We start from the raw sequence: 72,089 nt of genomic DNA, 5'->3' as shown, positions 1-72,089 counted from the left end.
AAAAGAAAGCGACCTTTATTTAAACTTATCCCTCAATCACACACCGACACACGTACTTCACGGGTTGACCAGCCTAATTTTTAAATGTGTTCTCAAACCTCATAGAGTGACGACGGGTAACCGTAAAGGGAATCCCGCGCCTCTTTTGACCGTAAAGGTGGGGCTTTGTGACACAATTGGCGTCCGTGACAGGACTGGTCAACCAAGGGTCAGTGAGAGAGAGAGTAGGCGGAAATGATTTTTAGTGTTGTGTCGTAGCACTGCATAACGCTTCACCCCTAAGATGGCTGATGCAGAGTTAGAACGACTTGCTCAAATGTGTAGATCAGGAGCAATCTCGTCGCAGAAAGGAACGCAATAAGGAACGTGTGCGGCGGAAAGAGGAGGCAGAACTAGAGTCGCAGAAGGCTCGCGAACAGTCTGAACTTCGAATGGAGGAGATAGAGAAATAATAGGAGTTACGGATGGCGGAGATGAAAAAAGAAAAGGAGTTACTGATGCTCTGATGAGACCTACCGGATAATCCGGCAAGTGACGCTAATAGCACCGGAGAACAAGGTCAGAAACGGGGGAGAGTCAAGTTGCTCGGCCCGAACGCATAAGCCCACACAAGCTAATGCCGTATTTAATGAGGGCAGGGACAACCTCGACGCTTACCTCATTCGTTTCGATGATGATGATGATGATGATGGATTTTAATGGCGCAAGGGCGACTCAGGCCAAAGAGCGCCAAACTCAAGGTTAACGGTGTACTCAAGTTTATATAATGGAATAGTTGATTTTTCATGAAGGGATACAAAACAGTGGTGTATAGGGCCTAAAAATGTATTCGCTCTGTAATATCGCTAAAAACAATGGTGTATAGGGCCTAAAATTCATTTGCGATATATAATGGATGCGCAATGTGTAAGTAGATGTATTAAAAGATCTCATCCGTCCTCTCAAGGAGTAGCGGGCTGAGACCCACGTCGATAAGAAATTTCATGTAAAAAGCCTACTTGTAATAAAAATTTAAGCACCTGTTTTAAATGAAACATTGGGTTGTCGCCAATAAAAATGGATGGCTGTGCAGGTATTTGATGAGTGAACAAGGAGGGAAAATGACGTCTTCTTTCTGGTTCCAGTTGTGCACATATGATTAAAACATGAATGACAGTGAGTCGATCACCACATCTCGAGCAGTGTGGTGCAGGAGAGTTTGTTAAAAGGTATGAGTGTGTAGTATGTGTATGACCTATTCTCAGCCTGCACAAGGCTACTTCTTTCAATCTGTCTTTTTTGTCTGTAGTGTACCTGCCTATGATAGGTTTTATAGTGTGTAGTTTATTTTCAGTCGCTGTGTCCTATTCCTCTTCCCACTGTTGTCGAATTTTGTTTTTAATGTGTGGCTTGAGGTCCTGGTATATTATTTTGTCGATGTCTGTAGTATTTCGACAGGCAGCTGACACAGCAAGCCTATCAGCCGCCTCGTTACCTGGTATGCTACGGTGGCCTGGCACCCAGCAAAGTGTAATTTTAAGTTGTAGTTTATGGGCAGTGATAAGGTTGTTAAATAGAGTATTCAGGACTGGGTTCTTATTGTGCCATTTCCAAGAAGTTAGGGAGGTTAAAACATTAAGGGAGTCTGTGTAGATGACCGATGACTGTATTTTGTTTTCTATAATGTGTCTCACAGCTAACAGGATACCGTGGGATTCTGCAGTAAATATACTTGTATGTCTGTTCAGTGTTTTTGTTAGTGAAAATTGTGGTCCATGTGCGGCACATGAGACTTGAGACGACTTTGAAGCATCAGTGTAATACTCATTACAAATGTATTTTGCCTGCAGAGACATGAAGTGCTGTTGTATGGCTATAGGAAGGGCATGTTTTCCGACTTGAAGGAATGTTAGGTCGCAATTAACAGTGTGCATTTCTCACGGGGCGATGAAGTCTTTTATGGAAGTTGTATGGAGGCTGCCAACCGGGATGTCCAGATATTCAATATGAGTGGCTAGTCTTATTGGGTATGGTGGTGTTAGTGACGGTTTTCTTGTGAAAAGTTCTGTGTTAGCTGTGTCAAGCAGGAGCCGGCGACAAGGATGGTCCAGTTGAGACAATATTTTGGTAGCATATCTTACAGCAGTAAATTGTCTTCTTCGCTGTAATGACCATCGGTTAGCCTCAACATAGAGGCTAGCAATTGGGCTAGTTCGAAAAGCACCTGTGGCAATGCGAAGGCCAAGGTGGTGCACTGGATCGAGCATTTTTAGGGCAGAAGGTGATGCTGACCCGTAAACCATTGAGCCATAGTCAATACGAGACAAAACTACGCTATTCAGAAGGCTCAAGAGGCAGTCACGATCTGTGCCCCAGGACTGGTGGGACAGAATTTTTAGCAGGTTCATTGCCTTCAGACATTTTAATCTCAGCTGTTTTATGTGTGATATGAAGGAAAGCTTTTCATCAAAAACTACACCGAGAAATTTATGTTCTTTTTGAACTGCAAGGCTCTGACCACTCAGTGTAATGTTGGGCTCAGGTCTAATGCCACGCTGCTTAGTGAAAAGCACGCAGACGGTCTTTGCAGAGTTAAACTTAAACCCATTGTCGTCAGCCCACCTAGACAGTTTGTTGACGCCTAGTTGAATTTGGCGTTCACAGATGGCCAGGTTGCAAGATTTGAAACTTATCTGGACGTCATCGACATATAAAGAATAAGAGATGGTTCTTGGCAGCACGCCCTTTAGCGATTTCATTTTGACAATAAAAAGCGTGCAGCTGAGGACACCACCTTGTGGGACACCATTTTCCTGTATAAACAGCTTCGAGTATGTATTGCCAACACGAACTTTGAAGGTTCGTTCAGACAAGTAGCTTTTTAACGTGTTCAACATGTTCCCTGTGATACCGAGAGAGAAGAGGTCGCGGATAATACCATAGCGCCATGTGGTATCATATGCTTTTTCAAGATCGAAAAAGACAGATAGACAGTGTTGTTTGTGTACAAAAGCATCCCTTGCATAGGACTCAAATGCAATGAGCTGATCGTCTGTTGATCGCCCAGCCCTAAAACCAGCTTGGTTTGTGTCAAGAAGGCCATTGTATTCTAGGAAGTGAACAAGACGACGGTTTACCATTTTTTCGAAAAGCTTGCATAAGCAACTGGTTAGGGCGATGGGCCGATAGCTCGCTGCAAGTGTGGGTTCTTTGCCAGATTTTAATATCGGGACAATGATTGCTTCCTTCCATGCTTGAGGAAAGCGTCCTGTGGCCCATATTTTATTATACAGGCAGAGTAGGGTTTCGAGGGTGTGCACATGGAGGTGCCTGAGCATTGCATATGTGATCCTGTCAGCACCAGCTGCTGTGTTCTTGCATGTGTCTAGTGCACTCTTCAGCTCCTGTAGTGTGAACGGGCTATTGTACCCTCCTGTGCATGGTCTCTTATCATGTATAGGTTTACTCTCTTCGGTCACCTTGTGCTGCAGAAAGGAATCTGTATAGTGTGCCGAGCTAAATATGTATTCAAAGTGTTTCCCTAGTGTGTCTGCTTGATGTTCTAGTGTGTCGCCACTAGTGCTGACAAGAGGTTTGAGAGTGTTATATCCTTTGAGTGCTCTTATTCTGGTGTAGACTTTGTGTGCGTCAGTATAAGAGTTCACAGACGAAAGGAACGAGGCCCAGCTTTCTCGCTTGGAGATGCGTCGAACACGCCTGCCATTTGCCTTTGCTCGCTTAAAGGCTATTAGGTTTTCGGCAGTGGGGTGTCGTCGCAAGTTCGACCATGCCTTGTTCTGAGCTTCACGAGCAGTCTTACATTCTGCATTCCACCAGGGTCTTCGTTTGTTTCGTGGCTTACTTGACGTTTGTGGGATGCATTTTTCTGCAGCTTCTATAATGTGCAGTGTGATCAAGCGCTGAGTTTCATCTACATCTAGACCACTAATGGATGAACAAGGCAGTGATGAGTGTTCCCTGAACATCTTCCAGTTGGCTGCATTTTCTTTGAATTTTCTGGGATTCGACACATTTTCATTTCCGTTCCCAGTATATTTTATTAAGATCGGAAAATGGTCACTTCCGTATAGGTTGTTAATGACAGTCCACTCTGTAGCTGCCAGGAACATCGAGGAACCAATGGCTAGATCTATGGATGTGTAAGAGTTATGTGCTATATTGTAGTAAGTTGGCTGTTTCGTGTTTAGTAAGCATGATCCCGAGGACAATAAGAATTTTTCGATTAGAACACCTCGGGAGTCCGTTCTTGTACATCCCCATAATGGGTGGTGAGCATTAAAGTCTCCGGCCAGCAACCAAGGTTCCGGAAGTTGGTCAATCAATTTTTCAAAACTTTCGCTACTTAGCTTATAAGTTGGAGCAATATACAGGGAACATACTGTTGTTATTTTACCATAAACTAAGCTTCTGATTGCCACTGCCTCTAAGTCTGTGTTGAGTGAGATGTTTCGAGAGGGGATTGATTTTTGTGTTACAATGGCAACGCCACCAGAGGAGTGAGAGCTGCCTTGCCTGTCGTTCCTGAATATATTATATTGCTTAAGGAAATTTGAGTCTGCTGGTTTTAAATGGGTTTCTTGCAGACATAGTATGTTTGGTTGATAGTCCGCAAGAATTTTATATATATCATCTAAATTTTTTAAGAGTCCTCGACAGTTCCAATAAATCAGGAGCGCCATAATTAAAAGTTATTTAGGGGGCAAGTTTAAACTTAGGTTTGTAGGTCCTTGGGACCTGTTATTGGGATTTTTCCCCTTCTTTTTCGCTCCAGTGAGCTTTGCCGCCTAGGCAGCTGGGGTGAAGAAGTTGTGTCCATCACATCTTCAGATGCGGTGGACGACTGTGCAGAAAGCCCAGGATTGTCAGTTTTAGGCCTCGACTCATGGGTCGAGGCCTTTGGGCCGGCTGACCTGGGGGTCCGCGCAGCCAGCTTTGCGGGTGGTGGTGGAGTAGCGCTAGCTGACTCCGCCGAGGGCGCAGGTGGCGCTGCCCTGGAAGAACTGTGTGCTTCCTGGGCAGGTGCCGACGACCGCTGTGATGCCGCGCCCTGCTGCGTCACAACGGAGTAGTGTGGCTTTTGAGGAAGAGAAAGCCGCTTCCGTGCCTCTCCGTAAGATATGTTTTCGGTGACTTTCAGTGTAATTATTTCTTTTTCTTTTTTTCCAGTACGGGCATGAGCAGGAATAAGCTGGGTGGTTACCTTCACAGTTTGAGCAGAGAAGCGGCTGTTCTTCGCAGTTGTCTGTAGAGTGTTCGTGCGAGGCACACTTTGCACATGTGAGTTTGCCACGGCAACTCTGAGAGCCATGGCCATATTTCTGACATTTGAAGCAACGGCGTGGGTTAGGGATGTAGGGCCTCAGTTTTATCTTTGTGTAGCCTACTTCGACAGATTCTGGGAGAGTGCTTGCAGCAAAGGTGAGTACAATGTGCTTTGTTTCTATCTCTTTGTTATCTCGTCTGATTTTTATCCGGTAAACATCTGTTACATTTTGTTCCTTCAGGCCTTCAAGAAGTTCTTGTTCACTCACGTACCTAAGGTCGTCATCAGAGATGACTCCTCGGGCAGTGTTTAGTGATCGGTGCGGGCTAATCTGTACCGGTATTTCTCCAAATGATTCGACTGCGCTTAGCTTCTGATACTGATGGTTGTATATTAATTCTAGTAGCAGGTCACCGTTTCCAAGTTTCTTTATCTTATAGCCCTGGCCAATGGCCTCAGTCAACGTTCGGGAAACAACAAATGGGGACACAAGTCGTGCAGTGATTTCCTCGTGGTCACTGTGGACCACGTGGAAACGAGGAAAGTTGTTTATGTTCTTTGAGAAGAACATGGTGGTCTCGGTGCGCCCCCTTTTAGAAGGAGGACGATCGGGGTTAAGGAGTTTAGATGCCATAAAAAAGTGTATTGTTCGGCTGCAGTGCCAGCCACCCACCATGGAGCCCAACGAGGGGACGGGACAGAAATTGTCAATTCCTGCCACGCCAGCTGTACACCGTAACTATAAACCAATATGGCGTAACTCAGGGTAGCTAGCCACACAAGGTTAACCCTCGCCGCCTGGAAGTAGGAAGAAATGAAGAAGATAAGAGAGGACAGGACAGTTCTAAGAAAGAAAATAGGAAAGTGAAAGATGGAGGGGAGAACAGGAAAAGGCGACTGCCGATTTCCCCCGGGTGGGTCAGCCCGGAGGTGCCGTCTACGTGAAGCTGGGGCCAAAGTGGTGTGTTGCCTCCGCCGAGGGGCCTTAAAGGTCCGAACACTCGGCATCGGCTCAACCACCAGGATCCCCTTTTCCCCGGACACGGCGATGCCACGCACGGCTAAGCGTGGGTGCTGGGGTCCGTGGTGTCGCACGGTACACCAAACATCTGCTTTAGCAGATGCCCCCTGCGGGACCCATTCGTTTCGAGCGTGTCGCTGAGTTAGAATTGGACTCGCGATCAGTGGGCTAGAGCCATTAGTCTGTGTTTAAGCGGCGAAGCGCTCAGCATTTTTAGTCGCATGTCTGCGTCCAAGTGCTTGGACTGGACTACAACAAGCTCCGGCAGGCACTCATGATTTGCTTCTGTATGACAGAGGAAGGGTCCAGAGAAAACTTCAGAACTGCTTGTCCCCGGAACGAGGAAGCGTGTTCACAGTTCGTGACGCGCCTTCAGAAATTCCTAGACAGATGGATAGAGCTGTAGGACGCAAAGAAAGAATACACAGATCTCTTTGACCTGATTCTAAAGAAATTGTTCCTTTCTAACTGCACCACACCGCTACAAATGGTTTTTGAAATAAAAGAAGGACACATCCTTCTCGGAAACAGTAGTAAGGGTAGAAAAGTTTGTGGAGGCCCATGGCTGGTCGAACTTCGGAAAGCAAAGCACCCCGAAGAATAAGGCAGAAAACTCCGTCTCCAAGACTACCGAGAAAGGAAAATTTGCTTCAATCATCAGACCAGAAGTGCCGCGATGAAAAGAAATTTTTTATTTGTTCATGCGCGGGACAACGCCCCGAAAATTGCCGGGCCGCCACCTCCGACGGACCTTGACCGCCCAAGAAATGCCACAAATGCGGCAAGCCAGGCCTTCCAAGTTGGAGATGCCCGGCAAATGGGGCTCCAAAACAAAGAGAAGAAAATCGGGTGTCCTCTGCAGTATGCGTTGAGAACGGATACCTCGAACTTAAGGACAGAGGGAAGATCCCCGTCATCAACTCTGGTTTCACTAGGAAAGAATGCGCAGTGAGGGAATGCTTACCTGTCGTAGCCGGCATGATTGGGGGCCAGACAGTCCGAGTCCTGAGAGACACAGACCGCAACACGGTGGTGGTAAGGAAGGACTTAGTACTAAATGAAGATATTACCGATACGAAGTCTCCAGTTTACCTAATTGACCGCTGAGTCCTTATGCTCCCAGAAGCTTGGCTCGATGCCGACATCCCGTACTTTGGGGGACGACTACTCGCTATGTCTATGGAGAATCCCTTGTACGATTTGGTACTGGGAAAGGTGGAAGGTGCTAGGCCAGCAGACGACCCCAATCCAAAGTGGCACAAAACAACAGGAAGCAAGACTATGAAGTACACTGGAGTAAAAGTTGAGTAGTTAGTGCCTGACACCGAGAGCACCGCACCATTTCGGATGCCACTGAAGCTTGCCTGGTAGTGATTAGAGCGCAGCCGTGCAAGGATAAAACTCTGAAAAAGCTAAAAGTCCTGCAAGGCCTCCTTAGCGTATGCCGCGAAGAGTTGGTTCAAGAGCAAGAGAATGACGCGACCCTACGCTCGTGCTTCGATCGCATGGGCCCGCTACAAGCGAAGAAGGGAAAGGATAGCCACCAGTGTTTTATTGCTAACAGCGTTCTTCGGAGGAGATACGTCGCCGAGTCCGGTGGGGAGTACACTCAAGTTGTTGTTCCCCAAAGGCTATTCTCAAACTGAAGCTTCAGACAGAAGTCTTCTGGCCCGCAATGCGGGCTGACACTAAGCGGTTCGTTGCCTCTTGCGGTCTATGACAATGCACAACTGCGAAGGGTCACACCACACGAGCGCCTTTGGTCCGAGTGCCCGTCATCGAGACCCCGTTTCAAAAGGTGGCGATCGACATTGTTGGCCCACACAACCTGAATACCGCTCAAGGCAATCGGTACATCCTGACCATGGTGGACTATGCCACTCGGTATCCTGATGCAGTCGCATTTCCTAGCATCGAGACCGAAAGGGAAGCCGAAGCTCTTGTCGAAAGGGTTTACCGTGTAGGAGTGCCCAGAGAGGTCTTCAGTGACAGGGGCACTAATTTTAAGTCCGGAGTAATGAAAGAGGTTAGCCATCTGTTGTGAGTAAAACAGCTGCATACTTCTCTCCCTACCACCTGATAGCGAACGGCCTAGTCGGACGGTTTAACGGCACGCTTAAACAAATGCTCGAGCGCATGTGTCAGGAGAGGCAAATGTACTCCTACAAAGCCAGAGAAAGAGCGCTATAGCAGTCGACAGACCAGGAAGAGGAGGACACACAGGCGCTGGTCTGTCGTCTGCTATAGCGCTCTTTCTCTGACAATGAATAACCAACTCGCCCAGCAACATGCCCTGTCCAACAAAGCCTCGGCTTTTCCCCATTCAAACTCTTATATGGGCAAAATGTGCGTGCACCTCTGGCTGTACTTAGAGAGCTTTGGACTAATGCAACTATCCCTGACGAGTTGAGAACTACGTGCGAGCACCTGCTTGCTCTACGGGACAGATTGGAGAATACCTGTAAACTTGCCCACGAAGAGCTGGAGCGCGCAGGAGAGCGTTACAGCCGCTGCTACAACATCAAGAGCCGCAAACTCTCACTCAAACCGGAAGAGCAGGTCGTCCTCAGGGAAATCGAGGCCTTGACTCCTATTACACTTACATAACCTCGTGCAGAGGTAACAATAGCTATGATGCAGCCTGTTGTGCGCCCAGAATTCGCGAATGTGGGCCTCGTTTTCAATGCTACCACGCCACTTCCTGCATCACAGCCAATACCAGTGGTTGCTGCTGCTACCACTACCACGCCCTACACACTGCGCTACCTTGCCCGCCAGTGGCGCACATCTGACCACAGGCCTATTCGCTTCGTCTGCTGTCGGGCTGGCCATACGTCAATCAAAGCGATCTGGCCGCAGCCACCCGGCTCCCCCTCTCTACCCTATTACAGCCCTGTCCGCCATGACTATCATGCACCACGGCGCGTTTCTGTCACCCCAGCACATCTTCGTACCGAGAACATTAAGCAAGCCCGTCATCCTAGCCGTTCGCCATCGCCACAAGCCCACCGTTCCTGATCACCTACTCCTCACCGCGGCTTGTCCCAAACATACCAAGGCCCCTGCTCGGGAAACTAGGCAACGCAGCGCCTGGACGTGACACTGCGTTACCAACCCGGAGAGCCAAGTGTGTTTCGATCATCGCACCACGTCGCAACCTGATCAATGTCCTCGTAGATAGAGTCCCTGTGCCCGCTCTCACTGACACTTGAGCCCATATTTCAGTCCTTAGTTCTTCGTTCCGCCAGCGCCTCAAAAAAGGTTCTCTACAGTTCGTGTTGCTGATGGAAACACTGCTACCATCATCAGAATGTGCACTGTACACGTTAGCATCGTCGGCCACTGCGTCTCTGTGCTCTTCGCCGTCCTTACTACATGTCCTCAATACGTCACTTTTGGCCTAGACTTTTTAAGAGCGCATTCCGCTCTCATTGACTGTTCTTCTGGACGTCTTCGCCTAGCCCTGTCCCATTGTGCTCACGATCTAGTGTTGACCAATCCCAGCCTCGCCTCCGCTCCAGTACATTTACTCGCCTACCTCCCGAGGCGGCAGTATACGTACCCATGTCACCATTTCCCTTCCTTCCTGACGGCGACTACGTTGTCAACCCCATCACGGACGTCACTCCACAGCGCTACATCGTCCTACCTCATAACAGTGCACACGTCCAGAATAACCTCACCTACATTCCCGTACTCAACTTCAGCATGTCTTCGCAATTTCTCACGGAGGGCATTTTCCTTGCCGAGCTGTCACCAATGTCCAGATTTACTGTTTCCGCAGTGCTGTCCGACCATCACGCCGAGTTACCTGCCCGACCTGTCCCGTCACATATAAGTCTGCCCAGTTGCATCGAGATGCCGATTGCCTGTCCCGCCCTCCAGCCGACCCGCCAAGCCGACCTGAATGTGACAATGATGCTTGCGTGCACTCTATTTCTGACTGTTCCAACATTCGCTGTGAGCAAAGCCAGGGCACTCCGCTTCGCGAAATTATCAATCACCTCTGCGCCGATCGCCATGACCCTTCCCTTCGTTTTGTTTGTGCTCCACGGCGGCACCTCATACCGGCACAATATGCCACCTGATCGCCCCGACATTCTACTAGTAGGCCCTCAGCACCTATGCACAGCCATCCTTGAATAGCTTCACGACGTTACCACAGCGGGCATCTAGGCGTCTCTCGCACATACCATAGTGTGCTCGGTTTTTTTTAGCCAGGTCTATACCACGCAGTCCGCCGCTACGTGGCTGCTTGCGACCGCTGTCAGAGCCGGAAAAAGCCATCAGTTTTACTGGACTTCTGCAGCCGATCGACATCCCCATAGACACATTTTTTTCGAGTCGGTGTGGATCCTCTAGGGCCTTTTCCATTGTCCTCATCGGGGAACAAATGAATTGCGATGGGCACTAATTACACCACATGCTACGCGGTCACTCGAGCAATACCAACAATTTGTGCAACTGATGTCGCTGCTTTCCTCCTCAACGACATTATACGCGTCCATGGAGCTGCCCGCCAACTGTTCACCGACAATGGCCATTGCTTTATTGCACGTATAGTCGACGAGATCCTACGGTTGTTCAACGTTGTCATTCTTTCATGACTGCCTACCGTCCACAGACGAACGGGCTTACCGAACGCCTTAACCCGACACTGACATGCTATGTATGTTTCTGATGACCACCGCTACAGGGACATAACGCTGCCATTTCTGACACTTGCATACAATTCGTCGCGTCACAACACTACCGGCTACTCCCCCTTCTATCGTCTATACGGCCGTGAACCTCTGCTGCCTTTTGACAGCCTGCTCCCTTCTGTCGCCATTGCCAGCTCATATGCTCGTGACTCTATAGCCCGAGCTGACGATGCCCGCGTTGTTGCTCGCAACCGACGCACAGCCTCCAAGCACTCCCAGAAACGTCCCTATAATTCGTGTCATAGCAACACCCAGTATTTTTTCGGCTCTCTCCTGCTGCTTTGGACCCCAACTCGCCGCGCTGGCCTCTTGGAAAAACATTTGCCCAGTTATACAGGACCCTATCGTATTTTACAAGTGACTCCAGTGACATGCGAAATTGCGCCCTTGCATCCCGCACGCCATACCTCTACACCAAGCCTCGAGACGGTCCATGTTGCAAGCCTCAAGCCGTATTACATTGACCCTGGATCGGACGCTACTACGCACCGGGACGGTGCTTTTCAGTCGGCGGGGTAGTGTTTGCGCATAAGGAAGGAAGAACTCGTGAGTTTGGAGAACACGGCATTTGAACAGTGTCGGCTGGTGCCTGCAGAAAACGCCTGCTGTTTGAAAGCCTTGTCCTCCGTGTCCGCTCTCTGCAATCCCAAGCGTAACTACCCCGTAACAATATTTACAGTCTGGATTCATTCGAGTTGTTTTGGGATACCTCATACGCGATTTCATCAGCATTACTGTCCTTATTTTTGTAAAAAAATAGATGGATACTTATGGGAGGTATACATTGTCACACTGTTCATTGTCTGAATGGTATCCATACTAACAGAGCATAGAACTGCATTAAAATGGTTATTTCGTCACGAAGACTTAGTTTTATTCTTCCGTATTTACATGTCCACATTAGGTAGGCATGCGTACATGTGTTTCGCATTCATTATTAAATACGCATTAGGATGTGTACTTAATGTGAGCCTAATGATTCGTCAGTGCAGGACAGCAAAATGTTCAGACTTAGGTATGAACGTAAAGCATTGGGCAAGAATAACATGTGTCCGCACATGATCATTCACACATATTGGCACATGGAATTGGTGGGTACCAAATGAACATTTTGTTTCAATGACTTAGTCGTACCACATGAATACGAATCTTAAACCTACATCCTGATCGGCAAAAGCAGCTGAGTGTGCCGATTTTCTTGTTGATCAACTTTTCTCCTGCGCAAAAGGCTGTGTGTATGACTAAAGTGTGTTGATGTTTCACTGACGAACATAGCAATTATGGCATGTGGAAGGAAGCAGTTTGTAGTGCAAAACATGATATTGTGAAATGCACATGCAAGGCTGTAGACCAGTGTTTGCAGAAGTTTACACACAACCCTCACACCACTAAAGAGTCATTCATGTGTTTAAGGTGCAGAGAGTAGCTGTTTGTATGTCATATGTAACACAATCTGCAATTCAGTGAGGTCTTTGCCAGGCTGCATGAACAACTGCACAGGCAGGCTGTTTCCGTTTTCAATCTTGCTGTCAGTTATTATGTCAGTGTTTCTAGTTGCAATCTTGTTTACATGCATGAGTGCACCCCAGTTGGTTGCAGCACACACTAATGTTTGTGAACGCAATGAATAGTTCAATGTAGGAATGTTTTGACAATATGGATGTGAAAAAGCAATATAAAGCCTGCTTGCAACTGTTTACTCATGACAGAACTGAGCTTCACAGTTATACACCGAAACAGTGCACTGAAATTGCACCAATCACCATTTTCGAGATTTTAATTGAATTCTTTTGACACCATCTTGGATGCAAGGTTTATGAGTGCCTGCTGCTGCTCAATAATATGCGGCGCTCTTCGCCACGCTCCCGCAGCTCCACTTCCCTTTGGTTTCGTCGTTCTGCAGCTTCCTTGCTTCGGTCTTGTCTTGCAAGCCCATTTGATAAAGGTGCCCTCTGTATGGCAGCTTCTTGAAGACGAAGCTGTCTGTCCTCGGCTTGCTCTTTGCAAGCTGCCTTCCATTCTCTTGCATGCTGAAGCAGCTTTTTGCGCTTTAAAGTTAGGCGATCGCGTTCGAATACCAACCGCCTCTCTTCAATGGTCTTCTCTTGTTCTTTCGCAGTCGTCTCAAACTGCATCATTTTTTGAAAAGATACCAAGTTTTGAGGCTGTCGCCTTTTTGTACCTGCTTGTAAAAAACATGATGTACCGACATTGTGCATTATTCACAAATTAGGCACTGACTGCCAACAGCAAACATATCGTAAAAAAGGAATGTTGGAGTATAGGAATAATACAGTAAGAAGTATACATACAATCACGGTATTCCACAAAATGCCCATTGAAACATGCATGACTATCTTTTCACCCCCACGTTTTAACAAGTTACGATGTTTCCGTTATAGGAAAGGTGTGCACGCAATGGTGATTTGGTTTTTGCTACAAAATAATGACACAAATGATTGGCACACCGCTCCGAATAATTAACTAGATTACATCATATTTACGAAACTGGAAAGAGTTTGTCGACATGATGGGACCAATCCTCGTTTCTAAGAGGCCTACTCAGTTGTGTGCCTCAGGGATCGGTTTTAGGTTCAGTACCATTGAATATTCACATTAATGTTCTCGTAAAAACTCTTAAAGTGTCTGTGTGTGTTAAGATGTTTGGTGACGATAGCATTCTCTTTAACGCAATGAAATCAGTTTGTGGTTTGCATTGAATGCTAACCTACAACTGCTAGGCAACTGGTGGGAGAATTTGATTATTATATTTGAGAAAAACTGTTTACATTAATAACAATATAATTGTAGAGGTATAAAAAAGAAGTACCTTACTGTCACAGTAACTTCCTGGTTAAAATGAACAAGTCACGGACATTATATGCTCCTCCATCAGTAAGGAGCTTTATTTTCTGATGTCTTGCATGACCAGTTGTACTAATATTAAAACCTGAAGGCATAAAACTCCATAATACCAAGCCACAAATATGCCTGCATTGCGTGAAATCCCTACACAAGAGATGACGCGCAGACAGGTCAAAATATTTAATGCCTTGTGGCTCACTATATCTTCAATCGTTATAGGCGCCTAGACTCTCTGTCTGCTATGTTGTAGCTTGCAGATTTGGAGCCATTGGTACAAAAGAGAAAGAAAGACGTGTAAAATTGCTGCAGTCATATTTTTTCCGACTAGGTAATCGACCCAAAACTATGAGCAAAGATTATATGCGACCTTCATGCCATAAGCACAGCTTTTCTCTCGAACTCATTTCTGCGTGCACCAGCATATAACTACTCCTTTTTTGCACAAACAGTTCCTGAATGGTACGCTCTACCCCATACTTGTCAGTTCTTTCACCCTCCTTGACTGATGCGCTGGAGTTGTTTGATGCCATGCAGTTTGTTCTGTATCTTTTATTATGTCTCATTGCATTATGCATTTGTATTATTCCAAATTATTGCGTAGATTTTGCCACTGATTGCACTTTCTGACCTTTCTTGCTGCTGTCACAAATTTATCCTCCCTCTTCTGCTTGCACATGCGACATGTCCGCAATATTTCATTATCAGTAAATAAATATAGGCACTTACACTAAAGTAACAAGTTCATCCCATCATAATTCAGAAACGAATACATTAGATAATTAGGAAGTGTAATGAAGTGATCTGAAATGATTTCTGAATGACTGCCTATGTAATTAAAATTATTTACCTGAAGAATAAAAAGGGAGCTTGTTAAAAATGCAGTAAGACAGTAACAATGTTCTTGTATATTGCTGTTTTACTGGAATGCTTACCAAAAGGTAAGATGTCAACATTGTGTCAAGTGATTCTTTACTGAATATGCACTAATTGTTGGAATGATGACCAGATTTTTAACTCAATATTTAGTGGGTTAGTACTTCAGCAGGTTAAACCAGAACTGTACTTTGCGAGGTTTCTTCTGCACAGAGTGTTTACACCAAACAAACCCCTGCGGTTGTTCCATGCAGATATTGTATGTAGTGTATAAAACTTGCCTGGCCTTTTAGGTTCAGGCTGAGCCCCTATGCTGCAGTGACCAGGGTTTGCTACCCAGATCTAGCTGCAGCCAGTTGGAAACTGGAGCTCAATGGGCCATCTGCTGCTGTCATTCCTCTTTGCTGGCGCATCTTGTTAATCTTGGCTGCAGTACATGTTTTCAAACAAGTCCGCCGCCGGTGATGGCTCATTATGCGAGTCTCCTAAAAAAATGGTGGTATACAGACTTCGTAACGTTTCCCTATTGTGCTGTCAGTATTGGAATCTTAATATTGCAAGATAATTTTGCTTATATAACGCACTTTGGGATGCTCATGTGGCCTGTAGTGTTCGAAGATGCATTAAAGCATTGTAATGATCAATATGCAGGAAAATGGAATTTTTTGTTCAATAAACGTTAAATTAAAAGTGAAATGTGTAACCTGAATTCCGAAAGCTAGGTGACCATTCCGCACATTGAATGGTAGTGCAGTACGGTGTACCAGCGTGGAAAGTTATGGCTAGCAAGCTATTGCCAACTGTATATACTGCAATTCACTCAACATTAAAAAATGCAAAAGGCATAGATAACAAAGCAGCCATTTTTTTTGCTTTAAGTTCAAATACGGAACATTGGCTTTTGGTACGGCTGCCTATCAGGGAACTCCGACAACTCGCGTGTATGGCTGTTCTATAGCAATTCATGTCCTCACGGGCGCGTTTAGCACGAAATGGTCTCCAATGCGTATTCCGCAGACCATGTCAGGCCTGCGGTGCAGGGATCGGCGTCCAAGGCTCCAGTGTAGGCTGCAGCCGCTGCATCCATGGCCATTCCCGCGGAGTTCCGCTCCGGAGCCGGTGTGGGCGCCGGCAGTGGCCGGGCACAGGCATTCTTTTTGGTAGCTGCCGTTTTTACCATGTATCCGTGTTCTTTGACGGTATATTTCTTGCAGCAGCTTCTCCTTTTCATCATGTTGCTCTTCCAGGCCAGACCTGAAGGTGTAAACATTATCCTTACAAACTGCTGTCAGCTCTAAATCATAAATATAATGCTCACATCACGAAGGCGAAATTATGTAAGGTTGGAAAAAATTGATGGAAGCGGTACTTGCGCAGGTTGGCCCGGTCGTTGTGTTGAAATTGTGCCAGCAGCAGATCACATCGGTCGCATATTGCGCGCGGCGTAAATTTTTTCAGAGCCATGTTAAGGTTATAAGCAACAACGGCCCATCCATACAACTCTCCGAAGGGATTTACTGCTAAGACCTCGCGCAGCATGTACAGGTCATCAGAAATCGTGAACCGCCATCGCGGAGCCGCGACCGCCTTCGCTGCCGCCTTGTGAAATACTGCTCGACTGGTCACATTCCATTTCCTGTTTGTGGTTCTACAAATCCCGGTTCCTGACATTTCTGTGAAAACAGCAGAGACTCCTCTCGTTAAGCCTCTCCATGGCCAGAGTCGAGAAGCGATCTCAACAAAACGAGCATTTCATCGTTTAATCTTTGCGGTCAATGCAAGCTAAAACGAAGCGAAATCAGGCTGCTTGGTTTATTTGCGATACGTACAGCTCACAGGGACGAATCTAGGGCGAATGCGATATGAGGCGAGAGGTCTTCGCTCCGACGGACGCCGCCATGCTCCCCGAACCTATCCGGTGATAGAGTCCACACTATTTCGCCGAGATAGGATGACTGTTGTCCGCTGACCTTAAAAACCCAAGGCACGCTTGGGTTCTGCGCATGCGCACTAGTCCCCGCTATTGCCCTATCCCCCTAACCGACATGGTCCCCCTATTCTAAAACTCCGGCACACGCGGAGTGCTGCCATGCCAAAAGTAATTACCGCACCCCTCCCCTATTCATCGCAGCCCTCCGCGCTTGCGCATTGTCGCCCCGCTATTACCCTATGCCCCTAAAGGTGCATGCGCACGAAGGACCACGGACTGGGCCGCGGACCGGTCACGTGGGTTTGACAGCGGACGATCTGATCCGTGACATCCACACGGCGGGCCCAAAAAGCAGACGACAGCGCCGGGCGGGAGGGGTATTCTCGAATCCGCGTGTCGGCAATCTCCTTGCAACGCACTGGTTTTGAGAGTATTCGTCAAAATGGAAGCCGAGTGGAATCGGTAGCTGCGTTCGCTTCAGCAATAGTTATCGACGACGAAGACTTGCGTGCTCACAAACGGCGATGCTGGCAGAAAAACTGGGCATACTGAAAGAATCTAGGTGTTCACAACCAGCTGCAGAAAGAGCTGCTTTTCTCAGATCCAGGCGACTTCCGGTGACGTTTTTGCGTCACCCCGGAGCAGTTTATGAATCTGTTGTCGCGCGTTCGACTGCGCGACAGCAGACTGTGATGAGCTCGCCAATTTCGCCGACGACAACACTGCAACTCGCTCTTCGCTACCTTGCGTCTGGTTAGTAATGTTTTCTCTGAAATATAATTCCATGGCTGTGACACTAGGTCTTCGAAAGCTTCGCATCCTCTGGGACACACGCAGAAAGATTCATGTCAATATTATTTGTAACGCCAAAACCGAACTTGTCATCTCCATGCGCTTACACTACTTACACCTATAGCTAGTTACAAACTACGCTGAGAACGTTGTTCAACAGAATGAAAAGTTGGGATAGTTGAAGGCTATTCATGATGAATAAGTGGGCGCTAACGGAACGTAGAAACAAAAGGAGACAATCTTCTAGACTGTCAAAATCGTCGAAGTGGTCTTTTCGAAGTATCTAGCTTGGAAAGGCGCCATTGTCTATCTTGTTTCAGCACATACTCACACACAGGCATTGCTAACAGAAAATAAAAAAGAAAAAAAGCGTGAACAACCAAGTGACAACTAGAAGCATTTTTTTTTCTAGTTGAGTGTTATACATAGCTTTAAATTGAGGTTCCACATTTTTTGAGAAATGCCTTTTCAATTTCTCGGAGAGAGCCACTACTCACTGAGCCGACATTTCCGGATGGGACATTCGACGGTTAACAAAATTGTCCCAGAAATCTGTGACGCAATATATCAAGACCTAAAGGGGGACTATTTGAAGACCCCAAAATAGAAGAAGCCTGGCAAGAGGTGATGAAAGGGTTAAGGGAGAAGTGGCAATTCCCGAACTGCCTAGGTGCCACGGACGGCAAATATGTCATTCAGAAGCCAACACAACTGGGGTCCAAATATTTCAACTATAAAATGTCGTTTAGTATAGTCCTGTTTGCTGCGGTGGATTCAGGTTAAACATTTATCTAACTTGACGTGGGAGCTCCAGGGTCACAAGGTGATGCTGGATTTTGGCAGAAAACAGCACAGCAATTACCTATGAAGGACGAGACGACCAATTTGCCTGAATTGGTCAAAGTGGCAGCTACACCATATATATGTCTGCCGCCTGTCTTTGCGGATGATGATGCCTTTCCGATAGGCAACCTTATGAAGCCGTATGGAGGCACCCTCCTGTCAGTTGATCAGAGAGTCTTCAATTACAGGTAAGCTCTGAGGTACATGCTATGAATTTTTGAGAGTGCCTGTGTATTCCAAGCTGGAGACTGAAATAGCTAAAATAGAAACCTTGACATTTTTGCAGTGCCGCAAATTGTCAAAATATCTTGAAAACAAGAGTCTCTGACACAATGTTAACAGCCACATTAAATCAATAGGTACTGTACACATTATGCACACACTATGGAAATAAACATACCACTTAATAGATTACCATGAGTTTCAGTGTGAGACCATTAATGTAAGAGTGAACATTGTTATTGCATTCATTTGTGATTGTGCTCCTTTTGTCAATGAAGATGCAGCATGCATGAGTCCCCGAATAGACTCCTCTTGCGCCTTTAACCATTCATTGTGAAATGCAAAATGCTGTCATGTATTTCATCTGCTGCATTTTGATTTATAGAGTAAAAGGGTATGGTCTTGGCCAGAGTGATATGCAGCACTTTGATTCTTACTCAAACATTACATAGGATAGGAATGCTTCTTCCTTCTATGTTCATGTAATACTAGCAGTTATCATCAAATATGTATGTACTAGCCCCTGCAGAGGGTTTTAGGAAATGAAAGGATTGAAATGCCATCAAATGTTCTCTAATGTGAGACAGATATGACTGTCTGTGCTTGCTGTGGAATACAGTGGTTGTGATCACTCTTTCCATTTCTTCCACTTGCGCTGTCATAGCCGGGTAATGATATCTTTTATCAAAATGAACCAAATAGCCCACGAGGCTGTTGTACGGCGAGTGCATGACTTTTTTTTTTTAAGTTGTCAACCTTCATTTTGTTTTATGGTATAATATGTGTTTTACAGGCAGTCTAGAGCTTGGAGGGTCGCAGAAACCTCCTTTGGGATTTTGGCCAATCGTTTTCGGGGTCTGCACACAGTTACTGAAGCAAGACCGGACAGAGTTGTACTTGTCTTCGCAGCTTGTGCCCTGCACACTTTTCTCAGCCTCGAGATACAAGCTCCACTGCAACATTCTGTTGGAGATGCTAGTTACCACGACCACACGTTTTGGTTTGCAACAGGCAACACGTGGACGCCCCATTGCATTTGGGACTGCTGTGCGTGAGCAGATGTGCTTATACTGTGTGCTTAGATGGGCTTATACTGAGCAGATGTGCAGTGTCGTGGCAGCAAGACTGCTCACCGCAATAGCCACCTCACAGATAGAGTGTACTGAAGAAACAATCCAGCCAGATGACTTTTTATAGAGTAACATAAGGCGTACAGTGTCATGGCAGAAAATCACTGATATTAACCACTACAGCACATCGTATTTCAAATAAATAAATAAACATTCAGCGTGATATCCTTCGTTCACCCGCATTCAGGTGTCTCAATTACTTCAAGACGATCCTTTTGACATTTCAGATGCCTGGTAGTGCTCATCTGCTTCATTAATGCACCAGCATAATTAGGAGAATGTGTTGTTGCATCAGGGACAGGTGGCATTTGTATTGCATATTTGGTTGCAACTGCGTTGTCTTCCTTTAAACAATTTCCCCCATTATCTTTAACCCGGTTCTGCTTTCTTTGATTCTTTTCGCCTAGCCAGCTTATATGGTTCCAGACGTTTCTTGGTCCGCCTCTAGTGGCGTCGTGTATGTCAGCCATCCAAAATAGGTGAACTGTTTTATTTTACTTTGAATGAGGCCTGTACATCAAGTTTATTTTATCGATATGATTCCAATTTTTGGTCTATTTCCTCCTGAGATACCTTTGCTTTCTTTGCCTCTCGTTATTCCCTTGAGGCTGCCCGTCGTTTTTCAATGGCTTCCCTGATCTCCCTATTCCACCAGCTCCGTGGCTTCATGTTTCCATTCCAACGGTTTTCTAATTTAACCTCCTTAAGTTTCCTCCTTGTGAGTAGTTCTACTTGTTCATAATCTCAGTCTTCCACTGGGCTTTCCTCTATTGCTGTTGTAGCGGCGTGTGCCTCATATGTACAGAGACTGCCAAGCAACCAAGAAATCCTCTTTATTTCAGCCTGCAGTCACTTATATACAAAGAGCGACACTGGTGCCTCTGGCGGCCTGTGATCACATATCCGAACCGAAACCAAATATACAACATATTCCCGTCCTTATAAAATGGCTACATGGGTTAGTAATTTAGTAGTGGTAGTACGTTAGTGCTCGATTACCGAATTATATTTACAGTAGCGACAACGTGCTTGTCCTAGCACTTAATACAATACAGAGAAAACAAAACAAAAAAAGATTACTCTTCAAATAATGTCAATATCTTTCAAACTCGAACTCAGGACTCGTGCAGAGAGTGACAGGTTCTTGTTCACTGCAGCACAACGAGTCATTCCGCACTTAGTATCCATAGCGGTCTGGGGATCGTCTGTTCCTTGGTGGCTGCACTCTACGCTGTGGTCCCGGTGCTTCGGAGAGCCCACTGGCGGCAGGTGAAGTCTCTTCCGGCTCACAGCAGGTCACTAGTGGCATAGGCGGCTGCTTATCAGCAGCCACGACTGAAGTCCCGGATGGCGCTTTTGAAGAGGGTCCGTCCATGGTAGGCGGTGAGCTACTTTCTGCTACTCGATTTCGCGAGCCCTTCCGGTACTTTATTGTATATTGTACTGCAGTAGGCGCTCCGCCCACCGTGCTATCCGCAAAGGACGCTTTCCTGGTCCTTGAGTAGACGCCCAAACACGCGCAAGTGCTTCGCGTTCTACTGAATATCGCCTCTCTGCGAATGAAACCGTTCGAGAAGCAAAGGCGACAGTGTGCAGTTCCTCTCCATCCACCTGTTGGAGAACTGCTCCTAGCCGACAGTCAGAAGCGTCAGTGGAAACAATAACGGGAAGGGATGCATCGAACATCCGCACGACTGTGCTGGAAGCAAGTGCCTCTTTGATCTTTCGAAAACTAGTCTACCTCGCCACACCAAACAAATGGTTGCCCTTTGTTGAACACGCATCGGTTCGACCATATCGGCAAAGTTGGAAACAAACCTAGAGTAGTATTCGACCAGTCCAAGAAGGCTGGCCGCATCGGTGGGTGCCGGGGTATCCTTGATGGAAACAATCGTTTCCTCCAGTGGAACAATACCACTTGCTGTGATCCTGTGACTCAAAAATGAAAGTTCCTGCGTATCGAACATACATTGGGTAAAAATTGCGCAAAAAACACAAAGGACAAAGAAGAACACATAAGACGTATGACAAGCGCTAACTACCAACTCTTTATTCAAGCCGAAGACACAGCTTATATATGAAAAAATCGAGCATGCGCAGAAGGGGGCAGATAAAACAGAGGCAGTCAACACAAAAACATGTCTAGAAAGGCACATTCCGCCGAGTACATGTGAACAGACGTATCGCTAACACAACGATCGGATAGCTTATCGATATGATATGCCTCTAATAGAAGACTAGCCTTATAATTCCCACTTCTGCCCAGAATCGTCGTCTTCCCAAATCCTGCCCTACACTTACAAGAAGCAATGTGCCGCACAAAGTTGGCGTTTTCATCTTTAACTTCAACGTTTCGAGCATGCTCCCTCAACCGGTCATTGACACAGCGGCCAGTTTGTCCAACATATGAGGCACCACAAGAGAGGGGGATTCGGTAAACCACTCCCACTGCACAGTTCACATAGGGTGACACGTGTTTTTTGCTGCAACCCCCGCCGGCACACCCAGTGATGCGTGGGCAAAGCTTAGAAAGCTTTGCCCACGCATCACTGCCCACGCATCACGAACATACATTTCCTGCTATACTTGAGTCCTGCCTCTTTAATGCGTTTAAGTACTGTAGCGAGGTTATCTATGTGCTCCTTGCTGCCCCACCCGAAGACTATAATATCTATAATGAAAAGCACGCCCTTACATCCCTGCAGGATTTTGGACATCATACGCTCAAATGCAGAGGGCGCGGAAGCCAGCCCGAAGCACACTCGTTTATAACAAAAGAGGCCTTCGTGAGTTAGAAATGTGGTCAGATCGCGACTCAAAAGATGAAGCATGACCTGGTGGTAAGCGGATGCGAGGGCTAGCTTAGAAAAATGCGTTGCCCCCACTAGACTCACTAGACTATGCAATAGCTCTTTTGTATGAAGAAGGGGAAACCTGTCTGCTACGACAGCTTTGTTTGCATGTCGAAGGTCTACACAGAGGCGAATACCTCCCTCTTTCTTTTTAACGACCACAATGGGTGACATCCATTCAGATGCCTCAACCCACTCTATCACGTCCATATTTTCCAGACGGCGGAGCTCTTTCGAGCGAGACCAATGGTCGCAGTGAGAGCGGAAGGCGACGAAGTTTTGATTGGACTGGCTGTACTGTGGATCGCGTTTTGACGTGGTGCACAAAACCTTTTGCGAGGCCAAGGCCTGGATCGAAAAGAGATCCAAACTCGTCAACTAATTCCTTTGGGAGGTTAATGTCCTGCACGGCTTTTGTATGATCAGAGCGCTGTTCCCTTCGAGAATTGGATGTTAGCGTCGTTTCAAGGCACTGAAGGAATTACCCATATATCTGTAGACCGAGCCTTGATGGCATCGATACCCAAGAGTGAGGTGCCTTGTTCTGCAACATAGAAAAGAAGTCTTGTTGTGCCAGCTTTGCACGTACGTAACGTCAGCGAAGAAACACCTAGGAACCGGAATTGGCTGTTTTGAATAGTCTAGTAAAGACCCTGTCACACTAGCGCGACACGACGCCGATTTGGTCTGCCAACAGAGCGTCTTCCTGATGTCTGCGTCTATGTCACACTGCGCCGACGGAAACTGTCGGCCGATTGTCGGCGTCCTCTTCGTGTCGGTCGCGAGACGGCTGTAGGCCGATGGTGTGCAAACTCCCATGTCACACTAGCCAGATAACCCTCGAAAACCTCTCGCCGACTTCACGCCCTCTCGTTCTCGCTATTCTCGCGATATCACGAGTGGGGCGCACTACAGTGTTAGTTTCGAGATTTTCTCTCTCACGTTGTCATTGCGCTGCTCGGCACCGGCCCCAGACTCCGCTCTCCGCGATTATGGAAGCCATTGATTCGGCGACGGCTGCTGCTACCGCAGCTTTAGTAGTTCTAGAGCTGCTTGACGAGCCACCCGCAAAGAAGCCGCGGACTTCCTGGGTGTCGCCATAGCTACAGCGCAGGAAGCAACAGGGCGCATACGAGAACCTTATGCGGGAGCTAACCCTCGAAGATGGCGAAAACTACCGCCGTTGGATAAGAATGGACACGGCTACGTTTGAGTCCCTGCTGAGTGCAGTTTCGCCGCTTATCACGAAGCAGGATACACCTTTCCGTGAAGCGATCCAGGCTGGAGAGAGACTCGCGATCACTATCCGGTACCTTGCAACAGGTGAGCGTGCATGGCGCCTCAAGTACATTTTTTGGCATCGGACACACTGCAAAAGCAGCACAGCTTCATGGGTGGGACGGCGTGGGCGGCGAAGTTTGTTTCCTTTTCCGTGTTTTTAACTATACTCTTAGTTTAGTCGAATACATGATTTCAGCATAGCGCTTGCTGCATTTCTTGTGTGCGGTCGCGATGTGTTCAAGCAAATGAAGGCAGACATGAAAATGACTGTTTATAAGCGCATTGGCGCTCGGCGAGCACTCAACCGTCTACGGAGCACGTCACCGGACTTCACTCGGGAAATATGAGTTCCGATTACATAAACAGAACAGACGCTGGCGCGGTACGAGCCGCCGACGAGCAGACATGTATACCACGGTCTACCTGCCAGTACTCACACCTAATGTCTACAGTGCAGGCATTGCATGCTACTTCTCTGCTAGGGCAGTTTATATTTAATCATTATCAGGTGTGGGTTTCAAGCTGGCTTTCAGGATTTTTTTTTGTACATGCCACGTATTGAAATCCACATATGTTATCGCTAGAGGAAATGCAGGTGACAGGAGTACACTAATGCCCACATTTTCTTTTTCAGGAAACAGCGAAATGTCGCTCCAGTTCGCCTTTAATGTAGCACACAACACTATTTCAGGAATAGTGTTTGAAGGGTGCAAAGCAGTGTACAAAGTTTTAAAGCCAAAGGGGCTGAAGGTGTGTATCTGTCACTGCCATTTTCTGCAGTTCACATGTAATCAATGATGCATATCAATAGTTTAATGTGTCGCCTGTAGTTCAGGTAATGTTGGACCCGGTCCACAGGTGCACAAGTCTGGTCAAAACACTGCCGCACAAAAATATGTGCGTCACTAGAAAAGCTCATATAAGCATACATATTTTGCTAAGGTTCCTTGATTAGCAGTAACAAAATGTGTGCATGTATTATCTATGAACTAGTACACTGAAAAAAGTTATCATGGAGACTTAACGCACACTATTTTTACGCTGAAATTGTGCACCGGTACTAATATAGTTGAGTACTAGTATCTAACAATATTGCACTTTATTTTTTACAGACACCTGAGAGTCATGAAGAATGGCATGTAGTTACGAAAGGGTTCGAAGAAACGTGGCAATTTCCACACTGCTTGGGGGCGCTCGACGGGAAGCATGTTGTCGCTTCACCCGCCAGAAGTGGAGCTGTCTATAGAAATTACAAGTGAACATTTAGTACAGTTATCATGGCACTTGTGGATGCTGACCTCAACTTCATATTTGTTGATGTTGGCAATAACGGACGCCTAAATGACAGTGGGGTCTGGACCGAAAAAAAGCTGCGGTTGCGAATCGAGCCAGACCCAACATGCCTTCCACCTCCAGATCACCTGCCCAACTCAAACAGTACTGCACCCTATGTAATAGTGGGGGATGAGAGATTTGGCCTGAAGCCGTACCTTATGCGGCCTTATCCTGTTGCTGAGCTGCAGCAAGACAAAAGTATATTTAACTTCATGTATGGTTTACGTAATATTAATAAAAAATTATTTCACTGGTTTCAACTATTCGTGTTTTTTTTTAGGCTTTTGCAGTTACATCTGAATGTAGTGTAAAAAAATCTATTAGTTTCATAGCAACAAGCTTTTTGGTGGTGGGAGCTGTGTTTGTGTCTTGAGCTGAGGATGATGAGGGCCAGGGAGCAGGTGGCACATTAACTGAATTTACCCTCAGGTAGCTGATTTCCCAGTTCTTGGATGCAGTTTAGGCACAGTGGTGTTGCAACTTCCTTAGTTTGCATTATAACTCATTTTCTTTCATTCAGACTGTCTTATAGTGAAGTTAAACCATGCTTTCAGCATTGCCCTGGAATGTTATGCACTTTGCGAGAACATTTACTGCTCATTCACGAACGCATAAAGCAGCTATGAGGGCTCATTTGTTTTACATTTGTCCTCATGCTCAAACCTATTCATTACAGGCTATCTCGTGCCAGACGTACCTCCGAGAATGCCTTCGGCATTCTTGCCAGCTGCTGGCAGATATATCGCGCGCCAATGAGGCATAAGCCTATCAAAGCCATGCAGCTTGTGCTAACAACTGTAGTCTTGCACAATTTCCTGCGGTCGAGGAGGGCATCTAGGCAGCTGTATACGCCACCTGAGAGTATTGATGTTGAAGATATCCTTACAGGCAAGATGCGAGTTTCTTCTACCTTTAATATTTGCAGAAACCTTGGTTTGTCTGTCTTGAAACAACACCGATGTTTTGACCCTTAGTTTTTTTTTAGTGCCTTGAACATTTTAAAATATCTGCCTTAAAGGTTTGCACTCCTAGGCTGCATAAACATACAGGTCGCTGATGACCTGACTTAACGCCGCCATCTGCTTGAAGTACTGATTGCTGGAGCATGCACAGGGCCAGATGTCATCAAAGGGAGCACTTTATCTTTTTGCGAGTGCAGTGGTGAAATTCAGTCATTGGCTACGAGGATAATGCACCGGGGGGTCCAGGGATCTTAATCACAAAGTTACTGTCCTTTTCATGAACATTTTCCTTTTCACATTCATTTTTTGCAGACTGGCCTGCCCATAGTTATGAGACACAACCGCACCGCCTTTCTTTCCATGCTGCCTCGTAGAATTTTTCCTACAACCGGAACAATGTACATTTCTGCCCATCATATAACATGGATAAAGATAGGAGCTAGGGTGACGCTTTCATTCAAAATGCAGAATACTTCTTTCTTCGACGCGCCACTACAATACCTTATAACAGGATAAGCTGGGTTCAGTGCTTTTCAATAGCGATTATGTGTATGCCATATACTTTCTGAAGTTTTTCAAAAATTCGTTGGATATTTTTCAAACTTTATATGCTTTCTTGAAACCAGTGGTTTTGAACTAGTTGCAAGGTGCAAAAGTGTAAAACATGGCAATTATTGGTGAAAAATAATTCTCAAAGCATGCAGCTTTACATAACACAATTTGCTGACTTTGGAGTAACTGCTATTGGAGCTTATTGTAATAGGCACAAGCATACCTAGACAGACTGTCGTGCGCCTTTGTATTGAAAGCATGAAATTTTGAGAGTACTCGCTCAGCATTAGTGCATGACGCAGGAAAACGTAAAAATACTTCGACTAATATACTGGCCAGTCACATGCAGTTTCCAAAACAAAGAAGGCTAGACAACAACGCACACTGTGTACTGGTGGTAACTCTTTCATGTGCCAAACTTTTTGTACCTACTGAATTCATCTAGCAGCTCTCCTACTACTATTCCAGAATGAATGCGGGAGTATTGTCTGGGAACTAGTCCTTGCGGTCAGAAAACAGGCCTGGGGGAGAATCTGACTTATTGATAACTGGAGATGCTAGCAAGTGTTTGGCAGTCAGCAGGGTGGAACCTCTGGAACCCCCCCCCCCCCCCCCCCCCCCGCCCCTTCCCTGACTTCTTGCTTTTTGAATGCTTGCTAGCCACTATGTGTACTCTGAACGGAAGGGAAATGGGAAGCTTTATGTCAAGAGTAAGTCATAGGCTAGCACGAACATACCAGAAACGGGTGTTTTTTAGTTTTCAGCAGTGCCACAATTTTTTTTACTGGTGGGTGCTGATTTGTAATCTTCAGCTAAAACAGGAAAATACATGGTTCAGTTATGAGGCATTGTAAGGATATTTGTAAGCTGGATACCTCAAAATAAATCATGCACTGTCAGCCCTTGCAAAAGAATTGGATATGGAAGCATGACAAGATATTGTCGTGTTCATGTGCTAAAACACATGCTTCATGCTGCTGCTGCATATTGCTTGCTCACATGCAGGTCATATCCGTCAACGAACGTGGCGAGATCAAGCAGGCCCTTGTGGTGCCATGCAGCCCCTGCCAAAGACTGGTGGGAACTCCAGCAGAAGTGCTCGAGAAGTCAGAGAACAGTTTAAGCACTACTTCTCCAATGAAGGCCAAGTTAGCTGGCAATGGAGACTTGTCTCCAGGTAAGTAGAAAGATGCATTTATACTTGCATGTCAATTACATCAAGGTACTCCACTGCTGTAGTATGTTTCGATAGGCTTACTTTAACGATAGCCTGATGGGCATTTAACATTGCCAATTGGCGCTCTGGTCCTGCCGGTATTTGCCGCACAGCGTGGGCAATCATGCTGCCAAATGCATCGCACTCATCGGCAGCTGCGAGACGTTGCTGACTCCTCTGCAATGTTTCAACCGCCGACGTCAGCAGAACTTTTCTCTGCTCTTTTTCTTCATCATAGGTCTTCCTTGTTTGTGCAGGTATTGATGCGGTCACAGCCGACGACTCAGCTAGCCTCTTCTGTTCAGGATCAATAAGACTCGCACACATTGGTGGCGAATCTTCCACCTCGTGACTGGCTTCCGGAACAAAAGCTTCAGAATTCCAGATGTCACACTGGCGTTCAATATCCTGAAATAAAGGACACAAAAGCTTGAGACAAAGCAACACAGGCTGAACTGCTTTTCCCTGTGTCTCTTATTTAAGGTATGAGACCACAACTGAAACCACACTTCTGCTAAGATTTAGTCATTATTTTATCCCGTACAGTATTTCTCAAAACCCAAACCTGCACACAGAGTATGAGAAATAGTGTAGTGTAGAGCTACTAAATAACTCTGACTACCTGGGCCTAGACTGTACTGGCATTGCACAGTACGCGGGCAATTCATGTGTTGCCTTCATCAACATGCAGCAGCTAAGACCAGAACTTAATTCTGCACTCTTTGGCTTATGAGGAAAAGGTCATAGCCACTCGTTGAAATATTGAGGTGAACACTGCGGACACGGTTTTGGAAAACTAAATGATGCCAGGAAAAAAGGATGTGCAATAATGCAACCTGTTCAAGCAATGAGCTACAAGATGGATGTTGTGATGGATGTTATTAGTTTCTGTAATAATGCAGTAATCAAGAAAAGAACATGACGACCAATTGCGCTTCAAAATTATTGGTGATAAAGCAAACACCCTTACTGACAGTATGGAAAGGAAAGAAAAATGGGGTTAATTTATATCAGAAGTATAGAAATCAAAATGTGCAGGCCTAAATTATACTAGGCTCATAGGTGGATGGTGGTGGTGGTGAAAACTTTGTTTCCGTAAAGAGAGAGAGAGAGAAAGCGCATTTGTCAAATGATCAATGGGCTTCTTTCCGTTGGCTTCGTGATGTGGCCGTCAGACCGTGTCTTTTGCGACTTCCAAAGCCCAGCTCACCGCCCGCAGTTGTACCACAGGTTCGGAGCTGGTCACCGCAGCCTCCCATTGTAGTGGGTTAGATAATAGCCATTCGGCTTTGGGTTGGAGCTCAGGGCACATGTGTAGAATATGAACTAGGTCGGCCTTTTTTGGCATCGCAAAGCGTGCATTCGGGGGAATTATGCGCTCTTTTTTGTTTTTGGCGGCCAATTTGTTTTGCTTGTTAACTCATGCATATCAGTCCTTTTGTGTCTTTTGTTAAAGGTCCCCAGCAAGGGGCCACCAAGAAGGGTAAACAACGCCATAACACTGATAGTTATTGAACCACCCATCATTCTCCCGCAAAAAGTTTCGATCTAGTTTCTGCAACACCAGAGATATCGGCGATTAAAAATGACCCTTCTAATTTTCCCCCTCAACTCGTACGCCGAAGGGAGCCATAAAAAAACAAAGAATACAAGCAAGTTCAAAGCTCCGCCCAGACATACGTCACTTCGACGAACTTTCGGTTGCCGCGCGCTCGCTCGCTGGCGTACTCGCGCCAACCCGTCCTCGCTCGCACACGCCTGAGGAGTTCGCCAGTTCGCGCAGCGACGGTTAGTGTAACCGCGAACCCGTGGTTATCCTATGTTACACGGCGGACCAAACCATGGTTGCACCACTAACCGCGGTTACCGCAAACCGAGCTTGACGACCTCGGTTTGCGTCGTTAACCGAGGTTATGACAGCGTCTGTTGACGGAAGCTACTCGTCGGCGCCCGAGTGCGTACGAGCGGGTCTGCTTCACAAAGTTATTCATTTGCCCACTGTATCACGTTTAAAGATCGATGTATAGATTATGGTGCCGCCCGACGTCTTCGATTACGGCCGACAGCGCAGCGACTGCGTACTGAAGCCTTGTCGTGCCTACAGTATCGTTTGAACGGCTTGTTGCTGAGCAGAATGCCAAAAAATACGCAGCCTTAGCTATGAAAGTACACGAGTTTGCAACGCTTGCAGCACGGGATGCCGCGAGCAGGCTGAGGTACGTTACACAATTACCGCGGGGGTGGAACGTGCGAGCGCGGCGAACGCCGGCGCCGTGTGTGACCGTCCCTAGTCGTCGCTAGGCCTATTGTTTCGCTTCGAAGCCGCGGCGGTCGACGCTTTGGAACATGATCAACGCTGTAGCAAATCGTCTACTTATGAAACTGCCTTATAGTGATTCCTATCCTGCCATAGTAAAATAATTATAGGATTAACTCTGCCGACGCATTAATCGCAGAGCTAGTACGAGCAGATCGGATCAGCCGAAATGCACCAGCGGCAGCTGGCTTGAGCAGAAACTAGCTTGTATCACGGCTATCGCTCTTACCAGCGATTTGCTGCTGGTCAGCGATCCTCACGAGGGCTTCATACTTGATATTCGGCTCAGTATTCCAGACGCCAACAAATTTTAGCACGCTTTATTTCGGACATCGGTGCTAACGATCCGCCGTGTGGTTCGCGAACGGTATGCGGGAGGAGGGGCCACAACGGCGGTGTTTACGGCGGTCGAGGAGGTGCTGCCATCATGCGGTGCTTGACAGTGCTGTTGACGCCTCGTCGGACGACACTCCGATACTCCTGAAACCACGTTATATAAATGAGACATTTGTAAATGCAGCTTCGTTCTGCCGATCGCTGCGTCGCTTCGGTTGCTGCACTTAATGGGCAATGGCCACCTAACCGATAAGGGCGGCGAGCTGTAACATCCCGCACAGAGTTCGAGCAGCGCACGAGCAGACTTTCGCAGCTACCGGAAGTGTGTTCGTGACGGCATGGTTGCAGTGACCGCAGCAAATGGCAGCTTCTAGCAAGCCTTGCCAGTCAACCCACCCGTGACGTCACGGGATTAGGAAATAGTTCCATGCGACACCGCCAAGCGACATTTCCTCTGCCCGCGAATTTCAAAAAACGCTGTTTTTAAAAATTAATAATAAATCGCTGGCTTTGTTCCAAGGAGTTATACTTTGCGTAATTGCCCAAAGGTTGTGTTCTACACACTGAACACGTTTATCAGTGGTTTCTTGGGGGCCGTTCCCGTGGACCTTTAATGCTTTGTGATGGAGGCCCTACTGTATATTATTTGTGCGACCAATCTAAAGGCATCCAGAGTATTTCTTTCATTAATAAAGTGAGCTACATCATAATGAAAGATACAAACCTGTTTTTGGATACACCCATTAACATGCTCGTTTGTGAATAAAAAGTGTGCAAGCCATAATTGCAATAAACAAAGTGATACTTTCTGGTAGCTTCAATGAGACATGAAAATGCAAAGCACAGTGCAAGGGCTGTAAGCATGAATAAAAAAAAATGTGAAAAACTTCTGTGCCACTAAACACAGGTGGAAACATCAGTCCAGGCTGTCAACGCATATGCTGACTGCTTATATGATGAATGTTATATGGCATAATGCCATAAGGAACTATCAATATGTTGAATAAGCTTCTGCTCATATTAAGCAATACATGTTTTGACATTGGTATGAGAAATAGCATTACATAATAAACATTTTTGTTATTCAACTGAATGTTTTGCAAATCTTCCATAAATTACCACTACAGTTCCATAAATTACCTACACAGTTTTTGACGCCACAGGTAAAGTGACATCAGGCAAAGCAGTTGTGCTTCATTTATATCCGCACTTTGGTTCTCAAGCTAAACGGTCCATATAGAATGTCATCTGTGTATACGGATTCAAGTAATTTTGTCTCATTGAATGTCGACAGCAGTGAGAAAAACTATTGTCCATTTCTGTATTTTCAGCGTGAAGTAATTATGAAAAAGAAAAAGATTAAGAGGTTAAAAACGTTTATGACTAATATCTGTTTTAATGCACATTAGCGGGCAGCTGTAACTGTGGCATCGTGCTAGCCATTACTTTTAAAATAACGACGTACAGTTTAAAGGGCTAATATTTATGCCAGTCTGATGAAGACAAGGAAGACAAGCAGAAGACAACGAAGTTTCCTCTCGCGCTCGGACTGTACGTCCCTGGACTTCGCCAACACCGGCTCTTTGTGTTACCGGCTCTGCGGCTTTCACACGTCTTTTTGCCAATGTTACTATACAGCAAAGCAGACGAAAAAGCAACTGTTCATGCCATATGACAAATGGTAACGCCACTCAACATGGCAACACGGCTCAGAAAAGCATGAAACCACAAAGCAGTCATCATACGGGATTTTGCACTGATGTCCGGATCACAAAATTCAATGCAAATATTTCGTTGAGGAAGTCAATGTTTTGTTTTGTTTGGTGGCTATATTTATGTGACATGTTAAATAACCGCTGTATATTTGCACCAAGTCCACTGTCTAGAAATAGTTCACGGTTAAAATCCATAGGGAAGCTTAGTCTCTAAAAATTGGTCACAATTAGAGCCACGCATATAAAAATACTGCTTTGAAGGGGGGCAGAAAAGAAAGTGTTCGCCATCGCGTGTTGGAGGCGAGTGCATTGTTTGCACCCAGTCCTTTCTAAGAATTCGCGACCGAAATTGTAGTGTCGCTTTCAAGTGCATGCGTCTTGGCGGATATCTTCTGCTTGAGATGTCCAGTACAGAACGCCCGGAACCGGGCCAGCTTCTTGGTCCAACTGTGCTTGAGAATAAAAATTATGTTACCGCTGTAATGCGCATTCAGTTAACATAGAAAAATTTGCACTCAGATATAACTTCCGCGAACTTTTGAGGCTTAAATATAAAGGAGTGGGAAAAACAATTTCCGCTCAGATATAACTTATGCGAACTTGTGAGGCTTAAATATAAAGGAATGGGCTAGGGAACTGAGTAGTGTAATTTGTCTTTTCATTATACATACATCTATCTGCTAACGAGTAACGAGAATAAAATTGTCACATAATTCTCGTGAATGGGCTTGTTATCTGCGCTCTTGACTATACCAGTGAGCAATAAATAAAAAATGCCTATGAATAGAAACACATTTGCCGTATTTTGATAAGGTGTCTAGCCCAGATATATGAATATAGCTAGCAATATTTGTAATCTGCATTTCTCGCTGCGGCCGGCAACACTCTTTTCCTTCTTTTTGATTATTACTGAGCCACTAACACCATGTGCCCAGAGAAAACCGGGGCGTCGCTTCTCTTTATGAGATGGAGCTGAAATGCCACACTGGTATATTGCATCAGAGTGAAGGGACGTGTGAGCTTGTTCGATACGAACTGGCTGCGCTAATCACGCCAACGTGTTCTCTGTCTAACAAAGCACGGAGATAGCGATACTTTCTACCTAATATGTTGTCACAATGTTGCGATTGTGTGCAATGATGCTTGTCTTAATCTTTATAATGCCGGTTTTTCATTGCCATCCTTCCTTCTGTTTTAAACTATGTTCATTGCATTATTTTTTCTGCCTGTAGTCCAGCGCCATTCTTGTAAAGTGCGCCGTCAAATGAAGGCTGCTGTGATTTGTCGGCATGGAAAATTATAAAAATTGATCAGTAAAACAGTTCGGCTTGCTCATCTACACAGTTTGCAGATTTGTAAAAATAAATAATCACAAGTACATCAAAGCTGTTTCGCAAGTACGCTATGCGGACAGGCGGACAGAAAAAAATAATTGCTGTTATCAGCTCCTATTTAAATACGATGCAGTAGCAAACTATTTAGCCTCCTATATTATTAGTTGGTCAACTTGGAGACGGCCACATTTCTAGGCAGCTTTAATTTGTAGAACATTTCTATAGCGCGTGTGTTACCAGAGATGCGGCTCTATATAAACAAATATTTAATATCAGTTCTCGTATTCATGCATAAACGTCACGATGGCCGCCTAAACGACTTCAGCTGCGGCGAGGTGTTTCACGACACTCCATGTTCCATTGGCATACTAGGCATGTCTCTACCTTTCACTTTTGGATCTCGAACTGGAAGAGACGTTCGGATCAAAAGCTAACCACGTCAAGGAGGCTTTTCATGGACTGTCTCTGTCTTGCGGGCGTATTCGCATGAATATATGATAAAGTTCAGGGTGTATGTCTCGAAAATCGCACGTACACTGAGAATGCAACCGAATGGAGTAGCCTAGGGATGCGACTGCCTCTAGTTTCTTAATATAACAATGTCCGGTAGCTAATGTAGCCTGAATGTTCATGAACTGCTATCAGACAAAGCAGACAAGAATTATTTCTGCAATTTGTGTACACCTCGTTTCATAACCTATACAAACACGAGCAAGTTCAATGTGCTGCTTATTGCTTACTTAAAAGCTGTAATTACTATCTTGAAACGCCTAGGACCGTAGAATAAGGTCTCATTCTTAAAAGTCATATCTTAACACAACAGAACAGTGTTGTCAAGAAGTGCATGCCAAAATACATGAGATGACAGTCTAAGGCGAAAATGTTGACCAATGCTCGCTAGCAGTCTGGTTAAATAACCAGGTAATGTTGATCAGTATTTGGCAAGATGTACCTCATGTTGGCAGCGTGATCTTAATCAGCGAACAATATTTGCCAGCATACATAAACGTATATCAGATGTTGACCGTAGTACCTAAATGAGCGAACAATATTTGCAAACGTACACGAACGTATGTCAAATGTTCGCATTTCAATCTAAACGAGCGACCAATATTTGCCAACGCACAAGAACGTATATAAAATGTTGGAAGACCGATCGATCTCATGGACGATGTTGCCGAGCTCATACCAGCATATTCGAAATATCGGCGAGCCGCAAGCATAGATGGACAATGTTTACCACTGGTTTTCAGACATGGTACCAATGTATGGAAGCAATAGCATACCCGGCCCGTTCTAACCATCCTATAGTATGGCATGACCAATATCAGAAACATACTGGGAACAATGTGCCGCCCTTAAGGCGTGTTCTGCCAACACATTTCCAATATCGGACCTGGTACTGTGCTACCTGGGATCCACGCGGTTGATATGCAGAAAGGATTAGAAAATGTAAAACAAAAGGTAATCCTATAAGAATTAGCAAAAAGGTATCCCAGCCCAAAAGCATAGAGTTGGATATTGCCGCATTAATAATCACTCTAGTGGCGCCGTCATGCGGCCAGACTGGATTACCGATGTTTTGGCTGGCCTTAACCACGCTAGTGATCCCGGCATTCTTCGTCTTCTTCTGTCTCGAGCTCCCTCTAGCCTTGTGTCGTTCCAGTGCCGCGTCACTGTGAATAAACCCACCTTCTAACCTTCTGGCTGTTTGACGGTGACAACATGCAGTTTCCTTCAAAGCAGACCTATTACGCTTCGTGGAAAAGCTTCGTGATGGAGCCCCAGAACCTATTACTTGGATAAGGGGATGCCACAGGGCTCTATTCTTGGCGCATTGTTGTTTTATTTGGCCATGACCCGTGTAGCAGATGCTCTCGTGAGATGCATTTTGACCCGCTTCACCATCTACGAAGTTGATGCACCATATGGACAGAAGCAGTGGATTACCGAAATGAACAGCCTTACAGCTTACAAGCATTGGGACTACAGCTGCCGCCTAAAAAAAACGAATCATAAGCGTAGATGGCAAGAATTGCACGAACTAAAAAAAAAAACAGATTACACTGCATATGTGATAACACAACAGCACGTCTGAAAACGGGAAGACCAAAGTCTCGGAGAGCAGATTTCTAGTTGCAAGTCCACGTAAATAGATTGGTACATTACAGTGAAAAGGTAACTCAAACATTGAAGACAAGAATGGCACGAACGCCAAAAAACAGATTACACCTGAAATTGGAGAGCACAACATCACGTCTGATAACGGGCAGACAAAAATTTTGAGGGCACAAATTTCTAGTTGCGACAGTCCTCGTAAATGGATTCGTAAATTACAGCGTAAGTGGTGTCCGGTGTTCAATATGATTCGCCGGATTTCAAACAAGTACGGTGGAGCCCGGTAAAAATCCTGTCAAGCACAGTCTAGAGCAGTCGTTGTCGGCAGGATTCTGTACGAGGCACCCGCGTATGAGTTTTCTGATTGCGGCCTGAAAGGCGTCGAAAAGCTACACCGGGCTAATGTTCGCACCACCACTGGGCTTCCTAAGAGGAATGAAGATGAACTGCTTAAGCTGGTCAGCATACCCCCAATACGAGACATTATCAGAGAAGCAGAAATACGAGTTCGATCCCGACTAGCAAACACGACGCAAGGGAAGCAGATCATGGCTTGGGACAACTGAATCAACACTGCTCCGAGGTCCCTGGGGATAGACACTTCACTTCCGTGGGGTACTAGGTAATCTGACTAAGGCCACAACGACCTATTAATAAGCGCAACGCTGTGGCTAGGCACCTTTTAGAACAGAGAACGGCTCTCGCAAGACTGCTGAACACAGCAGACATCTGTACCCACGCTGTAATTAGAAATTAAAGGGTGAGTGTGGCATGGATTTGTGTGCCAGCGCCCCAACACCACGGACAGCAGACATGCCGCTTACCTGGAGGAAATATTTTACACGCCGAGTTGCTTGCCATATGGAGAGCCATAAACACCATTACGACAGCTGCAGCCGCAGGAGATAATTTCAATGGATATCGGATTTTAACAGACTCATACGCAGTGGTTGCCGAGGTGATGGCACCAACTACAGAAGATGCAGTGTCCAACGACATGAGAAAGAGGCTGAAGCGAATGCAGGAAGTTGGGAACGAAATTCAAATTATATGGACACCGGGATACACTGGCACGGACGTGGTAAACAGCCGCGCGCGGCCGCCGCGTCAGCGGGCGGGTTTGCTGACAGGTACAACGCCCCACACTCCAACTCCGTTCCCAACCGCTAGAATTAAATCCCTACTAAAAAATGCTCACTAAAGGCTCTCCTTCAAGAGTTAAACCCAGTGCCACTGGGTTCCAGCGCCCCAGCGCCATACCTGATTATGGTCCCAGTATGACGCTGGAAACTGGGCGCACTGGGACGCAGCATACTGGGACGCTCCGCACTGGCGGCACGGTTCCCCCGGAGAATAAAAGGCATGGGATCAACATTAAGAAGTAAAAAGTAATGAAACAAGTTAGGTACATAAAAGAAAATGTAAAAAAGTAAAAAAAAAGTAGTGCACCAAACGCGCTTCGAACTCAGTCCCTAGGCACATATCAATCACTAGCTCAGCATGCCAACCACTCGGGCACGCCGAGAACTGGATTTCTTAGGAACATTTTTCTATTTTATGTCATGACCCGCATTTATAAGGTTGGGACTTCATTTTTTGCAGTCTACAGACAAGCGTTTAGGGGTAGCTCGGCTGGAAACGCTGATTGGTCAAAAAAATCTGACGTCACACATGACGCCACATGCGGCGTCCCATGTGACGTCACAAGTCACGTGACATTTTGTGACGTCATGTCCTGTTGGGGACACACGTGTTTTCCCCAGATGACAACTAGAGTCCCTGAATTCCCCGTGCTTTTGAGAGCGCGCGCGGCAGGTTAAAAGAAGCGTGCACCACGCTGCGCGCTTCACTCTGCCCGCTCCTGTCGGAATGGCTGCAAAGATTTCCAACCAGGGTGAAAGCGTTCCTCGGCACGCTGACCATGATTCCAATCACGATGATCGTCAGCTACATGATCGCCGCTGTGACATCTGCAACAAAGTCTTCACTGCGCGCAAGAGCATGTCACAGCATAAGAGAAATGTTCACAAGTTGGAGGCAGAAGGAGCTGCCCTGAAGTGTGATGGGTGCAACTGCGGGCTCTCGAAGCTGGAAAACTTGACTTGTCAATATAGCGACGTACACCAGTAAGTTATATACATACTTCCCTTTTCTTTGTCTTGTTCTTCTCCTTGTTCTTCGATCACCACATGTGTGATTCCATATATATATATATATATATATATATATATATATATATATATATATATATATATATATATATATATAGGGGAAATGAGGGTGCTCGTTATAATACATGAAGGAAGGTGGCGCTGGTGAACACTCTGGAAGGGTGGCGCTGGTGAACACTCTCAAGGTTCGTATACAGACAACATAAATACCCAAGCAAGTAGCAGGGGGGACAGCGGCCGATGTAGCTCAGTTGGTAGAGCACCGGACGCGATATTCGGAGGTCGTGGGTTCGGCTCCCACCATCGGCACGTTGTTTTTTCTTCTACTTTGTGTTTAATTATCTTTCCCCTAAACAGATTACACTACTAATTTCTGTGATTATCCAAGTAAACATTAAAAAAAAAAAGACATAAAGTACCATCCCCAACGCTTTCTTTGGCCTCGCCGACTGTTGGCTTCTTTCCTTCATATATATATATATATATATATATACATATATAGATTCGGTTTTACGATGTGAGCATTCGCGGCTTGAGCTTTTGGGTACAGGCGAATTCGCATGCGCAATACATGTAAGCATTATTTATTTTTTTTCCATGTTCTCGGCGACATGGTATCTAATCCGCTGCCTTTCAAAATTTCGCAGGGCATTCTGCGATTCGTTTAGCTTGATGAGTTTTCCGAAGCTGTATTTAAGATGTACTCGATCATTTTTAGATATATAAATGTTAGACTAATGTCAGACTGGACTGTATTGCCGCGTCTCATATTTTTCTTAAAGCAGCGCGAACACAAGACTAAAATGAACAGAAGACGACATAAGCGCTTGTGTCGTCTCCTGTTCCTTTTAGTCTTGTGTTTTCGCGCTGCTTTAAGATTATTCCAATCCAACTCGCCCAGTTTTCTATACTTGTGAGTCTCATATTTTCTTTTTTTAGTTCTTGTTCTTTAGGAGGTGTGAATACTTCCATATATTCGCAATGGACCGTTTTTGTGAGAGCTTGATTAATTCTCATGTCTCGTTTTTATTATATAGTTGTGTACATTTAGTGTTCATATCCGCGCTGCAATGTTCTTGCCTGTATTTGTGGTCGGTTTTGTATAGGAAGCATAATTTCGATTATTTTAATCTTTATTTATTTATTTTCATTTATTTTTTGTTCTTTGTTGTCATGTCAGAGTCTTCGAGAAGCTAGGAATTCAGCCCCATCATTACGTATATTTATACGAGTTGGAAAAAAATGCGTTATTTAGGCTCAGCCGCTAATCACAGGTAACTTTTGAAAGGCTACGTTTTTACATTACTAATTTCACTTTACTATGCATGCTGCATTTTCCGGAATCGAGGAAAAACTATCATTTATGGCAAGAGCTTAGTGAAGACAAAAAACCGAAGCAAAAGAGGGCAAATAGGGTCTGGTTGGTACATGCTTAAGAATCGAGTAAAACAGCGCTAGGAGAGACGAAACACGTGAACGACAGAGCATGTATCTGTTGTTCACGTGTTTCGTCTCCCCTAGCGCTGTTTTACACGATTCTTCAACCGAAGCAGCCGATTTTACAGGCTGCGCTACCTGGCGAACTATGACGCAATACAGTTTGGGGGCTGGTCTCGTAGGTCGTCAGGTGGAGCAGCCTGTTGATTCAAGTTCTCCGCTCGCCACGGTGAGAAATTCTGCTGTAGCAGACTGCGAATTTTCGCCGATGCCGGAAAACTAAGGCAAGCACAGATGTTAAATTATATCAAGAAACTTAGAACAATGGTCTAGCTTTTTGATCGGCACTTAAGTGAAATTGCCGGTTTCGTTTAGTGCACCGGTTTTCAGCCATGTGGAAAGGTGGTGCGGAACCTTAATCGATTGCGACCGGTATTGAGACTATAAGGTAGAGGGCAGGGAGAATCTTGTATTTGTGCTGCGATCTTTTGCGTACTAGAAGCACGTTGTGTAATTTGGATTTAATCGATCGGTTAAACAACGCGCATTTGATGCCAGCGCGCGGCTACAATAAAGGATTCGACTCCTCCACATATCGTGCCGCTCGCCACGCGTTGCAGGCCCGTCTATAGGCTAGTTTCAGTGGTGCCGGTATCAACAATTGCACGATCATATCTCGATCCCTATATCCTTCTTTTGCGCGCGCTCTTGCGCTTAGAGCAGTTAACATTGGCATTGAACCTACGTGGACCCCGCAAGACCACAGTTGAGTGAACTAGTTCACTCTAACCAGAGCAAAAGCTGGAGAGCTATCACGCGACCTTTCATTTCTTTTATCGTGGGCGTGGGTTTCGCCCACCCACCCCCATTTGAGAAACGCATTGGTGTAGGGCATATATGTAAGCAACTATTTAGAGCAAGCATGTGTACATGCAGAAGCATGTATTTCGACCATATATATATATATATATATATATATATATATATATATATATAATTTAAAGGAGCAAATAGTCTACGAGTCCAAGGGGAACATTGTCAGTACTAACAACAAAACAGAAAAAAAAATATATGTCCAAATGTTCGCCTTGGGCTCGTAGACTATTCGCTCCTTTCAATTCCATATAGCGAACCCCTCAGTTCTCAGTTCCCCTTCAACTCTTTTCTATATATACATAATATAAATACGAATCCCAGGTTAAAAGTTCTCACAAAGGTGATGTTCTGCGTTTGTGAAAAAAATAAGGGGGCTATATGTATATGCTGTAATAATTATTGGTACTCAGGTCTGGCAGCACTCGGTACTATAACTGTCACAATTTTCGGTATACAAATTCGCATCTGTCTGGTGCAATGTTCTATAGTATTTATGGGTCCAGCCAGCGGCACAACAGTCAAATTTAATTGGTCCTGTGAATCTGCAATATTACAGATAAGAAGGTTCTTCCACAGTCAACTGCGGTTTTTGCCACTTGAAAAAAATGAGGGCAAATCCCAATTTTAAAATACTGTGGGGGAAAATGTGGACTAGCAAAGCTACCTTTGTGGTTGGCATTTTAGCCGAATTATAGTCTGATAGTTTGAACAATATTTTACAGCCCGGATTGATAAATATGCAGAATAAATAGTTGCAACAATTAAACCTTCGCGGTAGAATTTCCCTGAGCATTGCAAGATACTCAGCAATACTGGAAAAAAACTGTATTCCACACAGGCAGTTTCAGGAATGTGGACAACATTATACTGGAAGTATTAGTATGTGTTGTGCACAATGTTTTTCAAACAGTCATGCTGGATGAGTGTAGAAATTACATTGTCAGTGATACAGAACCCTGAAATTTTTTTTTCAATTTACAGAGTTCCGGGAATGGAAAACGAGAAAGGAGGTGAATGAGGACTGCAAATTCATAGCACCTCGAGGCGAAAAAAGGCTCGCTGGTGAAAGTACAAGGGTGTACTATAAATGCCACAGGTCAGGAGTGGCTAGGCCAAGCCAAGGGAACAAGGTACGGGCAATGAAGAGCCAGGGAAGCTGCAAGAGTGGTAAGACATGCCTTTCTTTTATGACTGTTACTAGAGAAAAGGATGAAGTCAAGGTGATGTACCAAAGGACACATTATGGGCATGATGCAAATATTGCACACCTCACCATGACCACCCAGGAAAGAGCAATCATTGCAAGTGACCTTTCAAAAGGAGTGCCCATGAAGACAATAATGAAGAAAATAAGGGTATCAATAACAGTCAAGCTGACTCCTCTTCATTTGACCGATCGCTTAACCTTACACAACATCAAACGGCAGTATAATCTTAATGTGCCTGAAAAATGTCATGACAATGATGCTGTCAGTGTTAGCACATGGGTGTAAATCATGAGGTACAAGAACCGACCTGTTTGCTTGTACAAGGAGCAGGGGGCTGTTGACTCAACAAATACGTTCAGCACGAAGGATTTTGCTCTTGCTCTAATGACGGAGCCACAGGAAGACCTGAAGGTTTTGGGCTCAGGAACAGTCTGTGTTGATTCCACACATGGAACAACCGGATACCAGTTTGAATTAGTGACTGTTCTGGTGCTGGATGAATTTGGAGCTGGACTGCCTATGGCATACTTTTTCTCCAGCACAGTAAATGAAAAAGCTTTAACAGCCTTCTTTGAATCTGTGAAGTCTTCCACAGGAGCATTATCAACTAAGATTATTATGTCAGATGATGCATCTGAGTTCTTCAAGGCTTGGTCAACTGTCATGGGTCCACCTCAGCACTGACTGCTCTGCTCATGGCATGTGGACAAAAACTGGAGGCGAAGGATTATGGAGAAAGTCAGAGGAAGAGAACTTGAAGCTGAGATTTACCGGACTGTTCGCACACTGCTAGAATCCATTGAGAAGAATGCGTTGACTGAGCTTCTTGAGCCATTTTTGGCCAACAACGACCCCAGGATGCAGGAGTTCATACAGTATTTTAAAGCAAACTATGCTTACCGCCCAGAAATGTGGGCCTACAGTTTTCGAACTGGCCTCGGGATCAATACAAACATGCATCTTGAAAGAATGCACAGGACTTTAAAGCATAATTTTCTGGAAGGCAAGAAGAATCACCGTGTCGACAAGCTCATCTCGGCACTGATGGACATGACATACAATTTTCTTATGATGAGGATAGGCCACATCACAAAAGAAAAGAGAACCTGCAAGATGAGTCGAATTGTGAATAGCCACCGAACTGCCATGGCAAGCCCAGCATCTATAGAGAGGAATGAAGATGGAACATGGACTGTGCAATCCCAGTCCACAAAAAGCCTCACATACAAAGTCTCAAAGGTTAAAGATGGTGCTTGCTGCCCTCTTGCATGCAGTGTGTGCATGGTGTGTGCATAGCTATGCATGCACTTGCTATGATCATCTGATGTCCATAATAGTTTGCAAACACATTCATGGTGTGGTCATAGCTAGCACACCAGAAATAGCAGCTGAGAAAATCCCTGAAACTGTTCTAGGAGTGTTCTCAACTTCGAAGATAAGTGAGGCTTTCCACATCTTGGAAAGTGTTCAGGCAGCAGAAGCCTCAACAAGCGTGGCAAACTCAGAGTTGGTTGTGGCCAAGATGCAAGTGATCAAGGAGCATACAGTGAAAGAAGAAATTTGTCAAGAAGGGCACGACAAGGAGTGCAAGCTTTTGGACCCTGTGCTGAAGATCTACGAAGAAACTAACAAGCAAGAAATGTCCCACAACTCAAGGGAGCCAGCCAACAAGAAAGTTGGGCATCAACTGAGGTTTCATACTACTAAGAAACCTAGGCTGTCCAGCTTAGGTTTTTCGAAGCCAACTGAACTTCAGAAGGAGAGTATCAAAAAGCAAATCCTCGACAGCACGACCGAAGATACTCTTATAATTACATCTTCAGGACATGAATATCTAAGAAAAGTGGAATGGAACCCCTATGTCACTCTTCTGCACGGATCTATGAAGATAATGTGAAGCAGGAAATGCACAAGCAAGCATGAAAATTTAACTTCAAATTACTTTATTTTAACCCAGAAAACTTGCACGTACTTACAATAAGTGTGAATTCCTACTTCTGAGAAGAGCACTGCCTTAACTGACTGAGCCTTTCATCTCTTTCGAAATCACCGCCACTACATTTGTAAAGGTCCTTGTGCTTCCTGTATGATCTTGCCCAGCTGTAGGTGAAGTTTTCAGCTGTGTGGTACCAGTTGGTTGGTGTGTGCGTTAAAGCGCGAGAAACACCTCCAAGCTGGCCATATATTCTGCAGGTAAGTACTTTTCCTTCCAGCCCATCATTGTGCACCACTAACATGCTGGTCATGTGTGCTGCAGGTAAGTATACTTTTTCTTTCAACGCAGCATCTCGCACATCGTGCGCTGCCTCTGGCAGAGCCAGACAACATTTTTTCTTTCGGCATAGCCTGACTGCTAGAGAGCGCGTCTCCCAGGTGGAGGATAGGGAGGCTCTAACCAAGCACCTGAGGTATGAGCTAACAAAAACAGAACGGCTTCAATCAAAGGAAGGAGTGCTCAGACACGAGGTGTTTTGTAATGCCATGGTACTTCGTAAGAGTGGTGCTTGCACTCGCGGACTAACAGAGCTTTTACCTGAATGCCTTGTCATGTTTCTCACTTGTATGTTTTATTTTCACCCAGGTCCATTGCTGTATGCTACTGGCAATTAAAAATTGCTCTTAGAGTGCAGCTTGCATACAAACATGTTCTAGGCAAACTTTCTGGTTGACAGCATTGTGCACTATCACAAGACAGGTAAATGTATGCATACCGAAATAAAACTTTCCATGCTAATTAATCTCACTGTAATGCATTTCAGAGGACAAACAGGCAAAGAGACATGGACACCAATGCTGCCTTTCACAATTGCGTTCAAGAATCCATTTAGTTAATGGGAATATCTGGAAGATTTCTTGTGTATTTCGCATCCTGCACCTCATGTTGAAATTTGCTGGTCCTAACCCTTCAACAAAAATATTTATTGATTTTGATCTTGCAAAAGTGTTGTCTTCTCACTCGTTTCTACATGCATGCTTCCAGGGATTTAGATATATAAGCAACACTGCCTGCTGTGCACGAACACAAAGAAAACTATAACACTTGGTGGCGATACGTGTTCACACCACTGCAATAAATCACATTCATTTATCCTAATAATGACATATTTCAGGCATCAGACATTGCTGAACCACATCCTTCAGCACTTATATGAATGGCATGAATGGCAGCAAAATACTGTTGTATTAGCCAAGGGTACAGTGCACAGTGAATTAGATATATTTATGTAAGCACATAAATTTGCGAAATGAACTAAACACGTAACACTCGTCTGTGTCTAGCAGCTGTTTGTCCAAACCAGTTTTTATCATGTTCTTGTGATCTTGGCTGGTGCCTCTCTCGCCAGAGGTTGCATACTCGTTCAAGACTAGAAGAAAAGCTGCAATAGTGGTAAACAGCAATGATGAAATATGAATATTTGTTAACCTAATTGCACTATCTTACTGAAGTACTATTGCTAAATGAAGTTCAAGCAATATTTGCAGAAAGAAGACAGAATTTTGCTAAGTGAATAGGTATAAGGCACATTCATACTGGCAGCACAACTCTTCATTATGACATTGAAGAAGACCATTTCAGACATATACAAATAAATGTTGGATCACCACTGAAAGTGTAATAGCCATTTGTATTCTAGCTGCAATATTTAATTAGAGGCAGCAGAATTCAACAAATTCTAGGATAAGGTGAACGATGTGGGGCCATTTGTTTGGTTTCCCTAATAGGACTGTGCAGAAACAAAATTCTGTCTAAACTAGGTGCTGCATGCATGTTTCAGTGAAGACAAACTTTTCCAGTGACTGAATCACAGCTACCCCACACATTGCCAATAGAGATGGGAGGGCTCGGTAAAACAAACAAAAGCTTTAAGTATGATGCCCTTAAAAAAAGCTTGATGGCTGCTTCTAAATACAAAAGAACACTGGAAAGGATGCAGAAAAATATAATTTTTTTGCTGTTATTTAGGTTTGCTTGCACAATTTAAGCCTGCCTGAGAAGCTTAATGATCAATGCCTAATCTACTGGAAAAATTTAGTATGCTGAAATGCCGCATTTTTGTTTTTCCCACTTCCACTAGCTGAGTGTCACAGCATTAACATAATGAAATGTAGTCTCGTTTCGCTTATTTGTATTTCAAATGAAGTGCGAAGAGAAGCTAGTCAGGTCATAGTTTCATGCAGATGTCGAGCATCGTTGAGCCGTTGATAGTCTGTCACGTTACTAAGATGTGATGTCACTAGCTTTCACTGATACCCTTCTATGTTGCATGTGTCATTAATTATGGTGCTAACGATGAGTCCCGGTTGGGAGAAAGATTTAGCAGCTCATTGGAGATGAACAAAATATATGTTAAAAGTTTGTTGCGCCCAGAACTTGGCCTTGCATGACCTTACATAAGGCGGAAACCCGTAATATGCTTGTATAGCCTTAAAATGTGGTGTCCCAACAAGTTTAAAGACATGATTGAATTTGAATGGAAGAAAAAACAAACACTCAAAATGAACAGATTAGAACAATCTAGGAAGAAGCGAACACAAAAACATCGTCGATACTAGAGTGCCTTGCCATGTCAATGATTTAATAAAAATTGTGGTGAAATTTAAACAAAGAAACATCGCAGGAAAATGTACAGAACTGACATTTCAGGTTTCTGTTTTGTATTCACTATAAAGGAACAGGGCAGAATTTGATTTGTTACATATGGCTTCTTGTACTACTGAAAATTGTGGTCAACTTTAATATGCCATGATTACACAAGGAAAAAAAGGCGCCGTTCTGATAAATGACTAGAATATTGCTTACAATGTAGAAGTGTGGCCGATACTTATTATTCCGCATGGCTTATTTAGGGGAAAATGTGGTAATCTTTCAACTGTACCTTAGCGTTCCCACAAAAACATAAAAGAACTAGCAAGAGTAAGCATAGATCGGAACACAGGTGGAACATGAACAAATGTTGCCTGTAGATTTGATCATGCGTTTGACATAAGGGAAATGAGATAAACCTCAAACAGTACAAGATAACTCACAGGAATGTAAAATGACGAGAATACCAGGAAGGAAAAAAAAACATTGTCAGACCTTATTGTCACATCATTTACTGCAAAAAAAGAAGACGTAGATTCAACTGCACATAAGATTTCATTAAAAAAAGCTAATCACAAGCGAAAATGTATGAGGTGAAAAAAACGCACTAGGGAAAAGAGGCACGGAAACAAAACCAGGACTTCGCCTACCCACAATACTCCGAATCACTGCAGCTCTCATTTGTGGTGCCGCTCTCAAACTAGATGCTTTAAGCTTTACGTTAGAATGAATAACCACAGCTTCTGCACTCTGTCCCATGAACCTGCTCCTGCCCTTGGTATGCACACAGCCAAACTTTGACCACTTCTCATTGCAGTAGTGTAGGCTGTAAAGTAAATATGGAAGGATAATCTTCTAGAACCATCAGAGGTGTCATTTATGTCTTTTATAACCATCTAAATGTAGCGCAACATTTTCATGAGCAGTAAACTGCTAGGAGAAAAGACTGTTTGCTGTTTTAATGCAAGTATATACATTGCTTCATGAATGAAAATATTCAATATTTTTCAAAATTAATCAATATCTCCAGGAAAAAAAATTTTTTGCTGTTTTTTTAAAGCCTTTAAATTTTCCAGGAATTTGACATTCCTATTTTTTTCATTTATTTACCCTAAAGGCCCAAGTGGCCATTACATAGAGGGGGGGGGGGTGGTAACGTCATGAAATAAACACAATGAACAAATCGGAACAGTAACGTGGCGGCATGTAAAAGTGCTAAATATACAAGAAGAAGCAATAAGGAAAAACATGATCACAATATGATGACACAGAAATATGCAAGAAAATACATGACACACAAAGGTTAAAGCAAAAGGAAAAATCGAAACAAAAGTAAACCACAAAAGGTGAAAATTTCCCACTACGCTGTTAGAAAATCGTTAAGTAATGAAGCAAACTGGTCATAATCGATAGTATTAACTACGGAAGAGGGGAGAGCATTCCATTCTCTTATCGCTAGGTGTAAAAACGAAAATTTAACTGCGTCTGTTCGTGCAAATGGGGGCTCGATTTTTTTATCGTGGTCAAAACGATGAAACGTGCATGTGGCGGGCGTAATTATCGGTGCTTAGAAAGAGGTAGGGTTATGGTATAGTTTATGAAAAAACGCAAGGCGTGATTGCTTACGTCTTCTTTCTACTGTTGGAAGTTTAAGATTCTCTTTTATTGCTGTTATGCTTGAATAACGTGAATACTGACGTGAGATGAATCGACTCGCTCTGTATGAAGTGCCTCTAATTTGTTAATAAGATACAGTTGATGAGGACACCAAATGAATGACGCGTATTCGAGCTTCGGTCTAACCAGTGTGGTATAAGCGATTAGTCGGGTATCTGTATTAGCTCTGCAAAGTGACCGGCGGATAAAACCTAGAGTTTTATATGTGTTAGTCAGAAGATTATTTATATGCACAGTCCATGATAAATTAGGGGTTAAATAAACTCCTAAATATTTAAAGGATTCGACAGGCTCTATTTCCGCGTTGCTAATATAGTAGGTGTTCGACAAAATCAGGCTGCAGGTACTGAATCGCATTATTTAGTGTTTATAGTCATTTGCCCTTCAGAGCACCACATGTCTAACCTAGATAAATCATCCTGCAACATAACACAGTCAGTAAGATTAAAAATTGGACGGTAGAGGACACAATCATCTGCGAATAGCCTGATTGATGATGTAATGCTGGAAGCAATATCGTTTATATATATTAGAAATAATGTGGGCCCAAGGACAGATCCTTGAGGGACTCCAGATTTCACGGGCTGAGGAGAAGATTTAAAGTCGTCAGTAATAACCGATTGAACTCTGTTTAAATATTCTTCTACCCATCTGATAACTTTAATATTTATGTTAATGCTACTCATTTTATATATGAGGCGATTATGGGGCACACGATCAAAGGCTTTTGCAATATCAATGAAGATGGCGTCAGTTTGGATTAACTGTTCCAAGTTTCGGTGAAGGTCGGTTGTTAGTTCAAACAGCTGGGTTTCACAAGAACGACCGCGCTGAAATTCATGCTGGTTGGGAAGCAAGATATATCACTCAGAATCATATTCTGAGTGATATATTTCATTATATGAGATGATATGACATCTTCTATTAATTTGCAAACAACTGATGTCAGTGATATGGGTCTGTAGTTTTGTCATATTATCTCTATCCCCTCCTTTAAATATAGGTAAAACATGTGCAAGCTTCCAATCATCAGGAATCTCAGCCATATCAATTGATTGTTGAAAATGAGTGCCAGGATGCGCGATGTATATTGTTTTGTTATTTTTAGTAGTTTTGTGCTAATTTCATCAGGGCCCGGGCTCGAAAATGCAGGCAGGCGTTCAATAGCCCTCTCTATACCCTCAGGATGTATTTCAATACTAGGCATTGTGAATTCAATTCTAGGTGCGGGTTCAAATGTAGGCAACGGCTTTTCTTCTCCAAAAATGCTACAGAAAAAAGAATTAAACTGATCACACATGTCAACTGGGTCAATTGAGGTACCATCTGCAGAGACTAAACACGGGAGTTCCTTTTTTTGTGCAGGAGAAATGACTTTCCAAAATTTTTTAGGGTTGGTTTTCAAAAAGTTTGGCATGTCCACCTTCCACCTTGCCGCTGGCAAGGTGGAAGTAAGCAATAAAAATATTTACATACAGTGATTCTGTGCAAGAAGGGCTCTCCCTGATGTCTTCCATGCACCTTTGCAAAAAAATAAAGAGCAGTGCCTCATGTAGAGATAACTCCATGATGCATTGCGTATACAGCTTAGACCTAGTCATGGAGATGTATACTCATGGGAGTGTATGGTGGCATATTTGCGCTTGAGTGGAAGGAAGGTCAGAAAAGGCTGATACGTTTCCCAGCAATCTTCACTCCAGCTGAAGACTCGTCCAGACCGGCCTTCCTCATGATGCACTCAGCATATAGGTTAAATAGGCAGGGCGACAGTATGCAGCCATGTCTTACTCCTTTCTCAATCGGAAACCAATCAGTAAGACCATGCCCAGTTCTGACTGTGGCCTCTTGCCCTTCATACAGGTTCCCGAGGAGATAGATGAGGCGATTTGGAACTCCCATCTCTTGGAGAGTTTGCCACAATCTGCTGTGATCTTAAAATAATGCACGAGGAAAGCAGCTATAAGCGGTACAGCAGTATTATGCACATATTGTATGAAATATATAATTTTACTTACCGTCACTCGACGAATTCCTCTTAAAGGGAGACAAAAAAAAGGAGGCCTAGCGCGATACTTTATGGCCCAGCACGTCGAAGCGACGACGCTGTACGTTTGGTAACTATGCTGCCTACATTTCCCATGCTGTAGAAACGATTTTCGAATAGCACCGCGACGAGATGCTTCGAAATATGCATGGATTTATAAGAGAAAAAAAAAAAGAAAAACAGGCAGAAAACCGCACTGTGTGCACAATACTCCTGTCGCGAGGCCTATGTGATCGTCGGGGCAGCGTTGAAAGACGCGGGCGGCATGATGCTGCAGAAGATGTCGCACGAAGTAAGCGGCAATTATTTAGGCTGTACAGAATCCATATTTCAGATGATTGTGCCGTTGTTATAGTAAATGGTGTTCACGTTGAAAAAAAAACACGACGTAACAAAGCCGTAATGTGCGCAGCCCTGTTGCAATAAGGCCTAGCGTTCCCTGCGGCAGCTACGCTTACACGCGTGTTTTGCGATTCCTGTCCTAGGGTCTTAAAATAATGCACGAGGGAAGCAGCTATAACCAGTACAGCAGTATTATGCGCATGTCATATGAAATATATAATTTTAGTTACTGTCACTCGACGAATTCCTCGTAGAGAGAAAAAAAAAAAGAGGCCTAGCGTGACGCTTTGTGGCCGAGCCTAGGCCTAGCGTTCGCTCCGGAAGCTACTCTTACACGTGTTTTGCGATTCCTGTCCTAGGGTTTTAAAATCGAGGGAAGCAGCTATAAGCGGTACAGCAGTATTATGCACATGTTGTATGAAATACATAACTTTTGTTACTGTTCCTCGACGAATTCTCTTAAAGGGAGAGAAAAAAAAAGAGGCCTAGCGCGATACTTTATGGCCCAGCACGTCGAAGCGACGACGCTCTACGAGTGGTAAATATGCTGCCTACATTTCCCATGCTGTCGAAACGATTTTCGGACAGCACCGCGACGAGATGCTTCGAAATATGCATGGATTTATGAGAGAAAAAAAAAAACACGGCAGAAAACCGCACTGTGTGCACAATACTCCTGTCGCGAGGCCTATGTGATCGTCGGGGCAGCGTTGAAATGAAAGACGCGGGCGGCATGATGCTGCAGAAGATGTCCCACGAGGTAAGCGGCAATTATTTAGGCTGTACAGAATCCATATTTCAGACGATTGTGCCGTTGTTATAGTAAATGGTGCTCACATAAAAAAAAACGACGTAACAAAGCCGTAATGAGCTCAGTCCTGTTGCAATAAGGCCTAGCGTTCGCTGCGGCCGCTACGCTTACACGTGTTTTGAGATTCCTGTCCTAGGGTCTTTAAATAATGCACGAGGGAAGCAGCTATAAGCAGTACAGCAGTATTATGCGCATGTCATATGAAATATACAAATTTAGTTACTATCACTCGACGAATTCCTCGTAAAGAGAGAGAGAAAAAAAAACAGGCCTAGCGCGACGCTTTGTGGCCGAGCACAGGCCTAGCGTTTTCGCTCCGGCAGCTACTCTTACACGTAGCAGTACATGTCGGAGCCGTACTCTTTGACCAGGGCCGCGACGATGATCTTCGAGAGCTGAGCGATGCCGCGACCCCTTGCCACGTGGTAACTGTCGGCCGCGTACAGACAACGTCTCGGCCGCTTCCTCGGCCATCTCGGCAGCATCCAGGAAACGGTGCTGCAAGAGTGTCGAAAAAGTTGCGTTATGAATTCAACAATTTGATAAATGAGTAACAAACGAGAAAACAAAGCATTCTTACTTTGGGGTTCATTATGCGCACGTCCGGCATGCGCCGCAGCGCAGCAGTCAGGCGCCGGTTCAGCTGCCGACGATGGGCGTTTTCATGCAACGCTTCGCTCTCATCTTGGAGATACCGCAGCAGTATTTTAAAAACCAACACCATCCGCGCGACGTGCTGCTGCAGCTGCCGCACGAGGTCCTGGAAGCACGTGGGGCAAGATGAGCGGCACAGCACTTGTAAAGCAAATTGTGAGACGATTTTGTGTAATTTATACGTACCCTGATGTTGGCGGCGATTTCCCGCGGGTCATGACCATTAGCGAGGTCATTGCCCCCTACATACAAAATAGCAAATTCGGCGTGCAAACGCATCTGCGCGACCTTAAATGACAGTGAAGTGGCATGTTGAGTGCACGTCTCAACATGCGGCGAAAGCCGCAGGCGAGACCTGCACAAGAATTTCATTTGGCTATCGCCGATTATGACACCACGCAGGACCGCCATCATAGGAATTACGCGCCGCAACGAGACCCACGAGCCGAATGCCGGCATATCGCACGCGCCGCCGGAGCGGCCGGTACCTAGGGATTCCCTAATGGGTTAGGGACGAAAAAAACAAGCAAACCCAGTTTTCATCGGCGTCACATCCGGTTCAGCATCGAGCGCGACGCGAAAAACGTCACGCCAGGCTGCTGCGTGTCCACCAATCAGCGTTTCCGGCCGAGCTACCCGTAAACGCTTCTGTCTACTGGCCATTGCTACCACTCTATCAATTACAACTTCTTGATCATTGGAGCTTGCCGTCTGCTCTCACGACTTGCAACTAACGTTCTCGGTGCCTATGCGCGCTATTTTGTGCACTGGAATCATTTTAACAGGTGGAGTTTGACATCGCTGGCAAATATATCAATGCCGGCTCTTCGGTATTGCTTTTTTTGCTACCGTGGGCGTAATTTTTGCTGAACACGAAGCTTTAGTACAAGCCTTCGAGGAAAAAAGTGCGACCAAGCTTCAATACCGGCAAACGCCGCAGCGATGACCTTATATTGCGTGTAACTAAACCTTATTTGTATGTAAACATTTCGGGAAGCGTTGCGATGACCGAGGGCTCGGCTGCTTCATACGAAGAGTAAAAAGAAGCGCAAAAGCTTGACAAACACGCCAAATATTATGCATTACGAGCGCTGTATGTTGTTTTTTCTCTCATGAGCCCATCGCTCGGTAAACTACTCTCTTCCTCGTTTGTTTTTCTTTCTGCTGTTTATACTGGGCCGTGGTGCAGGCTACGCTCGCCTGCGATTGAGCCCGCATTGAACATTTTGGCAGTAATCATTGTGTTAGAGTGCCCTTAAGATCAGCTGCGAAGTTGGTTATGCATGGTAGCCCACATTATCAATTCCAGTTTTAGTCGTGCGTTAATCGTCAGTGTGTCATGAGATAGAGGTGCGGCGGTCATGGTCTCTCTCGAAACGCTCGAAACGACCTATCGAAACATGGAAACATGGAAGAAAGATACTGCCTTTGTTTTCTTACAAATTCGCAACGACTTCGCAACAAAAAGCGCTTGCTTGAACCATATTTTTCATATGCGCCCCGATGGTCGATTGCGAGTACGCTGTGGCCCTGTTGGCCCCTGAGGGATGCTGCTCCGGCTGACGCCGCAGGCCGCACCAGCTATACTGGGGCACTGGGACCAGTGCGGCTCCAGCACACATACACCGCTTCTCCCAGTGCATCGCGGATGCCAGCGACACACCCAGCGTCAAAAAGCTAATCCCAGCGTTTTTCTCCCATCGCACCAGTGCAGCCAGTGTCTTCCCGTTGCTGCTCCAGTGAATATCGCACACCTCCAGCGTGCCCAGTTGATCCAGTGCAAAACCAGTGCGAAAATCTTACTGGTTTCGCACTGGAGACGCTGGTTTTTGCAATAGGGTTATGATGCACTGTGTACGCACCAAAATAAAACATGACAGCAGGCTTAGATTATATGAAGCAATACCAACGCAGGTGTTTGACAATACGAAAGGGCTTACTCGACCACAAAAGACATTTCTCAACAAAGTAATAACAAACACAGCCTACGCACTACATATACTTGACAAGTCGTTTCCCGACAGAAACGAAACACTCAAACACAACATATGCAACCATTGTCAGAAACAGTGTACATCAGACCTAAAGCAATGCGCATCTTTTTCACGAGGAAGAAACTCAATTAAGCACATTCGACACGACGACATGTTCACCCTAGCACATCAGACGCTATCAACCAGAGCAGAAGAACAAACCATTGTCACCCATGGCAGCGAAAGCGGCCTGCGTTCAGTAGTATGAGAGACGTCGACTTACAGCGTGCAGATCGATAGTATAGCAAAGAACGAGAAACTGCTTGAACAACCGTGAAGAAGCAAGTAGCTACACTCCCATCCCTCCTAACCCCCTAATTACCCAAAGAGCGGTCGAAAGCCATCCCTTTAATCAAATAAAGGCGTTATTTATACATTCATTATGGTATGACTAAAAGCATCCAGTCGATTGCTCGCAATAACTGCGCGGCAACTCCGGCGTGCTTATTAATGCCAGCCAAAGTGTATGGCCGGCGCACAAGCCTGAAACTTAGTGTGCAACACGCGCACTAAGCGGGCGAGGAGAATCGAAGAAGACACTGGGGCGTGGAAGAGTGTGCCGCTACTGTCTAGATCATGATACCTCAGTTTCGCCGCTCGCTGTAGTCCTCACTGCCGTATTCTCCGTATTCGGCACATTTGCTCCCGGAAGACCACTGTGAGCCTGGAAAGCGACGATGACTGCACGAGAACTGGACCAGCAGATGGTAGGCGCCTCTGTGCTAAGCACCGATGCGGCCATGGCGCGGTCGGAAGGGCCGATCAAAGAGGGTTCATCGCATTCTGAGGCTGCAGAAGATGTCACCGATAACACGAGAGATTACTCTGACAACGAGGATGAGTCTGAGGTGTGCCGCATCTGCTTCAGCGGCTCCCAATGTGGCGACCTGATATCCCCCTGCAGCTGCCGCGGCACCGTCGGGCTCATCCACAGGGAGTGCCACGACGAGTGGCTCTCGCGCAGGAACACCGACAAATGCAGCATTTGCTCTTGCTGGTTTCAGGTAAATAGTTGTTTGAACTCTGCTCACCTTGGCAGCGAATCATAGGAAATGTAGAGATCAGTCTATAATAAGCGTTCTCTCAGTGTTCGCAAATTGCTGGGTCGCCTCTTGCGCGTACCTGGCGCCAGAATGGCGAAGGAAATTGAGCGAACTCCTAACTAACCGCCATTAGAGACCGTCCGGTTACGAGAGCACGAGAGATCATTACAGATTGGTAGAGGATCTAATCTGGTTGTACACTGTAAGGGATGTGACGGCTGCCATCCTTCTCTAACACAGACAGTTATTTTGGATGCCCGTCCGGCACAGATTAACCGGGAAATCATTGAGGCCAGGCATATCATTCGATTGGGTGAAAAATGTGTTAGTGAACCGTCAATCGCTTTAACAGATAATGAGGTTCTTGAACGTGGTGTGTGTGTGGGGTCATCATGATTTTCTTGTTTAATGTGCGGTTTGGTGCTGCTTGGCTGGGTTATATATCTGTTTTTTCAATAAACTTCAGTTGTGAGTTCAGCGCCCTTCCTGTTTGTTCACCTCCGTCCAGGTCCGTTGCGCTGTTTTTCTATCATGTCATTAGAGAGTTTAGAGAGTTTTAGCTGAGCGTTTTTACGGCCAGCGGAGAGCGGACGAGCGCAGATGCCACTGCGCATGCGCACGTCGCTGGGCCGCCCTATGTCTTTACGACGCGAAGCTTACGCCCCCTGGGGAGCCCTCTCCACCGGAGCAATCGGCAGCGCACGAGCGTGCGTAAGAGCGCGCGGGCGTGTATGGGTAATCAAGATGGCAGCCGTCAACACAACCACCGGCGCTGCGCCGTTGTCGACCGCGACCCCAGTTCAGGCCCGTTTAAAAGTTAAGAAGGCCCGGAGATGTTTCACAGCTGAGGAAGACTTCTGTCTTTTGCGTGAGGTGGCAGCGACGAGGCCGTTTGGAGTTAGAGATGAACATAAATGGATCGAAGTTGTGCGCATCGTGAACCATGTGATGGGCCGCGAACTTAAGCTGCGCGGAGCTAAAGACCGCGCGAATTTACTAAACGGATGGTGGCGACAGGACGTCAAGAACCTTGAAAGGTGAGTTTTATTTTTGCACAACTACAGCGTGTAATCCCAGTGTTTAGAAATACAATTGACGCGAAATGAGAGAAAGATTATGCAGTCTTTTTAAATCTAGTCGATCTACGTCAGTGCTGCGCGGCCGGTCTCGATGAATGATAAAAAAAATACATTTCTCGATGATACAGCAGCAGGAAAGAAAAGCCGCAACGTGTTTTAAAACGTGGCACGTGAATGCGGGCTGCCGTATATTGTGATGTGGAAAGTGGCTTCGCTTACTTTAGAACAAAGCACTGTGGTCTGAGCTGTTTCATCGGCAAACCCACCGCCAAACATAAGGCGCTGCGCGCCTGTTCGGGTTTAGGTTATCGCTCGGGAGAGAAATTTGAAACCTCACAGCAACCACTGACCTTTAATTGCGCCCTCGTCGGGCTGTCGTGTCTGTTCCAAGATCGTTTTTCAACACACTTTAGCACCTTCACCGCAAGAACTGTGTACGCGGCTCGTATACCCACAGATTGTTTGAAGGCACCTTGTTAATGCAGCTGAGGTCGATTCCCTTTTTTTTAGTCTCTATTGAGAGGCGCTGAGTTCAGCTACGCACTCGATCAGTTAAATTGTGTTCATTAAGAAACGCTATTCCACTGGCTTTAAGGAAAAGTACCGATTTCAGGTTATCTGTGAGCGTCGGCTAGATCGCTGCTCAAAAATTTGACCCAGTTAACACGCCTCATCACTTTATTTTACGTTAAAACGTCTCTAAGCGTTAGTGCGACTGGAGATCGTTGACGGGACTTCTTGATTCACATGACAGAGGTCTGTTTGGTCATATGATTGATTTGTCTGATACTTTACTGTTATTATGCGCCCGGGACGGGTTGTCCTTGAACACTTATAGACCCGGGCCGGGCTTCAGGTTATGACTTAAGCCAAATCAATAATTTAGTTCCGTGGTTTCCTCTGAAAGAAACAGCATGCTTAATAACCGCACCTGCGAATGTCACATGTCAACTGACTGCGTCTCGTACAAACATCTGTTAGTGACTATTTTGCTCCAGTGGAGAAGCCCAACTGAATTTAAGGTTGATATAAAGCTGCTTGTCTTTTTTTGCAGGCACCCGAGGGTTACAGCGCATCGGGCTTCAGCTGATCACCATGCGAGAAAGAAACGACTATGGATTAAGCAGAAAAGCACAGAAAATTGAAAAATAAAAAGTTGAAAATGAAGCACGGAGTCTCGCTCTAGAGTAGCGCAGGTTGGACTTGGAGGACAAAAAGCATGAGCTTGAAGAGAGACGTTATAACAAAGACGTTATAACTAAGAAATGACATTGTCCAGTGAAAAGTTCCAAAAAGAAGTTCTTGGCAAAATCAAAGACATGCAGCTGAGTGTCACAGAAACCAAACGGCGAGTATCCAAATTAGAAGAAAACTCGGATGTGTTTGGTGACGTCTCTAAAAAAGTCAACAACTTGGGCTCGAAGCTGAAGGAATCCCAAGACAGGCTTCAAGGCATAAAAACGGCACAAATGCTTTACTAAACCGTTTCAGCGCATTATTAGCAGGCTTAATTGGTATTCTTTTCATTTTTAACTCGAAATGTGAGCAGCACCGCAAGCGACTACTCCGCTCGAGAACATGTGCGATCCGCCCGGCTAAAACTCTCTAATAGAGTTTAAGCTGAGCGTTTCTGCAGTTTATCAGAGCGTTTGTGCTCCAGGTAAAAAGACCGATATGGTCCCTATGCATCTAACGCCTGCCAGGCGCGGGGCCCACTAATCGATACCCATTCTTGAGCCGTGCCAGCCAGGCGGGTCGTGAATGATCGGCGCAAGTTGGGAGAAAGGCCAGACTTACGGCCACTGCTGCAGAATCCCTAGCATGAGGGCCTCTAGCAAGCTACCGAAATAAATGTTTGCATCATCATTACCATATGGTCATCTCTATAATTAACACAGAGGCACTCCCGAAGATCCGTCAGTGTTGTGCATGTCGCCACGAGGCAGATTAATGTCTTATAGGGCATCCTCGCGCTAAATAACAGTTTAGACCTACTGCTCTTGAAGAAAATTGCTTTTCTAAAATAAAATGTCATGACAGCTGTTATTTGAATATAACCTGATTATTTCGTTTATATTGAAATGCGTAATATTATATTACCTTAAAACTGGAACTCCTTCTGTGAGAAATATATTTTGAAAATTAAATTTCTAGCTTGCTCCTCTGTTAGCTGTGGACCATTGAGGCACGTGGGCACATTAATCCCATGTCTGCTTTCCAGACAGTGCTACATTGAGGCGTTTCCAACCTTCCTATGGACACCGTGGGCGGTGGCCAATCGTAAAGTGTTGATTTCGAGAAATGAAGCTCATTTGCATATTCATTTTTCATCTCAGAATCCCTGAACATAGTATGTGAACTTACGGGTCGCTGAAAAATTGGGCTTGTTCAGCTGTTCCGTTATGCGATTGCCGAGAAAGCCGAAATTGATGGGATAATGTCGATACATTAAACCCACATTTGAAAGGATATTTAAATATTATTCGTATTTGTTGCTGATATAATCGATATTTGTCAATAAAATGCTCCCGCATATGAAAATGGCAGAGGTTTTCGCACCGCCATTATACCGCTCCAGATCGGCTACGGTAAACCACACGGGATTCAAAAGCTTCACTGTCCTGTGTACCAGGCATTCTCAAATATGTGGCCGAGCAACCCTCTCAAGCTGCAGCTCACAGACCAGTCTGATACCAAACGTTGTGTACGGTTTACCAGGACCAGGTTCGAGAGTTGCAAGTTTGGAACCGTTTCCACTGAACTGCTTGTGTGGTATCTAATGAGGGATATGGCGGGGGTGTCAGTCTTCTGTGTAATCTATAATGCGATGTAATATTTACTTATTTTGTCATGCATTCGTCGCTGTCTCGAATTCGTCCCACGTGTTGAGCATCATAATGCTCGGGATGCACAGCACGCGGGGTAAATTACGACTGCGCATGTGCTTGTTTACATAGCTTGTGTATTCAAATGACTATGGCTGTATACTGGTCGTTTTCGCGCCGTACAACGCAAGCTAAGCCCTAATTATAGAACATAATTTGTTCTGTTTATTGTCATATGTAGCTTTACTGGTTTACACACTAAAATAGAATTGTAAGAAGTGCCAAGGATGCAACTGTACGACACGGGAATAGTGGCATTCTGTGGACTACGCGATCGGCTTGCTTACCTTTAACGACATCTTCTTTGGCAGTTTGAGGAGTTTGAGCAATAGTTGATCTTTAACTGCTTGATCGGGAAGCAAGCTCTGGGACATTAGAAGTAAATAGAACAGCTAAATATATCTACAAGCGACGCTGACAGCTGCCGGCCGTCTTCAGTATTGCTCAGCGTACGGGGTCATGTCTGCGCTTTCTGCTAAATATCCACGCGCACTGAGATGCAACGAGCCGTCAATTTGAGGTCACTATTGCCTGAACTACACTCTGCGGTCACAAGCAACCGCAGCGCTCAACATTCTGAATGCACTATTCTCTGACGACGAAATTACTGCATTTTCGCTATGGGCCACCTCTTTCCATCTTCAGAGAAAGGGCCAGCGGGAAGGCGGGAGTGAACTTCACTGCAAAGCTGGCAAGTGTCGAAGTGTGAACATAAGATGTGGAAGCACTTGCTTCGGTTTAGAAAGCAAGCTGTACTACTCCAGTGGTAGAAACTCGGAAATCGGTAGAATACCTAGCGGTGACCTTTTGGCCACCAGTATGTCAACAGAACACAATGTAGTAACTACAGTCCAGCCACAAGAATACGAAGGATGACTGGATGACAAAACATTTTCTTGCGTTGTACGAATATCAGCAAGCACTTTATAAATGTTTAGCACATTCCACTGGTACTGTCGCCTATGGACTTAAGTGACCATCGCATCTTCGCTACGGAACCCGCGGAAAAATTTCAAACATCACAAGCGTGCTCCGAAATTGTTTGTGCGCACCTGTATAGCCATGCAGAAATTAATGTTTGTTGAATGTGGATTTCCGAACAAAAATATTCTGAGTGGTATGAAAACGGACATCAATAAAACTATTGAAATAACTAAGTGAAATATATGAGTTTAAAAAAATATCGCCTGGCTAATTAGCAAGGCAAAGCAGGAGATTGTTTCCCCTAGAATTTGTTTCCTGCAAAACTTTCACATAATGTAGTAAACTGCATTATACCTGTATTAGTCCAAAGCTGCTGCCAAAGCCACCGTGACCATCTCTGTGCAGGTAGAAAGGGCGCTCATAGAGGTCTTCGAGCGGATCCGCAATCTGATCGGGTTCGATATCTGCCTGTGCATAATGAAGACGATCTACATGCTCCTCGTTTGGGTATTGTTTGCAACATCTCGATCATGCTGATCTGCTTCGCTTACTGCGTCATCTTCGCATAAAAATGTGCCAATATTGCTTCGACGACATGAACCACTATATCCGTGAGCACTAAAAGGCGCACGTCAAATAGCGCCTCTGAATCAACAATCCTAACGGTCAAAAAAAATAATAACTAATGCGCCGCTCGTGTTGCGCCGAGCGAGGCCGTCGCTGTAACCAGCAACCCTCCTTAGAGGTAGGCCTAAGATTTCGAATTACGCCGCTGAATGGAGCCCGGCCGGCTGCACGGTTTGACTGCGGACTCTGTTGAAGAGTGCAAAGACGCCTGCACGAGCGACGCTAAGGATCGTGTTGCATCAAGTGAAGCGGCCGCTGCTACGGGTAGGCCTAACGTTCTCAAATTGCTCCTCCATGGCGAGCTCGGCTAACTATCCGAACTATCTGCGGCCATTTTTGAAATGAATAAATGAGCGGCGGCACCTTCACGTGAGCCTACAACAGTTTCGAAGTGCGACAGAGAATGAAAAGACGGAGTTGTTCACTTTAGTGGACGGCGTAAACGGTGTGCTGGCTTTGGCTTCGCTCTGACTCGGCGTCATTGTGTGCGCACAAGTACAAGCTCTTAAGCAAAGCCAGTCTTGTGTCTTTCTGTGCAGAAAATATCACCCTAAGTGTTCATGCTTTTATCTGTTTGGGCTGAATAAAATGGTCTAAAATGCGTCGAACCGGGAGTCAAGAATGCTCGAGGGTTTTGCAGAACAAAGGGGGCCATTAGAGCAGGTACGCTGTTTGAAGGACTCGTTGCTTTTTTTCATTTGCATGATTATTCGTCTGCGTTCGAACGACGCATCTTAAATATCGCCGAGCGCACTCGCGCGCTCCGTGCTAGTCTTCTCATATGTCTGCACTGATGTTTGTGCCGCAGGTGAAGATTGCTTAATTAAATAAAAATGCCGGAAAGCTACATCAGGAGTAATTATCATTTTTGTTTCCGTGCATATGTTTCTGAAGCATGTTTTTGTATCTTGAAAGCAAAAACTGCCATGCGCACGGGTGGTCAGAAATTCAATTAGCTTTTTATTCATAACAGTTCCAAGTTGATAGTTTCCTGAGGACAATTGCTTTTGCGAATTACACCGTACTGTCATGAATGCAAATTATCAATGTGTTAGTTTTCTGTCAAACAAATGTACACTTTGTACACTAAAGTGCTCTTCGCTTCTTATGTATGGCCCCCCCAGTGCAATAGCCAAAATGATCGCCGAAGACCCTTTGACCTGTTCTTGTTTCGTATGTTCCTGTCATTCTTTCGCGCCCGCTGATCTAAGTAGCCGCTGTTGCCGCCTGCGTTAGGGCTGGCGTGCTTCCGCATCCGGTGATATGTTGAACCGGCGTACACGCATCCACTCATTCCTCTCACGTTTCGTGTCCGGGGAGTCGGGCGTCCGTCGCCGCTTCTCCGCATCGCTTGCCGCACAGTCACTAGGCCGCTTAGGCGCCATGCGTTTCACTCACTTTACTGCACCCAGACATCTGTCGAAGGAGCGTCGCCGCACCTCCTGCCGCCACCGACGCGACACTTGACGTCGTGGTTGCTAGGGAGAGAGGAGGATCGCGCAGATCTTTCGAGGAGAGGCCACACCTGGCACCGTTCTAAGGCACGGAGGGACGGATGCCGCGAGTATGAGCCATTGAAGGCTTTCACCTTAAACCTGCAATTTTACGGCCCTGGCACTTCTTCAAGCTCGTCCCTTTTCCGTATTGACTCACTCTGGGCGTTAGGATTGATTTTTTTTCTGAAATGCAAGTCCACACTGCCAAGCATCGGGGAACGAATTTAGCCATCAAACAGTTATTACGCCTTACCGAACAAAAATTAGGAAGCACTTCACACATTTGTTACCTGGTTCATTTGCGCGTGAAACTAAAGAACCGTCCATAGTACGCTCAAGGCGTCAAGTTGCAAACGGACAAAAGAAAGGTAATGGGACGAAGCGCCTGTCCCGTTACATTTTTTGCGTCTGTGTGTTTTCGTGCCTTGAACGTATGATGAACTGTCACAAACTAGATCAACAAAACTTTCTTTAAAGAACCGTCGTATTTTCTGAGCGGAATGTATGAGAAAGTTTCGAAGGCCGAAGCGTGATGCCTAAAACTTTCGCCACAACTTTTCATGTTTGCGCGTGCTTTCAGTATCTTTTTCTTCCCTTTCTGTACTCTCATTTTTTATTCCCGTGTTATGGATACTGCTTGGAGGGGAAGGCAAATTTGTGTTTCGGATCCAGAAACTTCATGCTGAGCCTGGACCTGTACTTAATCTGTGTGGTAGTTTTTCTTTCCCATTTTTTGTGAAGCTATGTTGACATAAAAGCGTTTTTTTTTGCATGGTTTATGTTACTTTCTCTGTTCCTTGTATAGTTTGCGTAATTTTTTCCTTGTATGGTTTGTGGGAGAAACGAACTGTTACACGGCACGGCGGTGAGCGCTCCAATTTCGAAATTTAATCGAATCTAATAGCATTGGCAAAATGTCTCATATTAGCTGCAAGCTAACTGTAAGTGCTCCTGCATATTTGGGGGTGAAAATTGACCCCATATTACCTACCGCTGCACGCTGTAAGTGCTCCGTTTCTTGGAGAGTGAATATCTACCCCAAATGAACACTTAAAGCCACTAGCAAGTGCTCCATTTTTCTTGGGCCAAATTTTACCTCAATTCCAGCATTTTAATAAGAACCTCGTTTAGGGAGCACGTGAGAGGAAAAGTCATTTACTCCAGTTTGGGTGGATTCGTGTTTAGTGTGTATGTTTATCATCACTGAATGACCACCTGGCGAAAGAGCCCCACCAGATTAATCATATGGTTACAATGCCGGTGAACTTCTGACTACATCTGCCAGTCATTACACCAGATGTGCATGCGCACCTTCGTCATAGCCACTGAACAACGTGACCGAGATGCGCTGGGCTTCTCGTGGTTTGAGTGCGCACCACTGCTCTTTTGCCTGCTATTCACGTAAGACGCGGGAACCAATCGGGACAAGCCCATTTCAATAGGGTCTAACAGCGCCATTGCGCTCCACTTGCGCCTCGGGTAATGACCTCTGCACCGGTGTTTCAATTTCTGGGGAGTGCTTTGCGTGATATGAAGGGGCAAACAGTAGCCTCAGCGGTGCTTCAAGAGATAAGTGATTCCGCATAGCAACTACACATCGAGAAAGGTGCGTCACAGGATTCACCTGCTGCTCTCCGGAAGGGGCTGGATCTCTTCTGAACAATGCTTCTGAGCAGCTTCAACTAAATGCTCACAGAGTGCTTCAAATGCTGAACTGCAAAGAGAACAGCCAACGATGCGTTTTAAAGACTACAACGCGCTTTTTCGATTGGTTAGAATAATTTATCCAGGATTTTTTATCCGCCAGGCTTTTGCTGCATGTCACCGCATGAGAGAAAATCATGCACGATCTGCATCTAGGGTGGGAAAACATCTGCAGATGTTTCCCCACCTTAGATGCAGATTGACACAAGCCTTGAGCCAAATTCACATCTACCAGTTGAACGTCTATCCTGAAGCAAGCTTAAGTGTATGCGGTGCTGTCACATACCTTGGGGCAGAGGATGCACATGGTGCTATGCGCATCGATGTTCTGCTATCGAAATATAGAGTAGCGCCGATCTTACGGCCTACCGCACCTTATTAGAACAGTCTGTTGCTGTAGAGGCAGCTCGTACGGGAGATGCTCACCAGAAGGTACCACCAAGAGTATTTATGAACCGACGCCTCGGTCATGCTTTGTTGTAAAAATGGTGTAACAACTAAAGAGAAATAGTTGGTGAGCAATCAAGTCACCGAAATAGACTTGAAGCGCGCCTTCTCGTTGGAGCTAATACACTCGTCGTCCAAACCCAGCAGGTCTTTTAACCCAAGGAATATTCGCCATGGATTTACTAGATAGCGCATCCTGGTGGAAAGGTCCAGAATGGCTGTTATTCTCTCGCGACATTTGGCCAGACAGTAATACAGCAAGATGCACTGGTCACACCACACTGTATGCGTGCGAAAGGAGTGTGCTAGCAGCTTCCTTTAAACGTTTGGACAAAAATCTTCTTTCGGAGAAACTGCTGCGGGGCGCATGGCAGGAAAAGGGGGAGGGTGTTCAGGCAGTGCGGGCGCTTTGTCGTTTTTAGTGCGCCACTGGATGTAAATCGCGCTTGTATACAGCAAGCTGCCATGCCTGTATACATATTGTTACGGGGATGCACTTAATTTAACAGCACCGCGAGCTGGGCTGAACTCGACGCTGAGACTTCAGTAGCCGTGCAGTGTCCACTCTGTCAGCGTCGTCCTTTTTCAACGCCTTGTCGTGCCCGTGTTCCTCGGTCGTCGTCTTCGTCAGTGAGCACATCACTTTGGTCCCGTGTTTCCAGGTAACACTACCCCCCTCGGCAAAAGGCAACGTCCCGGTGCGTGTTAGGCGTGCGATGTGGAGGGAGAGTAATATGGCTTTAGGCGGGCGACATGTACGATTTCGGAAGTGGGTGTAGCAGTCGGTGACTTTGGGTGGAGCGGTGAAATCTCATAGGTCACGTCGGTCACTGGGCGTAGTACACGGTAAGGACCTGTGTAGTGGGGCAGAAGTTTTTGACACAACCCCACACGACGGCACGGAAGCCAGAGCAACACCAGAGGTCCGGGAGGATAGTGCACATCGCGGTGGTGAGCGTCGTAGCGGCGTCTTTGAGCTTCTTGAGAGATGGTGAGATTGTGACGGGCAATCTGGCGAGCAGCGTCGGCTCGGGCGATGGTATCGCGGGCATAGGCTGTGACGGGGCCAGCGGCGGAAAGCAAAGTGTCGAAAGGCAGTAAGGGGTCTCTTCCAAAGAGAAGATAGAATGGAGAATACCCAGCAGTGTCATGACGCGAAGAGTTATATGCAAAGGTGACAAATGGCAGACTAATATCCCAGTCGCGATGACTGTCGGATACGTACATTGCGAGCATGTCGGTGAGTGTGCGGTTAAGACGCTCCGTAAGGCCGTTCGTCTGAGAGTGATACGCAGTGGTGAACTTGTGCCGAACGGAGCAAGAACGAAGTATTTCCTCAACAACTCGGGAAAGGAAACAGCGGCCACGGTCGGTAACTAGTTGACGAGGAGCACCAAGGTGTAGTACGACGTCGTACAAAAGGAAGTCAGCAACGTCTGTGGCGCAGCTGGTTGGAATGGCGCGAGTGATCACGTACCGCGTGGCATAATCGGTGGCCACAGCGATCCATTTATTTCCTGACAAGGACTCGGGGAAGGGCCCTAGGAGGTCAAGGCCAACACGAGAAAATGGCTCAGTCGGGATAGCAATCGGCTGCAGGTGTCCAGGTGGCAGCACAGGGGGTTTCTTCCGGCGTTGACAGAGGTCGCAAGCGGCTACATAACGTTGGACAGAGCGGTAGAGTCCAGGCCAGAAGAAACGCCGGCGCACGCGGTCGTATGTGCGTGAGAGGCCAAGATGACCAGCTGTAGAGGCGTCGTGCATTTGTTCGAGAACGGCAGAGCGTAGGTATTGGGGAACGACCAGCAAGTGCTCAGCGCCATCAGGTCGCATATTGCGGCGGTATAGTGTATTCCCATGAAGGAAGAACAGGGCGAGGGAAGAGTCACGGCTGTGTGTGCGGAGGCGGTCGACAAGAGAACTGAGGGTTGGGTCCAACCGCTGTTCGTCGGCTATGTGGGAAAAGTCCGATACAGAGAAGACACAGGGGTCCGACGCATGGACAGTAGAGGAAGGGGGATCGACAGGATAACGGGACAGACAGTCTGCATCCTGGTGAAGCCGACCGGATTTGTATACAACGTAAAAGGTGTACTCCTGCAAGCGCAGTGCCCAGCGGCCGAGGCGGCCAGCAGGAGCCTTGAGGGAAGAGAGCCAACATAAGGCGTGGTGATCGGTAATTACAGTGAAGGGTCGGCCAAACAAGTAGGGTCTGAATTTTCCAACGGCCCAAACGAGAGCCAGGCACTCCCTTTCCGTAATAGAATAGTTCTGTTCTGCTGATGACAGGAGTCGACTGGCGTAGGCAATAACGCAATGTTGGCCGCGTTGTCGCTGTGCAAGAATGGCGCCAATCCCGTGGCCACTGGCGTCGGTGCGAAGTTCCGTTGGGGCAGACGGGTTGAAATGGGCCAACACAGGAGGATTGGTGAGAATAGCGATCAGGGTGGAGAATGCGTTAGCCTGCTCTGGTCCCCATGAGAAAGGAGCGCCTTTCTTCAGCAGATTGGTGAGAGGACGAGCAACAGCGGCAAAGTTTGGGACGAACCGGCGAAAATAAGAACACAGTCCTAAAAAGCTGCGGACATCACGGGGTGAACGGGGACATGGAAACGCACTGACAGCGCGAACTTTGTCGGGATCGGGTTGCACTCCGGTGGCATTCAACAAATGGCCAAGCACTTTAAGTTCGCGGCGACCAAAACTGCACTTCTTTGAGTTCAGTTGAAGTCCGGCACGGCGGAAAAGTGCCAAGATGGAAGAAAGGCGACGAAGATGGCTTTCGAACGAGGGTGAGAAGACAATCACGTCATCCAAGTAACATAGACAAGTCGTCCATTTGAAGCCGCGGAGTAAGGAGTCCATCATTCGTTCAAACGTAGCAGGGGCGTTGCAAAGTCCAAAAGGCATAACCTTAAGTTGGTAAAGTCCATCGGGTGTGACAAAAGCTGTCTTCTCGCGGTCTTCTTCGTCAACAGAGATCTGCCAGTAGCCGCTACGAAGGTCGATGGAGGCAAAGTAGCGGGCTCCATGTAAACAGTCCAAGGCATCGTCTATTCGCGGCAGCGGGTAAACATCTTTCCTTGTAATCTTGTTCAGATGTCGATAGTCGACACAAAAGCGCCAAGTATTGTCTTTCTAACGAGCACGACAGGAGATGCCCAGGGGCTGTTCGAAGGTTCGATGATATCGTTGCCCAACATCTTGTCGACCTCCTGCTGGATGACTTGGCGCTCAGAAAGGAACACACGATAAGGCCTCCGATGTATAGGCTTTGCATCGCCGGTGTCAATGCGGTGAGTCACAACTAATGTTTGGCCCAGAGAACCGGCAGCAAAGTCAAAAATGTCGGAGAAGGATAACAAAAGGTTGTGCAGGTCCTGAGCGTGTTCGGGGCTGAGGTCAGAGGCAATCATTGCGGAAATAGGGTCGGTAATTGTGGTAGAGAGTCCGGGTGTTGCAAGGACGCTTGAATGTGGGCCAGGAGTGAGTGCACAAATGGTGCAGTCTGTGAGAGGGGACCAGGTAGCAAGGGATATTCCTTCGGGGAGAACTTGGGGTGACAGACAAGTTCAGGATAGGAAGGTAGGTGCTGTTCTGTGTAACGCGTACGATGAGATGAGGAAGAATGACGTTGCAGTCAAGAAAGACCTCGGTGATAGGGCAAGCAAGATAGTCACCGTCAGGCACAGGCGGGAAAGGTGACAGAGGTAGGTAAACAGCAGATTCAGGGGGCAGGCGAGCGAACTCAGTGGAGCGAAGGCGGGGTGCAGATGGAGGATTTTCTGAGCAGACAGGTAGGTCCAAACGAAGAAGGCCGCTGGAGCAGTCGATAAGGGCAGAGTGGGCTGTTAAAAAGTCAAGGCCGAGGATCACATTGTGAGGGCACTGGTTGAGGACGGTGAACAAAACAGGGATGTGATGACCAGCAAGGGTGACTCGAGCAGTGCACTGCCCAGTGACGGCAGCAGTACTGCCATCGGCAACACGAACGGTGGGCGAAGCGGCGGGGGTCTGTGCTTTCTTGAGGCGGCGGCAAAACGATGAGCTCATGATCGAGACATGGGCACCAGTGTCAATGAGGGCAGAGACGGGAACACCATCCACGAACAGGGAGAGGAGGTTACAGGGCGAAGAAATGGGCAGTAGAGGATTTCCAGGTCGGGGTACCAATGCAGCGTCACCTCCGGGAGCTGCATTGGCTAGTTTCCCGTGAAGCGGCCGGCAGAGGACGGCGAGGAACTGCGGCTAGGAAGAAGTGAACGGGAACGCCGGGCTGGCGGGGAAGGAGACCGACTGGACACAGGAGGAGGCGGAGTAGTATCGGTGCGGGGCGGCTCATAACGAGGCGGGAAACGGCGGTGACCGTAATCGGAGTAGCGGTCAATGTAAGGAAAACGTCGAGGTGGTGATGTCCAGCCACTGCGGCAGTGGCGAGCGATGTGGCCAATACGCGAGCACGTGAAACAGATCGGCCTGTCGTCAGGGGTGCGCCACTCATCAGGATTGCGGTATCGGTAGCGTGGCGCGTAGGTGTTGCGGTGTGTAGCGGTGGCGACCATGGGAGGGACGGGGCTCGAACTGTGGTGTTCCACGCTGTGGCTACAGGGGACGTCTAAGTTGGCAACTTCTTGACGGACGACGGCTTGAATGAGGGATATCGTCGCTAGGTTTCTGTCTAAGGAGGGCGGGTTGGATGCAGCAGGAGCGAGCGCTTCTAGTTCACGACGCACAGTGCGTGTCACATTTTCAGTGTTGGAAGGTTGCCTTAGGGTCGGCAGATCCTCGCACGTGGAGGTAGGGGCAGTGTTAGGGAGCCGATCGGAGCGATGCGCAATGCGTCTGTGTTTGGCCTGCTCGAAATGGCGACAAACCTGCCAAACTGAGTCAACCGTAGCACAGTCCCGACAGAGTAGAAGATTGAAGGCATCGTTGGCTATGCCTTTGAGGATGTGCCCCACCTTATCAGGTTATGGCATGTCTTTATCAACTTTTCGGCAGAGGGCCAGAACGTCTTGTATATACGTAATATAAAGCTCGGTAGATGTCTGGGCACGTTTGGCGAGGTCCCTCTTGGCGGCGAGTTGACAGCCAACCGGTTTTTCCGAACAAGTCACTGAGTTTTTGCTTGCAAATATCCCAGGAGGGTATTTCTGCTTCATGCGTTTCGAACCAAACCCGTGCCGTGCCAGTAAGGTAGAAGATGACATTGGCCAGCATCAGCGTGGCGTCCCACCTGTTGTGCTGGCTAACACGCTCATAAAGCGAAAGCCAGTCCTCGACATCGACCTCATCTGTACCGCAGAATTGGCCAGGGTCACGGGGGTGGGCTACGACGACAGTTGGAGCCGCGTTGGTTGTCATCGTGACGGTTGCGAGGTGACGGCCACTGCGGAGATCCAGCGTCAGATTGTGTCGAACCCGCGACGTCCACCAAGATGTTACGGGGATGTACTTAATGTAACAGCACCCCGAGATGGGCTGAACTCGACGCTGAGACTTCAGTAGCCGTGCAGTATCCACTCTGTCAGCGTCGTCCTCTTTTTCAACGCCTTGTCGTGCCGTGTTCCTCGGTCGTCGTCTTCGTCAGTGAGCACATCACTTTGGTCCCGCGTTTCCAGGTAACAATATTTCATATGCCTTCTCTTACATCGTCACCCATCATGATCTTTCTTCTCCCCTTCCAAAGTGCAGAGTAGCAGGCCAGACTAATCCTTGCGGCCAATCTCTCTGCTTTTCCTTTCAATGAATCCATCTATCTGTCTACAACAGCCACGTTTGAGTTGAAGCGCGACGTGATAACTCTGGTGCGCATTAACATGGAGACACTTTATCCAGTTCCACGGTCACTCACCGTCCCCTTCATTGGCAAGAATTATTAGGCGAAGAGATCGTCTGGTTCCAGGAAGTTCGGAACGACGTTTTTGCTGCGGAGCTATTAGAGCTCACCAAGGAAAAAAAGTAAGCATCATCGAGGATGCGCGACCGTCACCCTTCCAGCGAAAGCGACGGTGTGCACAGGATAAAACCCGGCTTAATGATGCTGCAGTGACAGCCAGCGAAGAAGTGCCTGTGTTCCTTCCGGTTTACCACCCGTCAAAGCACCTTGTCATACTGCACGTACATCACAATGTTCTCCATGGCGGGATGGGCGACGCACTATCCCAGCTGTGAAGAAGATTCCGATTGATGCGAGCGCGTCAGTGTATTAAATGTGTCCTGTCAAAGTGTGTGACGCGTGCGCAGGTTCGGCTGAAAACGGCTGCTGTTCCTACAGCACCGCTTCGATATGAAAGCTGCAGCACACTTGACCTCACGAAGTCATAGGTGTGATTTTAGTGGACCAATTTTTGTTAAACATAGTCGCACGAGGAAAGTGTACATCGCACTGCCTACATGTGCCGCAGGGGGGGGGGGGGGGGACTTATTTGAGCTTGTCCTTGGCTCTTCCGCCAAGTTTTGCCTCATGGTGTTCAGGTGAGGTTCAGAAGGACATCTAGTACACTAGCGAAGCTTTGACACGATTCTCTTAGCAGCAAGTGAAATACTTTGCTAGAACGACTAACCGGGCTAGCTTGGTAAAGATTCATATCAACGCAGTGGCCCAATACGAGATATTGCGGCTGCGTGTTTAAGGGCCGCTCTTTTTAAAATCCAGTATACCACACCGCGGAGCATACTTTTAAAGACAAGGTAGCAAGGTTAACAAGCGCCAGGTTTCCGCTCTCCGTCTTGACGTCGGAAATCGAGAACGTGCTGTCCCATGAAAGGTCAAGCATGTGCTCCGGAACCAAAAGAAAATCAAAAGTTTGCAGTGACACTCTACAGTTGTGCAAATACTCAACGTTTGCCAAAATGTAGCCTCGCAATACGGTTTGCCAGTGTTTTGTGTTCCCAGGAGGCCGAAGACAGAGGGAGCCAGGTGCCAATACGGGCTGCAATATTCGACACGAGTCTGGATATGGGGCATGTGCCATAGTCGTAATGTGCAGCATTCTACTATTATGTGGAGAGTTTACATTAGACAGAACGGGAACGTGTCTCAATAAACGTTTATGGGGGCATTTCCGATCTCTATCAGGTCAGCCTTGGATTGCATGTAGTTCCTGTGAAGGGTATACACCTTTCCTTGACAGCATGGTGGTGGCGCCATCCAGGCATCGAGGTAATTTGAGTCGACAGCTAGCTGACGCCTACGAGATAAAAAAGCTGCGCAATAATGCGTTTGTAGAAGCATTGTATTATTCTTGGCAAAGAATTCAAGTTTATTGACACTATTTGACTTATGATGGCCTCGTGTTGGGAGACGAGCACTTGACCTGCAAAACAGTGACAGCTATTAATATTATTATTTATTGGAAGTTTAATGGCGCGAGGACGACTAAGGTCAACGAGAGCCAAAGTGATGTTTGTAGTTTTTGGTGTTAGGAGAAAGGGGATGGAATTATGACAACTCGCTCGTCGAAAAACGACGTTCAAAATACAATGTAGAAGGCTGTTCATAAATATAATATGGTAATGACATTATTTTAGGGTTGTGACGGGGATTAAATATGTAAAATATGAGTGAGAGTTAAAAACGGGGTTTGACACAAGCACGAGGGCGAGAAGTTTCTTTCTACCGTGCTTGGCTACGGCGGCCTCTTGCCGGTGCCAAGGTGCCCTTATGAGCACATTTTCTTGAATACTAGTACTGAAAACTTTACAGGCGCCTTAGAACGTTGTGTAATTAATGTATAACATGAATAAATGGCGTTGCGGGGTCGCCCCTAATAAAAGTAATAGATGGAATAGTGTGCGACAGTTTTAAAAGAGTATAGACACCAATATGAAAGCGTCGGAAGGAATACGTTTTCTTCCTTGTTATGCAGGGAGGCTCCCAAAGCAATCCCAACTTCCCACATTGCCGCGAATATATTTACCTTTATTTTAAAAACAAACCTGGCAAGTACTCTGTTTTTCAAAGCCCAACGACATCTCTATGACGAAAACTTGTACATGTACAGGAATTAGATTATCAAAAGCCAAGCACGAGTTTCAGGGTACAGACGCAGAATTTAGGGATGCACTAATCAACATATACATTGGCGATACTCATAGTGCCCCACTCCCACAGTTGACGGAGCTCCCAACGAGGATCTGGAGGCGGAAGTCAGGGCAGAAATATTGGGACTAAAAACGAAATCGGCCCCGGGCCCTGACGGGATAACTAATAAAATTATAAGAAACCTTGATGATGACTCCGTCAGCGCTCTTACTGAGTATATGCAAGAAATGTGAACTTAAGGTCACCTGCATCGGCAGTGGAAATCGGCAAACCCCTGAAAAAGCTCTGCAAACCCCCGAAACTAGAAAATCTAAGACCTATTTTTCTAATCTTATGCAT

At 46.0% G+C, this 72,089-nt stretch overlaps 1 protein-coding gene, 1 long non-coding RNA gene and 1 pseudogene across 2 annotated transcripts; all 3 read left to right on the top strand.

The window, feature by feature from the left end:
* Positions 1 to 17,114: 17,114 nt before the first annotated feature.
* On the top strand, positions 17,115 to 18,999 carry LOC146186925 (uncharacterized; annotated as a pseudogene).
* A 6,669-nt stretch (positions 19,000 to 25,668) lies between these two features.
* Positions 25,669 to 28,224, top strand: LOC146186924 (uncharacterized). The gene is made up of 3 exons (XR_014708180.1): positions 25,669 to 25,998; positions 27,630 to 27,801; positions 28,098 to 28,224. It is a non-coding gene; the product is annotated as an uncharacterized LOC146186924 (long non-coding RNA).
* A 9,305-nt stretch (positions 28,225 to 37,529) lies between these two features.
* Positions 37,530 to 41,751, top strand: LOC146186923 (uncharacterized). Its single transcript, XM_084605831.1, has 3 exons — positions 37,530 to 37,786; positions 39,385 to 39,446; positions 41,126 to 41,751. The coding sequence occupies exons 1-3, from the start codon at positions 37,530 to 37,532 to the stop codon at positions 41,635 to 41,637; spliced, it is 831 nt and encodes a 276-aa protein (XP_084461957.1). The 3' UTR covers positions 41,638 to 41,751.
* The last annotated feature ends 30,338 nt before the right edge of the window (positions 41,752 to 72,089 follow it).

Source organism: Amblyomma maculatum, chromosome 6 (assembly GCF_055883805.1).
Source record: "Amblyomma maculatum isolate TAMU_Amacu chromosome 6, ASM5588380v1, whole genome shotgun sequence".
Lineage (NCBI taxonomy): Eukaryota > Metazoa > Arthropoda > Arachnida > Ixodida > Ixodidae > Amblyomma > Amblyomma maculatum.
This window is presented reverse-complemented; position numbering and strand designations above follow the sequence as displayed.

What these genes read in the sequence shown, in the direction of transcription:
- LOC146186923 (XM_084605831.1), top strand. Translation starts at nt 37,530, where the DNA reads ATGGCTGCAAAGATTTCCAACCAGGGTGAAAGCGTTCCTCGGCACGCT. An exon ending in CAATATAGCGACGTACACCA is followed by an intron (nt 37,787 to 39,384) that starts GTAAGTTATATA and finishes CAACCGAAGCAG; the next exon opens with CCGATTTTACAGGCTGCGCT. An exon ending in ACAGTTTGGGGGCTGGTCTC is followed by an intron (nt 39,447 to 41,125) that starts GTAGGTCGTCAG and finishes TTCAATTTACAG; the next exon opens with AGTTCCGGGAATGGAAAACG.